This window comes from Hydra vulgaris, chromosome 04 (assembly GCF_038396675.1).
Source record: "Hydra vulgaris chromosome 04, alternate assembly HydraT2T_AEP".
Taxonomy (NCBI): Eukaryota; Metazoa; Cnidaria; class Hydrozoa; order Anthoathecata; family Hydridae; genus Hydra; species Hydra vulgaris.
In genome coordinates this window covers 17,610,231-17,682,319 of record NC_088923.1, presented here as the reverse complement: position 1 = coordinate 17,682,319, position 72,089 = coordinate 17,610,231, and the positions used below count along the sequence as shown (strand labels likewise).

Below are 72,089 nucleotides of genomic sequence, written 5' to 3'. Positions count from 1 at the left end.
GAACAGTTCTCTTGGTATATAATTTATCTTGTTGTTTAAAATGTTTTTGTAAAAACTGTTTATGTTGCAATTTATTTTTGTTATGCATTAAAACTAAGCATTTATAAATTATATGTTTATTGCTTCTTTTTTTTAGATAAAATAATGTTAAATAGCTTTTAGAGCACAAATTTTATTATTATGAAATATCAAATTTATTTTCACAACTTTTTCTTGCTAAAAAAATAGTTGAATCAGAACATTTTTTTTTTAATGTCTGTGTTTGTATTTACTATATACCTGAAACATGCAAATATTTTTTAGAATATCGTGTACAAAAGAGTCTTGACAATAACTCTCAGGTTGATGAAGTCAGTGAACAAATAAATACTGACAATGCATTGACTGGAGTGAAGGATGTTAGTGTCTTGAACCAACACGAAACAACAACTGAATTTAGCGAAGACATTGATTTTGATTTGATTAGAGAAGAAATTGATTCACCAAAACAGAGTGCACAAATAAATTCAACAACATCAATTGAGAATCTAGAAAGAGATGCAATATACGTAGAAATGAATAATTTACGCGAAGAAACATATAATCTTCGTTTAGAAGTGTCAGATTTGAAATTAAAGCCAAGTTCTCCATTTAGTTATGCAAACATTAGCATGTATAAAAAAAAATGTGTAACATTAACGGGTTTAGAGTTTGATGTTTTGGAAAAACTTTTACTATATTTAATTGCAAAAGTTAGCGATGGGAGAAATTCAAAGGAAGAAATGTATAATCAAATCATGTTATGTATAATTAAATTAAGACATAAAAACACCTTTGAAATGATTGCTTCTATATGCAACATTGCAAAACAAACAGCCATAAATTATTTTTGGAAGTGGATAGATATTAGGGTGTGTCGATTTTTTTTTTTTTTTATCAATTTGAAAAACGGCAAGATGACTTTTGGTGAAGAATTTTACGGGGATTCCGAATCCGCAAAAAAAAATTAAAAAAAAGAATGTCTTGCTGGGTGGGTCAGCACTTTTTTTAACGGAAAAATGACTAAAATATGACTAATTAACGGAGGGAAATAATAATTGAAATTTTTTTTTTTTTTTTTTCAATTTTTGAAAAACTTAATCACTATTACGTTGAACTTTAGGAAAATTTCATATTTGGTGCAAAATTTATAAAAATAACCACAGAAAGTGAGTTTTTGTGAAGGGCATTTTTACAAAAATAATCCACGTTTTTCATATTGTAGACAAAATGTGACGGTAGAGTTTTAACGACAGCTGTTAAATTAGTTAATTAAAATTGTATTACTTAAGCAATATAATTTTATTATCTAATAATTATTCACAACTACTGATAAATAAGTGACAAGTATGATACTAAAATTAAATTTTGACTATAAAAGCGATTAAATAAGATTATATATTATAAAGAAAATTTGATTATATATAAACATACAAAATAGAAAAAATTGTAGAAATTAATATGGCATCTTTTAACAAAAAAATAACAATAAAGACAAGAAACATGAAAAAAACCTCAATAACTGAGTTAATTGGTACTGGAAAGGAGTTGCTACTATCTGAACTTCCAACATATAGAGACACACTTCAATATGCAGTCCTTTTAAGAGAACAGTGTGATAAAAACTCCAGAACCTTTTTAATAAAAGATATGGCAAAAAAGGTTGCATGTGCCGTTATTACCCAGTGGCAAAAAGCAAACGCTAATTTTAAAGCTCCTATAATTTATTCTGAAAAAAACATTGTGTACAAAATTATAAAAGCTTGGGATGTTGCATTTTTAATATCAGCAAACAGAGAAAATAAAGAAAATAAAAAAGATTTTATATTGAAATTGGATAAACTTTTTGATATTTTAAATTGTAAGTGTATAATTTCTGATTGTAAAGAATTTGGTTGCAAAGTTATTTGTAAACAACAAGCCCACATTACATGCAACTGCTCTAAGGAATATAAAATTCCTATAATAGATGTTTTTTATATTAAAACCGAAAGAGATAAAGTCGGTGCTAAAGGTTTGCTTCAAATATCTTCCAAAGATATGCCTGAACACAACAGACAGGTTAAAAAGTTATACAACCATTCTAATAAAGAAGCTTTTAAGAGAAAAAGGGCAAACAGCATAACAACAAATACAATTTTAAACAATGATTTTTCAATGACTGAAGATGAACTTACTAATGAAGAATTTAACACAGAACCTAGTACTTCAAATTCGAAAGTAAAAAAGTCTAAATATAATACTAAAAGTGTATGAAATGTCGCAATACATAGTCTAAGGTAAAATATATACTTTTTATTTTAAATTAAACAAAATTCTTTATTTAACTATCTAAAAACAAATTCTATTTTTAGATACGGAGTTTCTTCTAGAGCTGCTGCGGCTTTGACTACAGCTGCCTGGATTGATGCTGGATTGATTACTGAGAAAGATACACAGTTTATTGTTGACCATAAAAAAATTGTAAGAGCTCAAGATAATGTAATGAATGAGTTGAAAAATAAAACTTTAAAATATATAGGCAATGGGAACATCAATTGTATTTTGTTTGATAGTAGAAAAGACGTTACCAAAGTAAAGGTAGTAGTAGAAGGATCCAGTCGGTTTTTTCCTGGATCTATTAAAGAGGAACATTACACTACATGCATGGAACCAGGTGGAGGATTTTTGTTTCATTTTACTCCACAAAAATCATCTGAAGAAAAAAAGCATGCCGAAATAGTTGCCGATCATTTAGTCGAATGGATGATTCAACATGGTGTTGACAAAACAATTCAAGCATTGGGAGGCGATTCTACAAATATTAATACTGGATGGGAAGGAGGTGTCATAAAATTTGTCGAATTAAAACTTGATAAAAAGTTGAACTGGCTAATATGCGCTCTTCATACAAATGAACTACCCCTCAGACATCTAATAGTTGAATTAGATGGAAAAACACTTTCAAACAACAAATGGTCCGGTGATTTAGGAAAACTATTGGATACAGTTACAGATTTGGAAATAAACAAGAACTTTGAAATGGTAACTTTAGGTGAACCACTTATTGTTTTGCCAGATAAAATAGTTAAGGATCTTTCGTCTGATCAAGCTTACGGATACAGAATTGTAACAGCAATAAGATCTGGAGTTTTACCTGAAAATTTAATAAACCTTGAAATTGGTCATGTTTCTCATTCAAGATGGCTTACTACTGCCAATCGTTTCTGTAGATTGTGGGTTTCAGTTCATTTTTTAACAGAAAAGAACCTTAGAAACCTACGCTTAATTATTGAATTTATAGTTGGTGTTTATTTTCCTTGCTGGTTTCAAACTAAGGTAAAACATTCCTGGATAGATGGACCTAGGCATATTTTATTCCAATTGAAACAATTAAAATTTCAAAAAAAAGAAGTTTTTGGAATAGTAATAAAAACTGTAAAAAGATCTGCATGGTTTGCATTTAGTGAGTGCATTATTCAGACTCTTTTGTGTTCCAACAATGAAGAGGAACGAAAGTTCGGAGTGCAAAAGATAGAGGGGAAGGAGATGATAACACCCAGTTTGGAGATGATTCAGTAAGAAGTCGCAAAACACCATGCATAATTACTGATGCTGATAAATTAACCAATCTAATTGATTGGAAAGATTCATTATACGAACCACTTCTTACTACAAGCCTCACAACCCATGAAATCAGAAATTTTTTTTACCAGCCTATGGTTGTTCCAGATTGGCCATGTCATTCACAATCCATCGAACGTTGTGTTAAGCAGGTTTCTTTTTTTATCTAATCATAAGAATACAATAATTTATTTAAAATTGTTCCATAATGAAATTATTTTTACTGTTTTATATAGGTTACAGAGGCTTGTTCAAAAACATATTCGCATGAAAAGAGAGAAGGATATATAAGAGCACAAGACGTCAGCAGGAGTTTCATGAGCAAAAACAATTCTAAATTTAACTTAGCTGGAATTACCAATTTTAAATAAAATTTATTAACTATTATTTGTTACTTATATGTAAATTTAAAAAAGATTTTTTATACGAAATATTGAAATTAAAATGCAAATAAATAATTTCTTTCTCTAATTTTATTATAACTTTGTATTTTGACATAATTTTGTCATTTTTTCTATAATAAAGCAGATCTTACAAGATATAATAAAGTAAATCTTATTTTATTTTTACGGATTCGTATTCCTTGTGCAATTCTTTACAAAAATAAAATACCCTTATATTTAAAGCATAATAATATCTGGAAAAGACGGCACACACTACAGCTACATGGAGTGTTTAAAGTATAAAAAATGGCATTAATTTTTATAAAAATAAAATTCACAAAAACCAACTTTATGTGGTTATTTTTACAACTTTTTAACCAAATATGAAACTTTCATAAAGTTCAATATTGTTTATATTGAGTTTATCAAAAATATTACAACTTCTATTTTTTGTAAATATATTTTCTCTTTAAATAGTCACATTTTAGTCAGTTTACCTTTCAAAACTAAGCGTTCCCCCGTCTAAAATCTAATTTTTTTATTTTTTTTTGCAGATTCGGATTCCTTATAAAATTCTTCACAAAAATGTACACCCAATATTTTAAAATTCGATAAAAAAATAAACGCACTCTACCGTCACATTTTGTCTACAATATGAAAAACGTGGATTATTTTTGTAAAAATGCCCTTCACAAAAACTCACTTTCTGTGGTTATTTTTATAAATTTTGCACCAAATATGAAATTTTCCTAAAGTTCAACGTAATAGTGATTAAGTTTTTCAAAAATTGAAAAAAAAAAAAAAAAATTTCAATTATTATTTCCCTCCGTTAATTAGTCATATTTTAGTCATTTTTCCGTTAAAAAAAGTGCTGACCCACCCAGCAAGACATTCTTTTTTTTAATTTTTTTTACGGATTCGGAATCCCCGTAAAATTCTTCACCAAAAGTCATCTTGCCGTTTTTCAAATTGATAAAAAAAAAAAAATCGACACACCCTAATAGATATTATGTATTTAAAGTTAAATTGCTTAATCAAAATGCAAAAACGAGATCACTTGTTTGACACTATTCCTGCAGTTTTCAAAGCTAAGTTCCCAAGATTAACATCAATAATTGATTGTTTTGAGATTTTTGTTGAATCCCCATCCTCTTTAATGTCAAGAGCACAATTATACAGCCAGTACAAAAAACATTGTACTATCAAAGTATTTATTTCCTGTACTCCACTTGGTGCTATTTCTTTTGTATCCAAATGCGGGGGGGAAGAACCAGTGATGTCCATATTGTTAGAGAATCACAATTTCACACATTGAAGTATCACATGCCTGGTGATCAAATTTTAGCTGATCGCGGCTTTATTCTAAAAGAGGATTTTGCTGTTGGGAGCAGTACTGAATTAATTACTCCTGCTTTCACAAGAGGAAAGTCACAGTTATCAGCAAAAGAAGTTGAAGATTCAAGAAAAATATCATCAGTTAGGATCCACATAGAGAGAGTTATTGGACTTATGAAAAATAGATTTACCATTTTAAAAGGAATCATACTATTACGAACCATTAAGAGTATTAAAGACGAAGCAGTTTCAGCTGATTTAGCGAGTTTCGACAAAATTGTGACTGTGTGTGCAGCATTGACAAATTTAGGTGAAAGCATTGTTTCTAAACCACCATCAGAATGATGGTAGTTTAGAAACAATGCAGTGTTGACTAACCGGTAAGTGGTTATGTGTATATTTGTGTTTTGTGTCGACCTCTGGCGCGGTGTTGGCTCACTCGTAAGTCATTATGTGTGTTTGTGTTCTGTGTCGACCTCTGGCGCGGTGTTGGCTCACCCGTAAGTCAATATATGTGTGTTTGTGTTCTGTTTCGACCTCTGGCGCGGTGTTGACTCACTCGTAAGTCATGTGTATAATTTTGTTTTGTATTATTGTTATAATTTTGTTTTGTGTTATTTGTATGTGTGTTATTGTTGTGATGTTTTGTGTTGATAGACAACTTGGCTTACCTTCTCGTTGGTGTCTATTGTTACAAATGATTATTAGATAGTTTCTTTACTGAAACTCACTACTTCTAATCATTTACTAAAAGCCAAGAAACATGTTTTAAACTAAAACATATTTTTAATGTTGTCATTTTTGATCTTTAGGGTTGTTCTTAGGTCACAAAAACAATCTCACAAAGTAAGTTTCTTCTTTATTATTTATTTGGTCACATTTTTAATTTTTCACATTAACATAATACATAAGACATTAGTGTATAATTAACGTTTTCAGCATAAATTGGTTGCATTTTCTTTAGTAGAGTTTCTGCTGTTGTCACTGGTTTTGGAGAGCACCTTCGTGAATGAAGTTAAAAAGTCTTTAATGTTAAGCATTTTCTAAAAACCAAGACAAAGCCAAGTCGTTAATCCTCATACCATTTGCTAAAAACTTTATAAATATTGTTACAATGTTATAGTTCAAATTGTTATAATTAGTAATTTTGATCATTTCATTATTATACTGTGAAAAATATTTTTTATTTATAACATTTATTCCACATATATTTAAAATATGCGGAAAAGATATTACTCTGTGGAAAATTTTAAGCAAAATATAGAATTTTTAAATATGATTAGAAATCAATATGTAGTATTTTTGTTAGTATTTACAGTCTGTAAACTGTGCAATAATTTCAAAATGATTAATTAATTGAATTCCGTGATTCCTTTATTCATATTTGCACAGATTAATTGTAATATAACGCGAAATTTCGTTCTAAAGAGTCAAGTAAAATCTCTTCAGCCTGTAAAATAGATAGTTCTGTCTAATCCCGACAGATTTAAAAATGAAATCTTATATTAAAATTTCTTTTTTACATATTTAGTTACATATTATAATCATTGTTAGAATGTAAAGTAAATGTTGCGTTTGAAGTTGTTGTCATTAGGCAAATAAACAGTCATCGCCTGTCCCTTGAGGTTTTTTTTCGGACTTTCAAATACAATCGCCGTGTAATTTATGTATCACTTATTGACATAGGTATTTTATATTATTTATAAAATAGTAATTTGATCATAAGTACGTAAAACAAGTAATTTGATCTATTCCTTCAGACCGGTTGCGTGGACACAGTGGAGCAACTACACCAGGTACTTTAAGTGCACGTATATGATTACGCAAAAAAAAATTTCTTACTTTTAATTGCTATGAAAGTAATATACATCTTTCAAGAGATCGCAGTTAAAGAGACTACTTAAAGGTTAAAAAAATTTGGTCATTCATTTTTTCTATAGTTGATAGATAACTGTTATAAATTTCAAGTCAAATAACAATTTTTTTTTAATGTAAAAATTTATTAATCTTAAAATCGTAAGTTATTATAGAAAGTATGATAATCTACAGAAATTAATTTTTTTATTTCCTGCAAATGGTCATATTTGCTTTTTTTTAATGGGCCAAGGTAACTTATATAAAGGCGTTACTGTAGCATTTACAACAGTTTTGTTTCTTGTACTGCGCTTTTCTAAACACTTCCAGTCATCATCAAAATCTAATTTATAATAAATTTGGCCATCTGGTCTATACTGAATGGCACGTAAATCCGTTACAGTTGGATCACCAACTTTATAGCCTGGACGAATTGATGTGTAGTATCGTAAATTTGAAAAGTCTTTAAAGAAAATATATCGCAGGTACTCAACTTCATAAGGTTTAGGTTTTGTTTTCGCTCTTTTTAATGCAGACAAATAACAAGTAGGTGTACATGTCCCTATTTCAAATACTTCTTTCAATTGCCGAATGCATGCTGTCGCATTCCATTTGTGTGTGTCCGGATACCAAAAGTTTTTGGGTGATAGTAATGTTTTTTATCTGGGGTAGATGTAATAGAGAATTTGCAAGCTGTGAATTACGATTTTGATAGTTGTATCTATCACTATATAAAATTACTTCTTCACCAGGAAACACGTTCGCTTTGGTTTCAAGGGTACTATACAAAATAGAAGTAAATTCATTGGATGTAACTCCAGCTTCTCCTTCGAGCCACAAATAACAATAGCCATCTTTGGCTATTGTTATTTGAGTGAAGAGTAGATGCTTTCAGTATTGGACTAAGCAATATCGCTTCCGGATCTAGGGTATATACATGTTTAGCGTGATACTTGTCGACTTGTTTTTCTTCTCGTGCTCTTATTTTGCTTTGAATGTGTGAAGTATACGCTTCCTCAGAAGTATTGCCACACTTATATCGTATACACAAATCGCACTGATCTTTCTTAGGGTGAAAAAGACTCAAATTGTTGTAATCAAATTCTTCATAAAACACTTTGACAGATAAAATTGTAGGTCATTGCCCTTGCAATACTTGGCATATTCTTTGTATAATGCCGATTTAGATTGCCAGATAGGCTCTAGATATAATTTACTTGAAGAAGCTCGACAATAGTGGGACTCCATTTTTGGAAGAAGGGAAAAAAATTATTGTAAACCTTTTTTTTTCATTGCATCTTTCTTATTAATACTTTTGTCTGGCTTTGTTGGTTTTGCGTCTGCTTTATGCATAGTCTAGTTATGTAAGGTCCATGTACCTATACATAGCGTATTTATAAACATTTTTGTACACACTCAAACTCGAACGCCATCTCTTTTAAGGAAATAAAAGAATGTATTTGAACGGCGTGATGTTTCATTAACTTGATTCTTTTTGTTTTTTGGGGCAACACTATCGACTAAATTAGCTACGTAAGTTCTTCTCTGAGACCAGTTAAATTCTTTCCAGAAACAGTTAAAAATTTTTAATCTATCGTCTTCTGTAAATTTTCTGCACTGTATTTTTGTAGTTTTTGCACTTTGCTTACAGTTGCAAAAAGGTTTTCACTTTCTTGCTTCTCTTTTCTGATCAATTACCCAACTTCCTTCAGCGTTTTTTTTTTATCCATAATATTCCTGTCCCTTTTCTCTTTTACTTTTATTTTTTTTCTCTTTCCCAATCTTTCTTATCTACCTTACGTTTTCTTTTCCTTGCGTTATTTAGTCTTTCTTTCTCAACTTGTCCTTCTTCTTTTTCTTCAGTACACTCCTTGTTAGTATCACTAGGAATTACACTACTACTCGGCAAGTCATTTTCATTATCTAGTCCATAATAACCGTTATCATCAAAATTTTCTGTACCTACAATGTTTGTTTTATTTAAACCAATTTCAGTTGTAATTTCAGCACAGGAAACCGCCTGAATTTCTTCAGCAGAATCAAGACTTTCTGCAAGTAAAAAGGAACTACAGTTGTCCTTATCCAAATTTTCCATGTCTTGAAAGTACTGTGATAGAGATTCATTTACACTAAAATCTTTAGTGTTAGAAAAAATATTTTCTGCACAGTCTACAGTTGCGGAACGGAATATCTGAATTTTCTGAATTTCTCAAAGTAATAACAGCTAATTCTATTTCGTTATTAAGGTTTTCTATACAGTAAGTCGCATTATTCAGTCTATCAGTTACAATATTGTTGCTATTAACATCGATCATCGACAAAATACAACGAGATCTGGAGTTGGGATAGATAAACTGAAAACAAAAATGGAGTGTGTAAGCAATTTTTTAATACAAAATGAATTATCAAACTAATTTAGTACTTCAAGTAATTCAAAAAATAATCCTGATCAAAACTTCTGTCTCTTTTAAAATAAAAAAAATTAATACTCAAAAGCTTCTGTCTCCTTTACGTTATATTAAGATTAATATTGCAACTATTAACTATAACTAGTTTAAAATTCAATAAAAGTACATTAGTTACCTCCATTTTGGTAGAGTTATCCATTTTGCACTTTCAAATCACAGCCAACACACTCAAAATACAATAAATTTGTATGAGCTAAATTTCTAACCTATGATTTAGACATATATTTTAGACATAGGAGGTTATGAGTAAAACAATTATGTGTCTGTGGGTTAGAAGGTTTTGAACATAAACAATAGATGACAGTTTAATATATTTCCGAGGCAATTGGATTTATGTGGTTTTGCATAGAGCTGCACATTAAGAAAACTAACTAATTTAAGTTGAAATTTCAAAAATAAAAAAATCGGACTTAGGAGGTTTTTATAGTAAGCCGACGCACAGTGAGTCAAAATCCATAAAAAACGGCAAAAAACCCCCTATAAAAAAAGTATTGCTGGAAATTAATTAATTTAATTATAATGTTACTAAATACCACTAATAATCAATAATTAACTTTTTTGTGAACAATTTTCAAGATTTCACCAATTTATATGCCTTTTTCAGAGACTTATTTATTTTATTTTATTTATCGGAAAACTCGTTCAAAAAAATCTAGCTTTTGTGTCACTCTTTTAAGATTGACATGGGTAAAAACAGTTATAAATTTAATTTGAAATCATATGTTTAAGATGTTTGGCAACTACTAACAACATTTTTGACAATAAATTTTGTTTTTAGTTTTTCATTACTGAGATCTCAAAAATGTGTCATAAATTGATTTTTTTAAATTAGTTTAATTATGAGTTTAGTTTAAAAACTAAACGATTCCACTAGATTCCATGGTAGTTTTAATATTTTCTCATTAATAGGTATATATGAAAGCAGAAAAAATAAAAATCATTTGCCCAAACTTGCCCCAATTAAAATAAGATCTTTCAAATACTTCGGTTTTTTTGTGTGTTTTTTTTCGTTTTTAATTAAAACTTGCCGTATAAAGTAGCGAATATTAGTTCATTGCTTTCATTCATTACACAAATTATACATTTAGTTCCTATTAGTAAAAAAACTCATGCTCATGCAGATGGTGATAATTATCAAACCTCAAAAACCAATATATGCAACGTTTGATGGCATAATGCATGTTTTAAAATTAAAACTTGTGTATAAAATAACTTAAAATAGTTCATTGCTTACATTCAACATGAAAAGAATACATTTAGTTCCTATAATTCAAGAGTTAGGAATTAATCATGATAACTTACTCGAGGCTCTTCTACATGAGTTTTGTAGACTGGAGGGTCTATACTATGAAAGTATTGAAAAACCTGAAATGATAAATCTAAAGAAAACTCTAATAATATTTAAATGTAAATTCCGATCAAAGTTGCCGAAGTATGCAAGAACCTTCTCTAGACTTTTAGATCACGAGCGAACTTGGTTGAAAAAAGATATTACTGTTAACAAAAAAAATGTTGCATCAGGTTCAGGTAGAAAGTGCAAGAACTGGGAAGATTTAGGTGATAGAAGCAGAAGATCTAAGGTATTAATAAATAAATTAAATTCAACCCAGTTAAAAAAATAGTTTACAAGCTTAGATATTAAATATTTAAGCTTGTAAATAATTTTTATGATTCTATTTTTGAAATGGGAGCCATTCCTTTAATAAATCGCCCTACCAGAGTAACTCCTAAATCGGCTACTCTAATTGATAACATTCTAACAACTGATATTTTTAACAGTGACTTAAATAAAGGTATTTTAAAAACAGACATATCTGACCATCTCCCTATCTTTTTTATCATAAACAACTCTAAAATTATGACCAAAACTAACATAAAAGTTAAATTACGCAACTTTAACCAAAAAAATGTTAAGCAATTTAAAACACAATTGTCATTACTTCATTGGAAGAACATCGACTTTAGTGATAACGCAAACAAAATTTACGATGATTTTTTTAATACATTTTACTCAGTTTATGATGCCAATTTTCCTTTACATGAAAAAACATTAAATCAAAAAAACATTAATTCTCCCTGGATTACCAAAGGTTTAAAAAAATCATCAAAAGTTAAGCAGAAATTATACATAAAATATCTAAAAAACAAATCATTCGCCAATGAGAAAATATACAAAGACTACAAAAATCTTTTTGAAAAAGTTCGAAAAAACTTAAAAAAACATTACTATTCTAAAATTCTCAATAAAGCCAAAAATACTTGTAAACGCTCCTGGGAAATAATAAAAGAAATTATCGGTAAATCAAAACCGTGCTCAGGTTCCCTGCCACACATGATCAAAGTAGATAACAATAATATAATTAATTCTCAAACAATAGCTCACGAATTTAACAAATTCTTTGTTGAAATTGGCCCTAAACTATCTAAATTAATTCGTAACACTGAAACATCATTTAAAGATTTTCTAGTACCGATGGATAATTGCATTCACTCGGATGAGTTATCTAAAGAGTTACTATTTGATGAGTTCGAAAAAGCCTTTAAAACACTAAAAAAAAATAAAGCAGTTGGACCGGACGAAATCAATGGTAACATAATTTTAGATTGCTTTCAACAATTAAAATATATTCTTTTTAAAGTCTTTAAATCATCAATCGAACAAGGAGTCTTTCCTGATCAATTGAAAATTGCTAAAGTTATTCCACTATTTAAAGGTGGTGACAAATCTGACATTAGTAATTACCGGCCTATTTCTATCTTATCTATATTTTCAAAAATACTAGAAAGAATCATGTTCAATAGAGTATTTAATTATTTTAGTTTAAATAATTTATTATACAACAATCAGTTTGGCTTTAAGAAGAATAACTCAACCGAGCATGCAATTATTCAGTTGGTACGTGAGAGTTCCAATTCTTTTGAAAAATCTCAATTTACATTAGGAATTTTTATCGATCTTTCAAAAGCATTTGATACTGTGGATCATGATATTTTACTTTATAAACTTAATTATTACGGAATAAATGAAAGAGTTAGTAAATGGTTTCAAAGTTATTTATCCAACAGAAAACAATTTGTTTCTTATAATGATCTTAATCATACACAGTTTTTAAATGTTTCCTGTGGTGTTCCGCAAGGTTCCATCTTAGGCCCTCTTTTGTTCTTAATATATATCAACGACTTGCATAAAGCATCAAATCTTCTAAGTATTATGTTTGCTGATGACATAAACTTATTTCTATCTAACAGTGACATCTACCTACTATTCTCCGTTATGAACAAAGAACTTCAAAACATATCTAAATGGTTTAAAAGTAACAAATTAACATTAAATGTAAACAAAACAAAATGGATTTTTTTCCACCCGCTCTCCAAAAAACGTTCTCTACCCCAAAATTTACCTAAAATTTTTATTGACCATAATGAAATAAAAAGAGATTCTGTAACTAAATACCTGGGGGTTTTCATTGACGAGAACATCACATGGAAACATCATATTAACTATGTCTGCTCGAAAGTTTCAAAAAGTATTGGAATTCTATATAAGGCGCGTACTCATTTGGATAAAAATAATTTAACTAAACTTTATTATTCTTTTATTCATAGTTATATAAGTTATGGAATTATTGCCTGGGGTAGTACTGATCAAAGCAAGTTACAATGTCTCCATCGCCGTCAGAAACATGCGATCCGTGTAATTAATTTTGCGGATCGGTTCTCAAATTCCTCAATATTTTTCAATCAAATGAAAATCCTCAATGTTTATAAACTAAACGTATATAAAAATTTATCTTTTGTTTATATGTGGAAGTATGATTTATCTCCTTTAATTTTTAAAGACCTTTTTATTTTGAAACCTTTAAGCAAGTTTAACATGAGGAATAATAACTATTTAAATAAACCACTCTGTCGAACAAAGTTCAATCAATTCTGTATCACTTATCGTGCAGCTCATCTCTGGAACAAAATTATTTTGCCTAATTTCGGCTTACCCCTAACTTATTCTGTTTTTAAAATTAAATTAAAAGATCTCATTCTCTCTATTGAAAATATCTTAGAATATTTTTAATTTGTCTTATGATATATAATAATTTTGAAATGTATGTTCAATCTTTGTTTTATACTTGTTGACAATTTGTTTCTATTTATCTAAGTACTATTTTAATATTTTTATGTTAATTTTTTACGTTCTCTTATTGTAAAAAGGCGTTTTTATAATACTTTATGTACTCTGTTTTGTAAAAGGCTTCTGACGATAAGATCATTTGATCTTCTTTTAGAAGCCTTGTTAGTATTTGAAAAAAATATGTAATTTATATATATTACGTCAAATGTAAACAAAAACTTACGAAAAAAAAAAAAAAATAATAATCTTGTTTAAGGTTGCCAAATGAGCTGAACATCCTGCTGAAGCATTGGCATTAGCTTCAATGAATAAAGCCACTAGAGATCCTAGCAAAAAAGACTTCGTTGATCTTGTGAAAAGTGCTACAAACTCTGAAAAAGGTAAAATCAAAAAAATAAATTTTCCGATAAAAATGAAAACCGAAGATGCCTTGAGCTTAAAAATTCAGTGTGACCTTTCTGATGAACAGTATCAAATTATTAGAAATTCATCGATAATACATAATGCAGATATTTATCCTTCACTTCATGAAATTAATAATGAGAGACACAAATGTTATCTTGAGGGTTTAATTGTGACAGAAACATCTGCTTCAACTTCTCTACAGGGTATGTTTAATCATACTCTGACAAGGATATTAACTTTTACGGAATCCCAAGACTCTATGAGAATGTTTGCTGAAATTGGGGGGAGGTTTAAAGGTCTACTTCTTTTTAAAGGTGGTTTTGATGGTGCCTCCAGTCAAAGTGTCTATAAACTAAAATATACTGATACAAATATTGGTGAAGCCCAAGTTAATGAACAAAGTCTTTTCCAGACAGCTGTTGTTACACTTAAATTAACCATCATGAACAAAAATGTAAGGTTAAATAGAAAGCCCTCTAGTACACATTACTTTAAACCCCTCCATCTCCAATATTAAAAAGAAACGGAAAAATTGATAAGAAATGAATATGAACTTTTAAAAGTAGAAATAAATAGACTAGTAAAGTTTGAAGTAAAGTTAGAAGTAGAGGAAGGCAAACCGGATACGACTATCACATTTACGTTCAAACTAGATTTAACCATGTTTGATGGTAAAGTGGTTTATGCCCTCACTAACACTCTGTCCTCGCAATCATGTAATGTTTGCGGAGCTAAGCCCAGTGAACTTAATAACCCAGCATTGATCAGATCTAAACCAATCAATGAAAAAGCTTTATCTTTGGGTCTATCTACTCTGCATTGCTGGCTCAGATATTTTGAATATATTTTACATTTAGGATATAAATTAGACATTAAAAAATACTTTGCCAAATCCCCTGCTGAAAAAGCATTAGTAAAAAGTAAAAAAACGAACATTCAACTGAGGTTTAGAGAAGAGCTAAGTCTTATAGTTGATATGCCCAAACAGAGTTTTAGCAACACTAAAGATGGAAACACTGCCAGAAGAGCATTTGAAAATGCTGAAACTTTCGCTGATATAACGGGAGTAACAGTAGATGTAATTATTAGATTGAGGACAATCCTAATAGCAGTATGCTCCTGTTATGAGTTGAACTCTGAAAGTTTTGGACAGTATTGCTATGAAACTACAGCTCTTATACTCAAAAACTATTGCTGGTATGTGATTCCCCCAACTGTTCATAAACTCTTTGAACATGGTGTGCAGATATCTGAGGCATTAGAACTGCCAATTGGTTACTTCTCTGAAGAGTCACAAGAGGCTCTAAATAAAGAAATTCGCAAAGCTAGATTAAACCATACAGCCAAGATATCTAGAAAGAATATCATGAAAAACCAGTACTTGTTGATTAGAAGTGATCCTGTAATATCAAACACTTGTTTTAAAAAATACAAGGTTGAAAATGGAAAGACACTTACCCCTGAAGTTTTATCTTTGTTAATGCTGTAATAATGAAATAAAGCCTTTTTATTAGTATTAGGTTTTCTTTTTTTGTTTTCTTGAAAGAAAAATTAATTAAAAATAAATTAAAAAGATAAATATTTATTTTGTTTTTAATATATTTTAATATTATATAATATTAAAATATTTTTCGAACCAGTTTTTCTTTTTAATTAATAAATGTTTTGGTTTGAGGAATTTAATTTTTTTTAATTAAGTCAGTCATTGTGCGCGTAAAAGTCTCTAACGCGTATACGCGTAAGTAGTACGAGCCTTAGGCACAAGAAATATTTAGATTAAAAAATATGTGGTATTCTTTTATATGGTATTTTGGATCAAGGAACTCGATTTTTTTATTTAGGTTATATTTTACGCGCGTAAAAGACAGTTACACGCGTATTGCCGCGCCTTACGCGTCGTAGGTACGCGTAAAAATTATTTTTAATGGAAAATTTAAATTTTTTGACCCAAAATACGATAATATTGATGTATTACATAATTATATATGATAGTTAAATAATTTTTGCCGTTTTTCACCTTTCTGACTCACTGTGCGACGTTAGGCAGCAAAACTTTTTAAATTTAAGCGCATAGCATAACTCTATGCGCTTAATGTTATGCTCTTTAACATAAGTTAAAATACTCGTTCAGCCTTTTTATAAATTTAAAAAAAGTTTTTATTAAATTGAAAACTTAAAAGTAAAAATAATTTTATAAAGAAACCCTACAAAACTCACAATTACAGTGGGACAAGCGGGGTAGATGCAGCTGCGCCCGACCCCCCAATCGGTTAATCTGTCATTTGCAATAACCCTACCCGTAATACTTTTTTTAAGCTTTAAAAAATATTATACTTTGCACTATTAAAAAAAAAGTTGTATCTTAAAATACCCTAATATCTTAAAAATATAGAGAGTAAAATGGGGTTAAATGAAACAGTTAAGAGCATTAACCAAATATCTTTTTGACAGCGAAACCTGTGAAAAATTTGTATAGATAATGAGCTGCATTAAAATATTAGCAAATCAAAAATTATTTTGCTTTTAACAAACGGCAAAAAAAAACTGGGTGGTTTTTACATATAGATTTAATATTCATGTTTGACGAAGCTAAAACTTGCATTTCAAACATTCGCACCGATCCATTCACTATGTAGACTAAATGAAGTTTAACCTAAAATATAGCACTTTTTAAACTTGACTTGGTTTGCTACGGTTTTTTATTTTGCATTTTTCTCAAACTTTCGTTTGAGAAAAATGCAAAATAGTTCAAGAATTATTGTGGGTTTTAAATTTAAAATTATTTCAAAGCAAGAAAAATGGATATATAATTTAAAATAAAAATTTAAGAAAACATAACCCAGTTATCAAAAATGGGTTTTTAACCTTTTCAGAAACAACCCGAAAAATCCTTAGTAGAGTTGGTTCTATTGGTATTTGGGGTAACTTTAAAACAAAATTTAAACCTTTTAATTACGTTCACTAGAGAATATTGCATTTAAAGTTTTTTCCTAATTACACCAAAAAATTTCAAACGTGTTTCTACTGTTAAAAGCCACTAAAAAAACTTTTCTAAGTTTTAAATGATGCAAATCAGGTGGAGATATTTGCAATATTTAAGACTCCTATGTTGAATTTTAAATTTATTGATATATTCGGTCTTTGAAAGTTGAAAAGATTAAAACTGGTACTAAAGATGATACTTGTTTATTTAATTTCTTCACCGTTGACAACTGGCATGTCATTTACTAGGGTGTCTCATAGCAATATTTTTTTCATCGAAATCATATTCATTCTCATCAATACTGATTACCTTTTCATTGTCAAATAACTCTAAAGTTTCTATGACAGTACCGCATCTTTCGATATGAGTTTGTTTTGCAGACTTTGTATTTATCTTACTGCACATCTTAATCCTCTTTATCTAGAAATTTCTAAATAAATAAAAAAGTCCTTTAAAAAAAAAGTGGTGGTGGGGGAAGGTCGGGGGTCAATGCTTTATGGCCCCCACTGCCCCTCCCATCCCGATGTTGTTGGCGCTGGTTTGTAGAAATTAGTTAAAACAACCTTTTTTATTTATTATTTATTTAAAAAGTTGTTTAATAATTTAGTCTGATAAGTTCCCACCACCTAGTGCGCATGCGACGGAAATGTAAACATTTCATGCTTGGAAATGTAAACATTTAATGTTAGGAAATGTAAACATCAGAAACCATTCTACACAGGTGTTTTTATTTGTTTTTATTTATTGTTGACAGATTAGCTTTTATAACATGAGGTTATAGCTTCTGAATTTTTTTTTAAACCTAATGTTTAAAAACATTATTTAAATCTTACAAAATATTTTCTAAGTTTTTTACATATCAACTTTTAATGTTTGTCCTGTTATGTTATAAAAATAGAGAAACTCTGTTCACATTAGATGTAATAGGTCGTATTTAAATTCTTAAAATCACTAGAAATTAAATTAAAACTCTTCAAAAAATGATATTTTATCTTTTACAGGTTAAAGATAACTTATGATAATTTTAATATTTGTGTTATTACTTGTGTTTTATGTCTCACTAAAAGCAGCACTGAATGTGGGTAACTACATTCAGTGCTGATCAAATTTAAATTAAATACTGCACTAGAGTATTTTTAGGAAGACATAAAATACAAGTAATGATACAAATAAAAAAAATTATTTTAAGTTTTCTTAAATTTAGATTAAAATAATTTTTAATTATTTTTATCATAACTTAACTAGTTTAGTGATCTGTACTACAGATCACTTAACTACATATACTACAGACTGTAGTATAATTGAATGTAGTATAGATAAACTATAATTGAAATATTATAATTTAGTTTAATAAATGATGTTTGAATACAAAAATGAATTTTTATATATTTAATAATTGGCAATTAGGTTGATTGAGTAGCTAACTTTTTTACTCAACCTAAGATTAATTTTATAGAGTTGCTAAAAATATATCTGATCTTAAATGTTAATTAAAAATTTGTTTAAATATTATCTTTAAATTATATTTTTTTCCAAAGTCAGTTAAATTAGTTATTGCCAGGGCTGACACATGTTTTTATAAATTTTTTTAAATGTTAAAATTTTATAATTTAATTGAAAAATTTTGTGATATTTATGATGTATAGTTTACAAAAAAAAAAAGGAGAAAAAATAAAAATTAAACCACATTTTTTAAAATAATAACTTCAAATTCAAGCATGTGAAGTTGAAAAAACAATAAACTATTAATAAAAAATTGCAATGCATAAAAATGTATATGTTTAAACACTGTCAAAAATGAAAAAGTGGTATGGTGGTATGGACATCTTGTTCGGTATGTAAGCAGTACAGAATTTAAATCCCATCACGACATTTGTAGTACTTCTTTCTACTTGTTCTGTCGAGGAGTCTTATTACATGTTGAAATAAATAAATAAAATTTTAATAAAAGTTAGTGTATATATAGATTTACAGTTTTTTAAATTAATTGTCAACTTGAAATTGTTTTTTAATTAAAATTTTACTTATATCTTTTTGTTTGATTGAATTTATTTAGAAATATCAAATACACACACAATGGGGTGTTGTTTTTCTCAAAGATATATTTTTGCTATAATGGCTCATTTGGGTGTCTTACTCACATATGCTTTGCGAGTTAATATAAGTGTTGCTTTGGTTGCTATGGTGTCTACAAATTCAACAAATTCAGATAAAAAATCATCTAATCCAGAATGCCAAAGTGGAAAAAATACAACATCATCATTTATTGTATGCAAATAAATATTATTTATGACATAATGTGTGTGTATATGTGTGTTTATATATATATATATATATATATATATATATATATATATATATATATATATATATATATATATATATATATATATATATATATAGAACCCTTAAATGTTGTCCGAAAGTTTTTTCCATATTTTGTTGACAAAAAGTAAAAATTAAAATGCAAGACCGGAATTTTTTTTTTTTAATAATGATAGACTGCCTGCCCCAACCAAACCCTCAGTCGATGTAGCAGCACTCCCTTGCGGGTCAGGCTATTTGTCAGTCGATGTAGCAGCACTCCCTTGCGAGTCAGGCTATAAGATAGTCGATGTAGCAACACTCCCTTGCGAGTCAGGCTATAAGATAGTCGATGTAGCAACACTCCGCGCATGATTTACAGTAAAAAAAATTAAAATAAAAACATTTTATTAAAAAAAATAAAAATAAAAACATTGTTTATATTTTTAAAAACATTCAGAATGTTTTAAAAACATTCAGAATGTTTTTAAAAACATTCCGGTCAATTAAATTTGCGTTTTTGTGGTTTTTTTATATAACAATTAATTTGTAATTAAATTAATGGTTTTGACTTTCGTCCAACACGGAAATGTTGGACGAAAGTCAAAAGTAATTAAAAGTGACGTATGTGTTGGCGTAAGAATCACTTTTTTCCTTCCGCTCTTCCTAAAGCCAACAAACTATAGATCTATATATATATATATATATATATATATATATATATATATATATATATATATATATATATGCAAATTATGTTAGTGTATTTTACAAATAGAGTGCTCAATGTTCTTAAAGAACAGAGCAATAATAAATTAGTAAAAAACACTTCTAGCAATGGTGAAACAAATATATATATATATATATATATACATATATATATATATATATATACATATATATATATATATATATATATATATATATATATATATATATATATATATATATATATATATATATATATATATATATATATAGATCTATAGTTTGTTGGCTTTGGGAAGAGCGGAAGGAAAAAAGTGATTCTTACGCCAACATATACGTCACTTTTAGTTACTTTTAACTTTCGTCCAACATTTCCGTGTTGGACGAAAGTAAAAACCATTAATTTAATTACAAATTAATCGTTTTTTAAAAAAACCACAAAAACGCAAATTTAATTGACCAGAATGTTTTTAAAAACATTCTGAATGTTTTTAAAACATTTTGAATGTTTTTAACAATATAAACAATGTTTTTATTTTAATTTTTTTTAATAAAATGTTTTTATTTTTATTTTTTTTAATAAAATGTTTTTATTTTTATTTTTTTTACTGTAAATCATGCGCGGAGTGTTGCTACATCGACTATCTTATAGCCTGACTCGCAAGGGAGTGCTGCTACATCGACTGACAAATAGCCTGACTCGCAAGGGAGTGCTGCTACATTGACTGACAAATAGCCTGACTCGCAAGGGAGTGCTGCTACATCGACTGACAAATAGCCTGACCCGCAAGGGAGTGCTGCTACATCGACTGAGGGTTTGGTTGAGGCAGGCAGTCTATCATTATTAAAAAAAAAAAATTCCGGTCTTGCATTTTAATTTTTACTTTTTGTCAACAAAATATGGAAAAAACTTTCGGACAACATCTAAGGGTTCTATATATATATATATATATATATATATATATATATATATATATATATATATATATATATATATGTTTAGATTTATATATATATATATATATGTATATATATATATATATATATATATATATGTTTAGATTTAGATTTATATATATATATATATATATATATATATATATATAATATATATATATATATATATATATATATGTTTAGATTTATATATATATATATATATATATATATAATATATATATATATATTTATATATATATATATATATATTATATATATATATATATATATATATATATATATATATATATATATATATATATATATATATATATGTATATATATATATGGCTTGGCTCTAGTGTGACTGACTCTGCAGGCATAAAGGCCCATAACTTTTGCTTTTCTTAATCTCTAACTCAAATAGTCAACTTTCCAACTTGCTTTCATGACAATCTGAATCATTTACCTTCTCTGGTGGACTTATGTCTTGTTTCTGATCCTAGTCAGTGCTCAGTTTCTCAACATTCACTCTAAGGTGCTTCTGATCATGGTTTGATCTCTCTAAAACTATTATTTTATTATTCTTTATTATCAGATTCCCCCAATTATTGTACCTCTTACAATTACAGGAGTTATCTTTTCTGGATATTTCTGTAATTTCTAATATTTCTATAAAAACAATTTTTTCTGGATATCCAAGAATTTTCTGGAAATACAAGTTGAAAATATTTTTTTTTTTCATCAAATATGTAAAACAGTTAATACTTTTTTAATATAAATTATAATAATTTGAAAACTCTATTTAAATAAGTATTAAAATACTTTTCTTTTATATAAAAAAATCCTTGCCAAAACCTTTCTTTTTAAACACATCAGGTACTCTTAGTTACACATAATGCATTTTTATTTCTGGATTTTCCCAGATATTTCTTAAATGGACTTTCCTGATTTTTTCTTGATATTATTAGGAAAAAATTTTCCGGATTTTTTAAATATGACCAGGGTAATCTCTGCAACTACCTTAAAGCTGACTGGGACTCTTTCCATGATTTTCTCTGTGATGGCTCTTGTCAGAAATCTTTCATCTTCCTTCTGACAAATATGCTTATTATGTAACTTCTTGGATTCAGGCCAGCACGGAATCTTTTATTCCCTTCAAGGAATCCAAGTCAAGCCTTACTTTTCTCCATGGTTTTCCTCTCATTTTGCTCCTGCAATTTCCAATCTTAACCATTACTTCCATATCTATCATTAAAACGATTCTCTAGAAACAGTCATCTGTTTACTATTGCTTGAAATCATTGTAAAAATGTTTTGTCTAATACCAAAGCCCGCTATTCTCAGGTAACGAAATCTCATATTTTATCTCAAAAATCAGGCTTCCAAGACTTCTGGAATATCTTTAACATTGTCTATATTAAGGACAAATTTGTTATTCCTCCTCTCTTGCATGGTGTAGATTTTGTTACCTCACCTTAAGACAAAGCTGAGTTGTTTGCTAAGAACTTTTCATCAATTTCATCTCTTGATTACACTAATTACATCTTACCTTATTTTGCCAATATTCAGGTTGGTCCATTGTTTGACATTCATATGACTCCAGCTACTGTGTCTAAAGTGATTTCCTGATTAATCACTTCTACAGGTTATGGTTCATACACATACCTGTAATAGTTTTCCAGAAGTGTTCTCCAGAGCTGTCGTCTATACTTTCAAAGCTGTTTAACAGTTGCTTATCAGAGTTTTATTTTCTATTTGCTGGAAGCTGCATCTGTCATCCCTATTATCAAAAATTCTGGAGAGCAATCATTTACTAATGTCTATTTACATCCCATTAATCTTTTCACTATCACTAGCAATGATCTGATCATCAATATAAATTTCGGTCTTCTCATTCTACTTTTGCTTTGTCAACCATAATAACTGATAGGTATTATTGTTCATTAGATAGATGTGGAAATGTTCGGGCTGTTACTCTTAATATTTCTAAAGCCTTTGATAAAGTTTAGCATGCTGGTCGTTTTTATAAGCTCTCTTATTACAGTGTACCAGGTAGAATCTTGAAGATTATTGAATCCTTTCTTACCAATCGTAGTATAAAAGTTATCCTTGATGTACAGCACTTTTCTTCATCTCCTGTAACTTCAGGTTCCTCAAGGTTCTACCCTTTGCCCTATACTTTTTTAAATTACATTAATGGTCTACCAGAAATTCTCATTATTTGTGGTGGTATCTTTTGCTGATGATTCTACCATTTGTTCTTGTCTTGATATCATCACTCCTTAATTGGTTGAAGGGGGCATTTCAGCTTGAAAACAATCTCACTTCTGCTACACCATGGAGCTCTCAGTGGCTGGTGAACTTTAACTCAGGTAAGACTTATTTTAGCTATTCATTATCACAATAATTTAGTAATTTACTCGATGAGCCATCGAGTCTTCGTTTTCAAGAAGTAACTATTACTTTTTTTCTCTTTTAAATAATGTCCTTTCTTTTTTAGACAAGATGCAAAATAATATTGTAAACCGTCAACCATTGTCACATCATTTTAATGTTGCTTTTCTTTCAGATTCATAATGTTTACAATCTTTTAAATTGTCTATTTATCATTATCTTACTTTATAAACATCATCTTTTCTCCAGTAACTTTTAACTCTAAAAGAGGTTGCTAGCTGTCTTGTTAGAAGTGAAGATGAACAAAAAAAAAAAAAAATACATATACGTAAAACAGTAAAAGCATCTTTAGATAAGCAATTTGGTTTATGCTGATTTAGGGAGCTGTGAGGGCATTTAATACATTGACTGATTTAGGGAGTCCATGCAAGGGTGTTGTTGTTGTACATCAATTGAGGGTTTGGGAAAGGGTTGCAAAATATTTTTTCATTATTCTATATATTTTCCTGCTTTTTGCAAAAACATATATGTATAAATGTATTTGTATATATATATATATATATATATATATATATATATATATATATATATATATATATATATATATATATATATATATATATATATATTTATATATATATATATATATATATATATATATATATATATATATATATTAAATGTCTGCATCTCGAAATGATTTTGAATCGAAATGATTTCGATTCGATATCGAGAATTTTATTTTTTTTCGAAAAGGCAATCGATTCGATATCGAGAGAAAAAAAAAGAATTGAAATGACAATCGATTCGATATCGAGTAATTTCGATATTTCGATTCGAAATGCAATCAATTCGATACTAATTGAGAAATATCGAGGAATATTGAGAATAAAATACTATTCTTATTGGGCAAGTCCAAAGACAAGTCCTTTCAAAAACAGACTTTACAGTAAGTGGAAAAGAACCAAGATGATCTGCAGGAACACCAACCTAAAAATCCTGTAAAGGAAAAAGGTTATTGGTATTGACCTACAAATCCAACTAAGTTGGATTTGGTAATATTTTTTAGAAATTTTGTCAAACCCTAATTTAAAACATGTGTAAACCAGCATTGATTATTTTGACTTAAGATAGAAACTCCATCTGTTGGCCATATTGTTGTGCAATAGTTGAAAACATAATTTTTTAGTTTTATGCTATAAATTTATAAAATTAAAATAGGGCAAGTCCTCAAGGACAAGCCCGTTCAGAATCAACCAAATTGTTATGTAATAAATTTTATTAAACAAAAGTATATAATAAATGAAGAGAATCAAAATAGATGAACGTCAACAAATTATTAGTTAAACTTATAGTATTCAACTTTATATGTTTATAAAACGCCATTGAGTTATAAATTGTAAAGATTTCAACTTAATCTGTTGCCAAAGTTTTGGTTTTAAGTATAAACAAAAATAGTTTATACATACAATTAAGGTTAAATTAGGTATAATATGTTAACCTAAATAAAGAAATCAATGTTAAAAGAATAGTTTGTTCAAAGATTGCAACTCCATCTGTTGAGTAATTTTTTGTAGAAACTTAACTTTAGTAAAATATTTGATATAAAATTAAATTAAGAGGCCAGTCCTTAGACAAGCCCTTCCAAAAAATGATAAATGGAATTATCAAAAACAGAATTAGCAATTTTAAACATGTAATAATCCATAATGTAATAGAATATTTGTAAAATGCTATTGAAAAATACTTTTTAAACAATTTTAATTCGTGTGTTGGCAAAATTTTTGTTTAAAAGTAAAAAAATTTAAATATATATATTTCTTTTATTATAATTTTTAGGTAAAATATTTAATAAACTAATATTTAAAGCATATTTTATTTTACAATTGCAACTCCATCTGTTGATTAACGGTTTTATAAAAATCAAAATGTTCCGAGAAATAAAGAGACATTTTAAGAATAACAAATTTATTATAGAAATTAAAAATAATAATAGTTACAATCATCTACTCTTGTCAATGAACAAAAATAAAGAAATACTTTATAACCTTACTTAAAATAATGATAAAATGCTATTGAATATTATTTCTAAGATTGTACAGTAATGTGTTGCTAAAGTTTTCATAAAAATGTTAAAAAGTTAATAGTTTTACAATGAATTTTGACATATTGTTTATCTATTATATGCTAACAGATTTTAAAAAAGAAATGTTAAAAGAATATATTGTTTCAAGACTGTAACTCCATCTGTTGGCAAAGTTTTTGAAGAAAGTTAAAAGTTCCGAGAAATTTAAAAAGTTCCGAAAACAATTATTTTTAAGAGTTATGCCAAAAATTTATGAAACAAATTAATATAATAATTCAACAAAGATAAAGCTTGAAAAAAGGTAAGAAAGTTTAAAATTTTGTAAACATAACCAGAAATGTTTATAAAACACCATTGAATTACAAAACTAAAGATAGTAATGCAAAATTGTTGTCTATTACAAAATTGTTGTTCAAAAGTTCTGAGAAATTTTAAAAGTTTCGAAAACAATTATTTTTAATAGTTATGCCAAAAATTTATGAAACAAATTAATATAATAGTATTATGAAACAATGCAGACAAGAAAACATCTGACATGAAACATAAATTAAAAGACTCCTATTCTTTATGCTTATAATAGGCCATTGAGTTTTAAAATCTAAAGATAGTAATGCCATCTGTTACAAAATTGTTGTTTAAAAGTTCCGAGAAATTTAAAAAGTTCCGAGAAATTACAAGATATTTCAAGAATTATTCTTTTATTTAACAAAGTAATAATATAAGTAAAGATGATTTCAACAATGAAAACTCAGAGTGCTAAAAATTATTTTATTCCCTTACTTTAATTAGCTTTACAACGCCATTGAGTATTATAAATTTAAAAATAGTAATTTATTAAACAAAATTATATAATAAGTAGTCTTGATGTACAAAACTTCCAAAACCAAAAATTAGAATAAATTTTACACTTTTACTTGAAGTTATTATAAAACGCCATTGATTTTTAGTTTCTATTTCTAAAGACAGTAACGCCATCTGTTGGTTAACTTAAGAAGTCAAAATGTTCCGAGAAATAATTACATATTTCTGGATTTCAAAGTTTTTAATACAAAGTTATAACATATTAGAGTTAGAGCGTCGTCAACCAATCATACTATGCAAAGAAAGAAATTGACAATTGAAATTGTTTGTTAATAAAATGCTATTGAGTAATGATATTTAAAGATATTAACACCATCTGTTGGCAAAGCTTTTGTTCATAGTTAAAAAGTTCCGAGAAATTTATAAAGTTCCGAGAAATAACAAGACATTTCAAGTATAATAATATAAGAAATTTATCAAACAAATTTATAAAATAGAATTACAAAGCGTCAAAAAAAAGAATCTTCAAATAAATAAGCCTGTCAAGCCTCTTACTCTCTATACTTATAAAACACTATTGAGTCATAAATTCAACAGATTGTTACTCCATCTGTTGTCAAAGTTTTTGTTCATAGTTTAAAAGTTCCAAAAATTTTCAAATTTGAAATGTTCCGAAAAAAAATGCAGCATTTCAATACTTACAAATTTATAATACAAATTTATAATATAATAAGTTTAAGAAACTGATCAATTAATGGATGGTAAAAAAAAAAAGTCAATAACCTGACTAAAAAATTCTTAAAATGACATTGAGTTTATAATCTAAAGATAGTAACACCCTCTGTTGGCAAAGTTTTTGCTTAAAGTTGAAAAGTTCCGAAACAAGCTAGTTCTAAAGAATAAAGTGAAAACTCTTAAAATTTATATTATTTCGATACATTTCAATACATGTCTAGAAATGCCCAGTAATTCTGATAATTTTACTTAAAACCTTTGAAATAAAAGAAACCAAAAAGAAAACTAATTGTGTGCTTTAAACAAAAGTTATTTTATTAATCTCTGTTATCAAATTCATAATGATATTTTATTAATTAAGAAAACTTGTCAAAATTGTCAACAAAAAATTTAAATGTCAGATGATGAACGTCCTGGAGTTGGTAGATGAGAAGGGCCAGCAGTTGGTGTGCGAGAAGGACCAGCAAATATTGTGGCAGTAGACTGAGTAGAGTGTGAGCTGTCTAGTGAAACATCACCACCATCATCATCATCATCATCATCATCATCATCATCACCAATGTTGATGACTTCTCGAGAAGACAGTCGGTCCAATACAGATCAAGATATTTGACTGCTAATTTCTGGCTCAAAATTGGCCCAAGATGGCAACCTTTTTGCAGCTTCTTCAGCCATAGCAGCAAGTTCTGCTTTGGTTGTCAAATAGTAGGAATGAAAAATGATCCTGTCAATGTTTTGCTGAATGTAAATCAATTTTTTCACATTCTCTGGCTGGAGCTTTGTTCTTTTTGCGCTGACTATATTACCACCTGCACTAAAAATTCGCTCACATGGAGCAGATGAATACACAGCCATTTGCGTGCTGCTTCAGACAGCAGAGGAAATTTGTCTTTATTGTCCCGCCAAAATTCAAGTACTGGCTGTTTAGTAGCTGGCATTGGTGAAAACATCTCCCACTCAGTTTGAATCTTGGACTTGGCTGGAACAGTAAGAGGTACTTCTACTTCTGATTCTGGTTTTTCTATAATTTCAAAAAAAGGATCATACATGTCTTGCAATTCTGGATTGTCAACAGGTGGATTATTACGTGACGATTCCAAAGAAGCCAACCATTCTCTATGACTGAAGTTTTTGGTAATTAAAGCATCATAGGCTGCTTCATAGCCACCAATTTTTTTCAATGGGTTGCCTTGATAAAGAAGGTTCAACAAACAGCCAACAGCATAAAAAATGTTTTTGGTGCCACTGTCTGGAAATCGGATCATCAAGTTTTTGATGAACTTTCTGAAGAAGTATTCAGCTACTGATGACAAAGTTCCTGACTGTACTGCTTGCTGAGCTCTGTGTTTGAGACTATAAACGTGAGCATTCACTTTGTGAATGGTCACACTTTTTTCAGCTGAAAGGCTTTCAGAAACATCATTGATTCTCTCAAGCATATGCAAAATTTTGTCAAACAAGTCAAACTCGTCTTCAGTTGGGATGAGATGTGCCATTTTTGTTGAATCATTGCCACTGTACTTGATGGACAGCAAAACTCGACGCATTCTATAAATGCTTTGCAACATAAAGAAGTGAGAATTCCATTGTGTCTTGACTGGAGCTATCAATTTGACATAGACAAGGTCATCAGTGTTTTCCAATTCATCATCTTCTTTCATAGCTTTGACCTCTTTTTCAATCCTTTCTTCACACAGGTATGACTTGTGGCATTTTGAAACCAATGTTGTAGCTCTTTCCAAGGCATCACTAAGGTTAAGGCACTCAGCTTCCTTGCAACTGTCAATGGAGTCTGTGACTGCAAGATTCAAAAGATGGTCTGCACACCTAAGTGCAGACCATCTTCATCCAACATGATTGCTGCAATTCCCAAGTGCACCTTTTGCACTTGGGAATTGCAGCAATCATGTTGGATGCATTGTCATGAGTGCAAGCTACGTTGCCAGCTCCGGAATTTCCAGTCAAAGTACTGACCAAGCTGTAAAAAATAAATTTAAACTTTTACTAATTATAAAAACAAACAACAAAAAAACAAAATTTGTTTTACAACACAAGATATCAAAATTTCTCGATTTATTTCAGTATACCTTTAAATTAATTGAATTAAAAAGTTTCTTGGTTAATAATATTAGTCCATGTATTTGTATTTAAGTTTTTTAAACTACAAAATAGAGATTAGCTTGTTTTTTAGCTTCAAGCTGTCTCTGTACTTTTTCACTCATCCTAAAGTTTAGTCTTATATCTAAAAATCTAAAAAAATCTAAAAATATTTAAAAAGTTTGTATACTTTACTGTACCAATTAAAAAAAATCTTTTTTATATTGTTAACTTACGAGTCAAGCTTGTTGGCAATGGTTTCTCCAGTATAACGCTCTGAAAATGGAAATGCTCCAATAACAAACATCTTCAGCTGAAACTCCAAGTTGATGTAGTGGACAGTCACAGCCATATAAGGATCATTGTTTCTACTTTGCCAGAGATTTGTAGACAATCCAAACTGTGGTGCATGAACCAGTTCATCACCCAAGACCAGGTTAACCTCTCTTTTCACGTTTTTGTACAGCAGAGGCAATCTAAAAATTTAAAAACATTTTTAAATAAACAAGAAAACATAACCAAAAAAAATTTGAGCTTCATACTGGTCATCTTGTTTGCAGACTTGCCCCAGTTTGTCATAGGCCGCATCACTGGTTACTTTGTCCTGAAACTTGGTTTTTTCAAGCTCACGAAATAGGACTGGATGATGTCTACACATGTGCTGCCGCATTCCAGATGTATTGCCAATACATCTGGAATGCGGTTGAAGTACTTCCAAATGGGCTCCTTTGGTCGAACCATCTTGATAGAAGCTTTGTTGACAATTTCAAACTGAAATAATAAAAAAAAAACTTTAAAATAACTAAAAAATTAATTTTTTTCTCAGAGCTTAGACGTTCACATATATTAAAATTTAAAAAGTCAATGAGTACCAAGTTACCAACCCTTTCCCAAAAAATTGAAATCTTTTAAAAGATTCGTATTAAAGTACAAATATCGTAGGAAATACAAAAATATTCGTAAATTACTTTTTGCAAATCCAATTTTATAAATATCAAATACAACTCCTAAAACATTATTTTATAATTTTAACTTACTTTTCATTGTATTATCCTAAACATTTTTATTCACTTATAAGATGCAATCTGTCATTGGCTTCTACAAACATGTCCTGAAATTCATTGGGGATTATTTTTAAACGGTCCATCCACAATGTTAATTGAAGAAACTCATTATCATTCCACAAATAATCTGTTAGATTACTGATAATAAGTTCTATTAAAACAGTTTCGCTAGGATAAAGTGTCAACAAATGCAATCGATATTCTGACAAAATTAATACAGCCTCTCCACGCAATTGTCCCCTACTTTGTGGAGTTATTATAATATCACTAAAACGACTGTTTGACATTTTAATTTTTCAATTTTTAAATTGTTAAAAAAAAACACTTTTTTCAAAGATTTTTAACACAACAAAATTTTTTAAAAAAACTGAGACCCTTGCAAGTTGCAACTTACTGCACATTTACCCCCCAATCAATTCATATACTCAAGTCTACCATATAATTCCCATTAAGGTGGTACACCACCAAATATTTTCTCAAAATTTAAAAAAAAATGAAATTTTTGATATTTAGCTCATTCGATAGGCAATTTATTGTAGGTAAATAATATATAAAGTTATTAGCCAAATTTTTATTTTGATATTGAGAAAAAGTAACTTTTTTAAAAAAAGTTCCGTAGCAACAGCCTTAGCAACGCAAAACATCCATAAACACAACTGCATAATTTCTAGTTTGTTCTGTAGTTAATAAGTCATAAGCTTAAATAAGCTTTAATAGTGGTTTTACATTATTACTTTCTCAAAATAAATTAAAAACAAAATCGCCAAATGCTGCTTAATTTGTTGAAAAGTTTATAGTTTGACTGATTAATAAAATATTTGTTCTGAATAAAAGACTTGTGACTTGTTGTAAAACGTTCTCTTAACTTATTAGTCTTAAAATGACCAGATCATATGCTAGAAGGAAAAAAAGACATTACCAAGGCATTAATCGTTACAACAAAGCACAAAAAGTTCAATGCCAAAGCACAGTTATACCACCAGAGCCAAATTCTTTTACAACAATAGCAAGTGCAAAAAAAATTATTTCAAGGAAAAATCCAGAACTTGTTTATAATGATTTCAACTTTATAATGAACTTTGAGTTACTTCATTTAATGATTCTCGAAGTTATGAAATGTTCAAGTTGCTTTTCTTCAATTTTCATACAAAATTGTCCTAATAAAAGTATGGGACTTTGTTTGACCTTAGAACATTGCTGTACTTCCTGTGATTGGTGTCATTCATTTCAAACTTCCAGACCTATTTCAAATCTTTTCAATAATTCTGTAGGAAGAGATAGCTATGAAATAAATATTCTTTCTGTATTAGCATTTAGAGAAATAGATGAAGGTTATGAACCAATGAAACTATACCACCAGCTAATGAACATTCCTTCAATTACCTCCAATGCATATGATAAAATTAACAAAAAATTATACAATGCTTATGAAACTGTTGCTCAAAGGTTACTAACAAAGCAGCATTAGAAACTAGAAACTTGATTAATAATAATGCTTCACATGATGATATAATTCAATGTCAGGTTTCAGTTGATGGAACGTGGCAAAAAAGAGGTCACTCATCATTTAATGGTGTTGTCACAGCCATATCAACTTTAACAGGCAAATGTATAGATGCTGTTGTGTTGTCAAAACATTGTAAAGGATGTATTCTTTGGAAAAACAAAAAAGGAACTCTAGAATATGAGGATTGGAAAGCCAACCATAAATGTCTTGCTAATCATCAAAGATCATCTGGTGCTATGGAAGGTGCAGGTGCAATTACTATTTTCCATCGGTCTGTCGAAAAATATAACTTACAATATACTAGTTATTTAGGTGATGGTGATACCTCATCATATTCTGCAGTATTAGCTTCATTTCCATACAAAGATATAGAGATCAAATAAGCAGAATGTATTGGGCACATCCAAAAAAAGAAAGAAAGTCGTGGTCGCGCACTGTGTCAACGTCTATGTAGAAAAAAAATGTGTGATGGAAATCCAGTAGCAGGGAAAGGGAGGTTAACCGATAAAGCACTTAACCTTTTACAAAATTATTTTGGAATGGCTATTAGACAAAATTTAGGTAATATATATCAAATGAAAAAGGCTGTATGGGCAGTGCTTTTTCACAACTCTGATATTAAAGACATGAATATACGTCATCAATTTTGCCCACGAACTATTGCCAGCTGGTGTAAATGGCAACGTGACCATATAAGTGGACATAAAACATATAAACCCAAGCTAAGCTTGCCATTAGCAATAAAAAATATTCTTGTTCCTGTATTCAAAGACTTAAGCAGTGAAGAACTACTTAAAAAGTGCCAACACGGTCTAACACAAAACAATAATGAGGCATTAAATGCTATAATCTGTAAAGGATGCCCCAAACACATTTTTGTAAATAAAAACATTATCGAAATGTCAGTAAATTCTGCAATTATCAATTTTAATGAAGGTACCCATGGAATTATTGGTGTTTTGAAAAATTTGGGAATACGTATTGGACATTTTACTCATATTGGATTGATTAACCGTGATAAATGTAGAATTAAAAAATGTACAATTAAATCTTCACTTACTTCAAAATCCCAACGACAGAAGTTGCGCCATCAAAAAAAAGGGTTTAATGATAAGTAAGCTTAATTAGAACCATGCCAACCTTATTCTGCTGGATTTTGTTAGTTTTTCATACTTTAAAGTTTACTTTTTTTGTTATTAAATCTTCTTTTGCGTTTTTCTCTGTTTTTGATTTTTGCGTGTTATTGTAACATGGTGTTATTAAAACATGGTGTTATTGAAACATTTCAATAACATGGTGTTATTGAAAACATGATATCTTGTGAAGTAGTAAAGCAAATCACTTTAATTTTTCAGGAAATGTTTATTATATTATTTTGTAGGGAATGATATTTCAAAGTTTAAAAATAATTCTCCAATCTCTTTATTTATTAATTTTTAGGCCTAAAAAAAATTTTTTTTTACTGTTTTATAGAAGAAATTCAATAGTTATTGATGTAATGAAATAATCTTAAAATCCCTAGGCCATTACCTTAGTTTACATGTCTAAAACATGTGCAAAAAATTTCATAGGTTATGCATTAAAATATTTCAAGATATTGTGTTTTGAATAGACCCATCAAAAAGATGGGTTTTTTGATATAAGCGAGGCAAAATAAGCGAGACAAAACAAAGTTAAGTATAAAAAAGCATTCTCATTTTATAAATTTTGTATTAATATCAAATTGATTATTTTTTTCAAGTTTTAAAGAATTTAGAATATTTGGTGGTGTACCACCTTAAATTAATCTTTTTTTGACAAATAAGCAACAAATTTTTTTGAAAACTAAAGTACAATTCATAAAACAAACACATGAAATTCATAAATCATTGTTTTTCCCACTACACACAAATGCAAGTTCAAAGAAAAGTTCAAATCTCTCCCATGGGATATGTCAAAAATGGAAAAATATGTCACAACATTTTTAGTATTTTTTACTATAGTTTGCTCTTATCAACATTAGCTATCATGATTCAATAATATGTACTCTAACACATAATATTTCTTTCTTAAAATATAAAAATACAAAAATTTTCGTATATAACCATTTGCAGTACAAAATATATGAATATAAAGTAATAAAATTCAATTTCTTACCTTTTAAGATGAAAAATCCTCTTTTAAAATTTGATTGAAACTTTTCACATGTGACCTTAGTTGACTTTTTTGTTTATTTTTAAAATCAAAACAAATTTGCAAATTAATGCCCAAGTAAAAGTAGAGATGCGCAAATAAAAATCAACAACAAATTTTTTTTTTTCAAGTTTTGTATGTTTTTTTAAAAAAATAGTTATATTATCGTTATCTCTCGATTTGTCTCGAAACGTATTGAAATCAATCAATTACTCGATTGATTTCGAGAATATGACTCAGCATGTCTCTAAACTGCTTTTCGATTTTGAGAACATAACTCGCCATAAATCGAATCTTTCGATTCGATTAAATACTCGATTGAATCAAGATAATCGAAACAGTTTCGATAAAATCATTTCAAGACGCAGACCTTTAATATATATATAAATATATATACAAACATATTTATAAAAACTAGCTAAAACACTTAATGTTTTATCAAGTGTGCATAAATAATAAATGATATAATTGATAAAAAACCATGGTAACCAATGTTTAAAAAAAAAAAAAAAAAAATGATGCAACAGATAATTAAGTATTTAATGTGGTTGGGATAAAAAAAACTACTTTCTCAAATTCTAAAGAGTTAGCTTATAATTAAATGTCTGAATCATTTCATTCTGAATTATTGAACCGATTTAATTATTTTTAAATTTAAGTGTCTATCAAACTCTAATCTATAAACAAGATTATTGAAGATTATTATTGTTTTAAAAAATCTTTTTAAAAACTCAAGATTTATTTTTGAAATCTAGTTTTTAAAAAGTTTTTTAAAAATATTTAATTAATTTGACTTATCGTTTTTTATTTTTTTACAAATTGTTGATCTCAATTTTTCTTTAGCTAATTAATGGATTGTTTAGACTAAATTTTACTTTTTTATCAAAATGATTTTTTTTAATGTAATTACAGGCTATTATTGAAATATTTATTTATTGTGGAATTATTTTTTTTAGATGCTTTCTTAATTTTATTGCCAACTGCTTTAAATGTTCTAAATCACTTCATAATGTTAAGCTGTAAAAATAATATGAGATTAAAGTTTGAGATTAAAGTTCAAGATTAAAGTGTCATTATTTGAAAACAAAACTGATAAAGTGATATAGAAGCTTTGAAACAGTTGGCAATAATTTTGAGAAAAGATTTTATAAAAGGTTGATGTTTTAGTTTTTTAAAGATATTTCTGAATATTTTGAGTTATGCATGTTTATAATTAAGCTGTTCTTATATCCAAATTGCATTTGCATAGAAAAATTTTGAACCAAGCAAAGTTATTGGTTGACAATATGTAAGTTGGTAACTGTTTGATGATTTTAGGTATTCAGATAGATATGCAGAGTAATTAGTTAATAAAGTATTGTATACAATAATAGTTACTTTGTACTTAAATTAGGTTGTATCTGATAAAGTGATTTAAACTATTGATTTGGTTTTAACTGGATCTTCTTGACTCCACTCTAATTTTTGCTTGTGCCTCCTTGATATTGGCTTCATAACTCTTCCTGTTATCTCCTAATGAGGGTACAGTTAAAATATTTTTCACAAGTATATATGGTCTGCATAAGTTATTTTTAATCAGTTGAATTTCACCTCTTGCAAAATTCACCAGACTTGCTTGCTCTTTATGAGACTAAATTAAATTTGGCTGTTCCTTCCTCAGATCTCAGTGTTGATGGTAATTTGTTGTGAAATTAAGTTTGGATACTCTCTTTATTCTTTTGCATGCTTTTGCTATTTTGCACATTTTCTCTTTGTTCTTTATCGTATTCCATCTTCTCAAGACTGCACTCCTTTAGATGTATTTTAGGACCTCTTCACTCTATCACCCTGCACTTCAACCCCTTAGTATAAGATTGTTTTAAGGAATAAATTATAAGGATATGTCATTTTTAAATAAAAAATTTAGATTTCATCATTAATTTTAGTTACATTAGTTTAAATGGTTTTTAAGGCGCTTTAAAGTTAAATTTAATTACAAAGCAGTACTTTAAAATATGCTAATGACATAATTTAACTTTTGACTATGTAAATATCACAGCTGTGTTACATTTAGTTATGCGTTACGCATTTTCAATAACAAAATCTCATAACAAATTGCCCGAACAAATTGCCCAAAATTACAACAAATCTTTTTTGTTCATTAAATCCATTTATTAAAAGTTGTCAAAACTTTTTAATCTATAAAGTATTCAGAGTTAAAATAAAATGTTTATTTTGTCGCTTTTATTTTAGTTAGGTTTTAAGTAAAACATTCGTTTTGGTGTTTTGACATTATTTTATTTAAAGGTTTTGTTTGTTTTTTTTTCCTATTTTTTATTTTAGTTATCGTTTTTAGAATTTAAATCAAAAAAGTTTTTTAAATTGCATTTGCCTGCCTTAAAGTGACCATTCAGTCAGGGCTTTTTTGGATGCCAGCATTAAATTTTAAAAGGAGTTTTTCCCCTATAACTCTGTTGACCAGCCTTGAACCCTCTCTTCATTTATTAGGCTGGAAAAAATGTAAACCTGTGTTACATTGTTTCCTTCCTAGGATGATAAATGCTGGATCTTCTTGACTCTACTCTAATTTTTGCTTGTGCCTCCTTGATAGTGGCTTCATAACTCTTCCTGTTATCTTCTAATGAGGGTACAGCTCTTAAATTCAGTTCAGATTTTTTGTGAATTCATGTAGTACTGGAGTGTATAGTTGTCATTAACAAATAGAGCCTTTAAAGGTAAGATTATCATAAAGATCATTAATGTAAATAAGGTACAAGACAAGGCCAAGGATAGAGTCTTTTGGTACCCTAAAAGTTATTGGAAATTAAGGAGAGTGTTTTCTAAGTAATAAATAACTTTAGCAACAAAAGTAAAAGTGATTTTGATGCCTAATGTGGATAAACTTGTTTTTTTAATAAGAGAATTTGTGTGATCATCAGATACAAAAGATAAATGGCAAGGATAAATGAAAGTTTACTCTTAAGTTTGCAAAGGATTAAAACATTTGGCGGGATTTCATTCATGTTTTTGATAATTAGATAAATTGACTTAATCATAGAAAAAGTATGATACAATTAGCAATAAGTTATGGGGTTTCCTGTTTATTCCTGGTTTATCCTGTTTATCACCTCAAAATTGAAACAATCAGATTTTTATGTGTCGTTAACAATGAACACCAAAAGCATTAATACAACTATTGTGGTTAAAAGAACATTCTCGACTTAGGTACAACGAAATTTCGTAGTTGTTTAAAAAAGAGGCAAAAAATATTAAATGGTTTCTAAAAAAATTAAACGACAGTTACAAAAAAAATTTAGACAGTACGATGAATAATGTATGTTATGGGTGTTATGATATGCTTAATCTGCCGGGAGAAGTATTATTTATATATATATATATATATATATATATATATATATATATATATATATATATATATATATATATATATATATATTCATATATATATATATATTTATATATATATATATTTATATATATATATTTATATATATATACATATATTTATATATATATATATATATATTTATATATATATACATTTATATATATATATATATATATATTTATATATATATATATATTTATATATATATACATTTATATATATATATATATATATTTATATATATATATACATTTATATATATATGTATATATGTATATATATATATATATATATATATATATATATGTATATATGTATATATATGTATATATATATATATATATATATATATATATATATATATATATATATATATATTTATATATATATGTTGTATTTAATATGTATATATATACATATTAAATACAACATTATTTCATGTTGGTATTTAATAAACAATTAATTAAAACATAAATCATAACTTCTGTTATAAAGGTACTTTTCAAAATTACATCTAACATAAAATATGAGAGTATTTTTAAAAATAGTTATACAAATTTATAACAAGTTTATAACAACCAATTGTCTTTATAACACTTTAAATACTTGTTTTATGAAAACAATTATTTTTAGGTTAAACTTAAAAAAAAAATTGATATACATGTGTAACATATGTTAAAGAAACATCAGTTGAATCAGATTTAAAGAATAACATTTTAAAATGCTGATTTTTTTTTACTTTTATTAATATTAAATTTACAATACTTTTAAAACAAAAATATATTGTTTCAACAAAATTTATGTAGAAATAAACAAAACATTACAAAATATCAATATTTACAAATATGAACAAAAAATTTTTTTTAAATAAAACTGTACATATTTTTACTAATAGTAATACAACTTAAAATATCAACAAAAATTTTTCATTACAAAATATCAAAAATATATATTTACTTTTTATAATAATAAAGCATTACAATATATCAACAAACAAAAAATTAAGAAAAACATTGAATTATGTTTACAATTAGTATTATGCAGAAGTACTAATTGTAGAAGTAGTTAAAATAATTTGTCTCTCTCCTTTTTGCTTTCTAAATGAGCTACTCCTCCATTGGTAGGAGAGAGTCTTCCCCCCCATTTTGCACCCACACCCTATGTGCCTCTATATAATGTTATTCCCTTTTTTTTATTTTTCTATAGCGCAAAAACTCTTCATAGGATAAATTTAAAATAAATAATTAAATAATTTTTTTATTTAAAACTTTTAGGTAAATTTAAGGCATATAAAAATTACAAATCAATACATGTGCTGTATTAATCAGTGCGATTTCATATAGTATTGCGCTGTGTTAAACATTCCACAAAAATATATTTGTTAATCTTTTAATACTATTGATGTGTATGTATATGCATTTTATAAATTTAAAAATATAGTTCAGTTAAACATGGTTCTTGTCAATAAATTGTTAATTTTAAATTTTATTACAATTATGACAACAAATTTATTAGTTATTATATTACTTAAGTTATAAATAATAAATATTTTTTTAGAACGGAGAGTTCCACTGGAATGAAAATGATCAAGGTGATTTTTTTATATCAATCTTTTGATTCTTATTTTCTTTATTTCATTTATAATTAGTTTTATAACAAATTTTGTGCTAAATTATACTTTTAATGGTATGCATTAAGACACTAATTACCCTTTAAAGTGAATAGTATACCCTAAAAAAAACCTAAAAATACTATAAAAAACTCTTATAAGTATTTTGCATACCCTTTAAAATGTATTATACACTTTGGTTTTACATACTCTTTTAAGTGCACTAATATAAGTCCATTATATAATAATGAACTAATTAATGTTAAGTGTAAGTGTATAAATAATATTTGTATAAATGGTAAGTTTTATAAACTACATGGTATGCATATTATAATTATTTATGTAATTTATTATATACACAATTATAATATTGTGTAAAAAAAATAATAACAAATAAAAGAATGATATCATTTTGCTATCATTTTTAGGTTTAATATTAGCTTCTTTCTTTTATGGTTATCTACTTACACAACTTCCTGGTGGATTTTTAGCAAATAAATTTGGTGGAAAATATGTATTTGGATTTGGGATGTTAGTTGCATCTATTTTTAGTTTGTTAACACCAATTGCAGCTAAAGCAAATTTTTACCTTCTTATTGCTGCTAGAGTTCTCATGGGAATTGGAGAGGTATGCTTATGAGTTTTAAAATGTTTTTAATTTGTAGTAAAATTTTGTAGATTTATAAAAAAGCATTTTTTTATAAATCTACGTTGCTCCACAATAAGCCTATTTTAGGTAATAGAAGTGGGTAGTAGGTACCGCACCCGAGTGGATAGTTCCATGTATAAGGAGGAGAGTTGTATTAACCTAACTAATTTTCTTCATTTTTCAATATTTTGCTTCTGATACCAAGGTATGTAAGTAGATGCATGGATATAAAAAATTAATTAACATGACAAAAAAAGTTTTTGGTAAAAATAACTGAATTGTGGAAGTAACTTTTTGCAATGGATCAATATATATGTATAAATATATACATATTTATATATAAATCATTTGTGGACAGGAAAGAAGTGCAATCGCACTTAATACCTGACCACACATAAAATTATTTTTTTTTTAAAGCTTGACCTTGGCTTTTCAATGCTTCAAACTGTGCTGAAAAATCTGATAAAGGAAAAAAAAGTTATAAAACAAGCTTAACTACATAAAAATAAAAGAAATCTTAACGAAGGAAAAATTAAAAAAAAAATATTTAAATGCTCTAAAAAAAAATTCAACTAATAATATTTAATTATGCTAACAACTGCATTAAGGATGAATATCTTTAAAACTTTGATCTTTTCTAATTTTTCTAGTGTATTTATGTAACAAATTGTTACCCAATTTTTGTTACGTTAATTTATATGGCATTTTCAGAAAAAGAAAAAAAGACAAAGAATAATAAAAGAAAAGATTGCTGCCCCATGTCAAACCCTCTGTCAATGTAGCAGCACTTCCTTGGGCAGCAGGCTATAAGATAGTTGATGTATGTTTGATAAATTTTTTGTATCTAAAATATAATTTTTATGGTTTTACAAAATGGAGTTATGCAATCGAAATCTTTGTCATATTATTCAGTTTATTTAACGTTAGTCTAGTGAAGTTGTAGTTTCTTTCCTTATTATTTAGAATAATTCGTTGCAGATTTTTGTTTTTTAATAAAATAGCTTCAATTTAGTATGTTTTTTTAGATAAATTTAAATTTTCACGCTGTAATTGACAACTCTTATTTTTTCTTTTCAGTTGGATAATGGCTGTTTTGATGTTTTAACAATTTAAATGCAATAAAAAAATTGTTATGTTATAAATAACTTTTAAAGTATTTTTTTTACGCAAAGTAATTTAAAAAAATTTAAAATAGAATCAAACGATTAATTATAATGATTGTTTAAAATAAATGGGTCATGTGTTAATTAAATGTTATATTTAACTTTTTTTCTTAGTAGGTATGTATTTTTTATGATAAATTTAAAAGTTCAAAACTATGTCTTTCTGAAAATCTTTTAAAAGATTATTTTTTTAAATTACTTTATACTATAAATAAGTTAATTTAAGTCTTCCCATGATTTAATTGCTTTATTTTTTTTTTGTTTTTATTTTTACAAATATTGTTTAAATGTTTTTTTTTAAAACTTAACTTCCTAATTAAAGCATGAAGTGATTAAAAATTACGATTTAAAAAAGACTTTTTCAAAAAAAAACTTGTTTGCAACTTTTTGAAAGAAATATTTATACAACTTAAAAATAATGCATTTTTTTCTTTTTAATAATTTAATTTCACTTTTCAATAATTTAAATAAAATTTGTTCATTTATTAAACAATCAAGAAAATTAGTCTGTTAAAGTGTTTTGCGTAACTTTAATTAAACATTAAAATGTTAAAGATATTTAACATTTAAATTAACGTTAAAATGTTAAAGATTAGTTTTTTTTAAACGCAATTAAAAATGTAACAAAAAGTAATTTTAAATTTTAACTTTGACTTTTTTCAGTTTAATTTTAAAGCTAATTTATTTTCTTTTTCGTAAGGAATTGTTTGCTTATTCTTTTAGTTTTTTCAAATTTTTTTCCTAGTTTAAGTTTAGCTAAACGTTTCTTTATTCAGTGCATTTCTGAAATGTTTAACTCATCAAAACATTTAAACAGTCATAGTCAAGTTGCAAACAAAAAAAATCATTTCCGTGGTCAACAATAGTGTTTGATCGCACACCATTCCTGTCCAAGGTTTATTTTGTAGAATTTAGTTCCTGTCAGTCAAAATGTTCGATTACTTTGAAAATTATTTGGACAATCTTAGATTTTAGTCAGGACAATGTCTGATGTCCAACAATATCCAATGTCTGACCGTTAAATTGAGCCCTGATAAATATATATATATATATATATATATATATATATATATATATATATATATATATATATATATTTATATATATATATATATATATATATATATATATATATATATATATATATATATATATATATATATATATATATATATATACAATAATAATAATAACAATAATAATAAAAATGCAATTAAAAATTGTAACAAATGTTTTTAAAAAAGATAAAAGAACGGGTGATGTTAAAAGGAACTAGATTAAAATTGTCATTTTTAAATGGTTTATTTGTTTACTAATAGTGGGTTTTTCCCACTCTATGTACATGCTTTCTTTGAGCTTTAATATAGATTGGAGTTTTAATATAGATAGTTTTTTTATAGGTTGGAGGCCGAATCCAAAATTAAAAAATTAGCATGATTAAAACTATTAAAACAGCTTTCATTTGAATGAATATGTTTATAAATGTGTGAGTTTTTATCCCTATTTTTGGTGCTCCACTATATGTGTCTTTAAATTGCGAGTAGTTTCGCCAATTTAACAGGATTTACAGCCTGCACATTCAAATTTATAGACAACGAATGAACTAAAGTCTGTAGGAAAGGAATCTTTTGCGGAAAAAAATTTTGAAATTTTAAATGAAGTAAAAACCAATCTTAGGGTGACCGATTTACAATATCTTTTATTGATTGCATTTAGTCTTTATTTGGTTAAATCAAATATTTTTCCAATATAAGTTTAAAATATTGATAATTTTGTAGGTTTTCTAAATGCGATAAAATGTCGATATTGGTGTTGTTGATATTAGAGCTATGGATTTTCTTAATCAACCAAGACTGGTACAAGTTGCGTTTGAGAACTTTGAAAAGATCATTAATATCATGGCTAAGACCGAGACTAGTGCTGTTTATTTTATAAGCTCTATCAATTAAACATTTAACCAGACTAACTTTGTAGAAAATGAAGTAAAACTTCATGATCCTTAATATTTTACATTAAATTTTCAGCTGGACAGGAGCCATAAATCCTAATGAGACCAGCTTTATCGTTTTTCTTATATTCGCTTTCATGCAGGTTGACACCAATGTACCTTCTGTGCTTCAAAGATGTGTAATCATCATGCGTTAAGCTGAATTTATGCCCCATTTTAATTTTTTACATAATTTCTTGTTTCATCACTTTATTTTTATCAGAAAAATCTTGATGCATTAAATTCATCACAGTTGTTGAACTTTTAGGAAGATGATTTCCTCTTTGTTGAATCAATGAGCGAATAAATTTGTTGTTTGTTATTGCATTAATTGAAACATCGTCTGTAGCTAGATCAGCTACAATTTCTTTAAGGTTTGTTTTTTGTAAATAACTGTCCATGGTTTTAATTTTTTTTTCCGGTAGTGGATTCAAGCTGCTTGATTTTCCATTTGGCCATTCTATTTGAGAATTCGAATACTTTATATTCAAATATATTTGCATTTTTTATTCAATATTCAAACATTTTTTTTAAATACTTCAATAATTTTGAAAATCAAAAGACATGTTACGCTTTCCAGTAAAATACAATCTAAATAATAAAATATAAGTTTAATTACTTACAAATTTAATTTTTTATACTTTTCTATAATATATAAACATTCAAAAGACAAAAAAAACTGTTTTTGAAAACCAATGGTTTTATTTATATTGGTTTTGACCAAAAACCGCTGTATTCAGTTATCGGTTAACCGATTGGAAACCCTACTCTCGAGTCCTTAATACAAGGGGGTGAAAATAAAAGGAGAGTAGGTGGGAATTTTAGTCATGATGTTGACAATTTTTAAGGCCTGTTTACACTGAAACTACTAATAAGTATTAACAAGCGTCATCAGCTATGTTAACTAAGTTTATACTTGTACATTAACTAGGTAACCTAATTTATAGTATAAATTGTACATTCTAACATCTCGTGCAATACCTGTCTGCTTACTTTTTCTATCTTTCTAAATCGACTTTTTCTGACTTTTGCGCTAACTTTCTTTGTTCTTCCTAAACTCACTTACTCTTGTCAGCGAAGCAGGTGATGATGCTCTTAAATGAGCTTAACTTGTCTTCGCTGGCCCGGGTATGTGAACTTTATACGGCAATTACCCTGTTTACATTGAAACTTTGATTTTTTGGTGACTGAAATAATGATTTTCTAATTTTTAAGGACAATTTATTCAGAATTTTTTTTTTTAGTCTTGAAATTTAATTTTACTGTTGATAACAAGTAAAAATTGTTAAACATGGGGCGGGGGAAGGAGGAGGGGATGGTCTTAATAAGCCTAGAGTGGGTGGGAAAATTTTCCAAAAATTGAAAAGCGCCCCTCTACCGTTGTATTAAGGGCTCAAGAGAACACTTCTAAATTTGAAAAATCTCAAAATTATTAAATACATTATACATAATGTTTTTTAAGATTTGATAAACATTGTTTTAAGATCGCTGATCAGATTTTTTTTTGAAAGTGGTGTGGGAGATGATGCCTACTTAAAAAAATAGGCATTTAGCCAGGTGATGCTTATTTTTTAGGCTCTTTATGTTACTATGTTTTAATCTGCACAATTTTTTGTCATAAAGTTATTAAATTACATAAGTATGAACATACGAATGTTAGATAACATAGATAACATGAACATACGAATGTTAGATAACATAGAATGTTAGAATGATAGAACATACGAATGTTAGCCTAAGTCAGATCAGGTTATCCTGCTACTGGTAACATGTAACCCAGTACAATCTGCTTCATGTCCTGCTGCCTTGTAGGATACGCCTTTTTAGGCAAAGGCTAGGAGATGCCAACTCCGATTAAAAACACCCCCTTGGGGGTGTTTTTAATCGGAGCCTTGGGGCTCTTGGTTGAGTAAAGGCTAGAGATGGTGTCTCGATAAAAATGCTCATCTTGGGCAGATGTTAAATGCACCCGGCTACTGTCTTGTAGAAGGCCTCCTAGGCAAAGACTTAAGGGGTAAACAGATTCTATCTGTTGACCAACCTCGCACCCCTTCTTCATCTATTAGGCTGGCGCAGATGTATTTTTAATACATTGTTTTCAGTTTAGGATGTTAAATGCTGGATCTTCTTGACTCAATGCATGGGTTTTGCTTGTGTCTCTGTTTTTATGACTAGGCAACTCATTCTATTATCTCCTAATGAGGTTACAGCTCTAAAACTCAGTTTTATGGTTCTGAGGCCGGCTGGTAGTCAGGTTTCCCAAACTCTGTGGTAGCTATCAGAGAGGCTGATTCCATCAACAGCTGAAAAATATCAAAGTATTAACAGTGCCATGTTGCGCATGGTGTCCCTGTTTGTACTTTTGGTGTGCATTGCGGAGGCCACATTTGGAGTCCTTTGTTAGGGTTTATTAGTAGTAATGAGGCAATTGCTTGGGCTATTAAATAGTGTTCTGAGTACTATCTATGCTTTGAGTTAAGTTCTTCAATCTAATTTAAAAATGAATAAAGTACCAAAAACTATAAAACACAAAAAACCATCATCATCACCAAGTTTTCTAAACCTATCATTCACTAATATTTGTGGTCTTCGAAGTAACTTTTCTTCTGTTGAGTCTTATCTCTTGCAAAGTTCACCAGACCTTCTTGATCTTTATGAGACTAATTTGAGTTCGGCTGTCTCATCTTGTGATCTCAGTGTTGATGGTTATCTTCCTCTAATTCGTAAAGACTCTAATAGTCACATGCTTGGCCTGGGCATTTACATTCGTAAGAATTCACCCATTTGTTGTGAAACTAGGTTTGAATCCACAGACTATTCTTTCATGTGCTTTCGTTTAGCACCACTTCACTCTATTGCCTTTGTCTTTGTTCTATATCGCTCTCCTTCATCTCAAGACTGCTCTCTTTTTGACATTATTTCTGATCATATTGACCAAGCCCTCTCTCTTTATCCATCAGCTAATATAGTTGTTGTCGGTGACTTTAATGCTCACCACTCTGAATGGCTTGGCTCTAGTGTCAGTGACTCTGCAAGCATTAAAGCCCACAACTTTTTCCTTTCTCAATCCCTAACTCAAATAGTCAACTTTCCAACTCGCTTTCCTGACAACCGGAATCATCTACCTTCTCTACTCGACTTATGTCTTGTTTCTGATCCTAGTCAGTGCTCAGTTTCTCCACATTCCCCCTTAGGTGCTTCTGATCACAGTTTGATTTCTTTAAAACTAATATCTCATTCTTCTTCATCATCTGAATCCCCCTATTATCGAACCTCTTACAACTACAGTAAAGCTGACTGGGATTCTTTCCGTGATTTTCTTTGTGATGGCCCTTAGGTAGAATTCTTTCGTCTTCCTGTCGACAAATGTGCTTCTTACATAACTTCGTGGATTCAGGCTGGAATGGAATCTTTTATTCCCTCTCGATGATTCCAGGTCACTCTCCTCCATGGTTATCCTCACACTGCGATTGCTAACCGAAACAGTTACTTCCATATTTATCAGCAAAACAATTCTCCAGAAAACAGGCAATTGTTTATTACTCCTAGAAACAATTGTAAAAAGGTTTTGTCTAACGCCAAAACTTGCTATTCTCAGGTCATGAAATCTCGTATCTCCTCTCAAAAATTAAGCTCTCGTGACTTCTGGAGAATCTTTAATAATATCAATAATAAGGGCAAATCTATAATTCCACCTCTGTTGTATGGTTCAGACTTTGTCACCTCAACTTATGACAAAGCTGAATTGTTTGCTAAAAACTTTTCATGAATATCATCTCTTGATTCCACTAGTTGCGTTCTACCTGATATTGCCAACAAATAGGTTGATCCATTGCTTGACATTCATATCACTCCAGCATCTGTATCTAAAGTGATTTCCTGCGTAGACTCTTCTACAGCTTGTTGCCCGGACAACATACCTGTTATTGTCTTGCAGAAGTGTTGTCTTGCAAAATATATAACAAATGTCAATCTATATTTTGTGTTATCATTAGTGTATTTAATTATATCAATAATGTTTAAATTAGCTAAATCTACTATTGTGTTTATAACTTGTTATTTGTAATACTTGATTAGTATTTTTATTTACTATTGTTATATTTTTTTACTATTTACGCTCTACTTCAAATACATATTTAAATTTACACATGCTTATATATATTTGCATATACTTATATATATTTTCATATACTTACATATGAAGATATTTATATATATAAAAAACAAAATATTATAAAACATTAAGGAACCACATGTTACAATGTGTTGTCTCGTAAGGTTAAAAATGTTACTTTTTGTTACACAAAAATAACAGAAATTTGATATGTAACAATACGCAGATATGTTATGCCGCGTTACGTAAAAGTACATATGTTATGTCTTCTTACGTAACAGTTTCATAACATTACGTCTCTTTACGTAAAAATGTTTCATCACACATTTAGACCTTAGACTAGGCAATTTTTAAATGCTGTTGTTTTTCGTAAATTATGTTAGTGTATTTTACAAATAGAGTGCTCAATGTTCTTAAAGAACAGAGCAATAATAAATTAGTAAAAAACACTTATCTAACTTTTATCTTCTGCTTGAAGTTTCACCATTGCCGGATCATCAGGAAGAGTTCTCTTCCTGATGATCCGGCAATGGATCTTCAGGAAGAGAACTCTTCCTGAAGATGAAGAGAAAACTTCAAGTAGAAGATAAAAGTTAGATAAGTGTTTTTTACTAATTTATATATATATATAAATATAAATATATATATATATATATATATATATATATATATATATATATATATATATATATATATATATATATATATATATAAATATTTATATATATATATTTATATTTATATATATATATATATATTTATATATATAAATATTTATATATATATATTTATATATATATATTTATATATATATATAAATATATATATATATATATTTATATATATATTTATATATATATATAAGCCCTAATAATTCGGAAAAATAAGGTCAGCAATAAATGGCCGACCTTAAACTGTTAGAGGTTTGCCATCAGGTCTACAAAAAAAATTTGACACATCATTAAACATAAAAACAAGGTCAAAAAATACATATATATATTTTTATTTTTTTATTTATGACTTGTGAGTTTACATGTGTAAAAATTTTTAAATAAAAGTAGTAATAACTGCTAAATGTAGTTGACAAATATTTGTAAAAACAAAATTAAAGTTGTTGAATAAACCATTTAAATGTTTAATAAGAGATGTTAATTTATATTAAACATTATAAATATTTTGTATTTCTTTAGGGAGTAACGCTTCCAGCATTACATTCATTAATTTCTCAATGGTCTCCACCAGCTGATAGGTCTAAGTTTGTTGGTTACACATTTAGTGGTATGTTTATTATCAGAATCATAGACTCTTAGATGTGTCTAGCATAAATATTACTTAGAGAAAACAACAATTTTAATTTTTGTTTTTCCTTAACTTTTTTTTTATAAATTTTGAACTGTTTTTTTGAAAGTTCTCGCAATTCTTGGTGAATAAGAATAAAATGAAGTTAATTTAAAATGTTATAAGAATTTTAGGCCTTAGGGGTTTAAATGTAGAATAAATTATATAAATGTTTTTAATTGACAGCAGGAAGTAAAATTTTAATTTAAAAATTATCTACAAAATTGTTTAGTGTATATAAAAATTACAAATTTTTAATGGTACTTTAGAAGTTTTGCCTATTGGCAATCATCTGCCATATAATTGTAAATCAAAAAAAAATCTTTTAAAATAAAAATGCAAAAAAAATAAATAATAGAGTAAGTTTTGGCGTCAGATCAAAAAAAAAAAAGAAACTAAGAAAAGTAGTTAACATTTTTTATATGTCTTATTTATCTATGTTAAATTGAGAAAGTAAGACCTTGTTTTTGTTTCAAATTAAAAAAATGTAAAAAAAAAAACTTTATTTTTCTTATTTAACCTCTAGAAAAAAAAATTTCATACAACTTTTTTTTTCTTTGCAATTACAGGCTTTACTTTGTATTCATATTCTACATATTAACAATGTATTTATTCTATACAATTTTTTACATATTAATTAGAGAAGTTTTAAGGGTTTAACATGGTCTGCAAATATTGTTGTTTTAAAAAGTAGTTTTGGTTATATTAATACACAATTTTTTTGATTGGAGTGTTGTTAGGGTCAGTGTTTGATTGAAGTGTGATTAGTGTCAGTGTTTAATTAAATTGTTATTAGGGAAAGTGTTTGATTGAAGTATCATTAGGGTCAAGTTTCAATTAAAGTGTTATGAGGGTCAGTGTTTGATTGAAGTGTTGTTAGGGTCAGTGTTTGATTGAAGTGTTGTTAGGGTCAGTGTTTGATTGAAGTGTTGTGAGGGTCCGTGTTTGATTGAAGTGTTGTTAGTATTTGATTAGGAACTCCATGCAATAAACTCTTATTCATTTTCAATACATATAAATAGCTTTATTATCATTTTTTATGATTACGAGTAATTGTGGTGTAACTTGTGTAATTTAAGTTTGTTTGAAACAATCGCAAACACAAAATCATTTGTTTTAATTGTAAAATTAATTTTTTTAAATAATTTTGAAGGCAAAAGTTTAAGTACAAACATATAAATAAGTTTTCATCGTTATTGACAATCATTTTTCAATCTTAAAGTTCAAAGTTTTTATAAAAAAACATCAATGCAAACTATATTTAATCTTAAAATATTACTAAATATAAAAAAAATATTAGTCAATAAAAGTAGTTACAACAATTAGTACAACAATTTAAGTGACTATGTTTAAAAACTAATGATTTAAAAACTAATAATTAAATTTTTTTGTTTAAATTTTTACATTCCATTAAGGTTTTTCGTTTTTACCCATGCATAGTTATGATAAAAAAAAAAAAAAAACAACAGAAATGGTAATTTAGCTTTTATAGATTTAATTAACAATTATTATAATATTGTATAGAATTTAGGGAATCTTTGAAAGGAATCAGCTACTAATTGTGGCTGACTCCTTTCAAAGATGCTATGACAGTTTTAAACAATAAAAGAAATGGAAGGAAACAAGTGCAAGCAGAGTGCAATGAGGTCTCACTGATAATATTAATGTTAACTTAGAAAAAAGAAGTAGAAGTGATTTAAAAAAAAACTTAAAAACTTTTAGTTGCAAAAGTGTTTTTTAAAACTTTGAACATTTTAGAATATCTGCAAGAATTTAAGTGATTAATTTAACAAAATATTTGAATTAGTAATACACTCTATTGCAGTTATACCTTAAGGAAATAAAACGAAGGCTACTGAATAAAATTTATGCATGCATTTTATTCAAAATGAAGTTTGAATGTTTATATTTTAACTATGACAAACAAAAATTTAAGCATTGATCTTGCATGTAGTGTTTTTTTATCAGTTACTTTGACAAATTTAAATCTAAGGTCAATTATTAGGTACAGAATAATAAAATGTTTTTATCTTTAAAACAGTTTTTTTAATTTTTAATTTTAATTTTTTTTTTATTTTGATTTGATGAAAGTATTCACAGAAAGTTTTACAGTTTTACCCATGCATAGTTTTGATAAAAAAAACAAAAACAGAAACAGTAATTTAGTTTTGACAATTGTGTTCTCCCTCCCCCTACTTCAAGACATGTGTCCTCTGCCCTGTAATAAAATATCACCTTTAAAAAGATATCACTTTTTCTGGTTGTGAATATAGTCTTCCAACAATGTTGTTCAACAATGTTGAACCTTCAGTTTGTTGATATATTTTCAAATGTTTTTGATATTATGTTTACCTTAGTTGTTAAACAAACATACTTTTACAGTGTTCAAAAGTCTTCTAAATCTGTTAATGTAACATAAACTGAATCAAAGCAGTTTATCGCAATAAAAATGTACATTTAAATTTTCAAATTGCCAGTTTATTACATGTATAAGTCAACAGATAAGGGTATTTTAAAATAGCTGATCTCATGTCTTTGTCAAGATATCAAAAATTAGAAGAATTTTTACATGCTGCTGACAACTCAAAACTTAATGATCCTGACAACAAACATAAGGAAATTTATGAAATAGCGCCTGTACTAGGCTACATTTTCCAAAATTGTCTTGCTGAGCAAGAAACTTGATAATATGATGTGAAATATGTTGTGTTATTAGTTATGCAGTGAAATCTTTGTGTCTGTTGGATATCAAAAAGAATAAAAAGCCCAAAGAGAATTGTAAATTATTTATTATGTATTGACATGAACTAATTGTTATTTAACAAAATATTTGCTTTTAAAATGGTTTAAAGTTCAATTTTTTTATAGATTGTATCAATTCTAAAAAATTCTAAAAAAATTATTTTTAGGTACTAATACTGGAACAATTTTATCACTTCCAATAAGTAGCTTGCTAGCCGGTTCAACTTTTATGGGTGGTTGGCCATCTGTTTTTTATGTTTTTGGTAAGCTTAAGTTCATTTTACATTATTTTCAATTTTTCTTATTTTAATTATGTATGATTTATATATATAAATATATATATGTATATATATATATATGTATATATATATATATATATATATATATATATATATATATATATATATATATATATATATATATATATATATATATGTATATATATATATATATATATACATATATATATACATATATATATATATATATATATATATATATATATATATATATATATATATATATATATAGTATGTATGTATATTTATATATATATATATATATATATATATATATATATATATATATATATATATATATATATATATATATATATATATATATATATATATATATATACATATATATATACATATATATATATATATACACACACACACAATGTTTGAAGTGAAAAAATAAAGTAACCAGATGATTTTCAGTAAGTAGAAAATACCATTCCACCAAATTATTATTGTATTAGAAGATTTATAAAAAGATGGTTTATACTTCAGAAAAAGGTGAATGGTTAGCATCTCGCTTCACTTCGAGATTAAGTTTCGAGCTTAACTTTTATTTTAACTTTCTTTGCCTTTGTGTAAATGCTTACTAAGCTGACTTCATGTTTGGTATTATCTGTCTAAGGGTAAGGCAGAATAGCTATTTCAATGCTTTTATGTGGTGGCAATGCAAGTGATATGACTGGCTGTAAAGCTGGAACTGAAATTGAGGTTTCAGGCATCAATGCATTTTGAGGGCTGTTGCCAATATCAGTTTCAATTGCACGTGTTTATGTCACTTAAGTTGTAATTTTGTCAATGGTTATCATTGTGTGTTGAGTGGATAAATGCCACTTGCTTCAAATGCAATAAAAGCCTTTTTATCAACATCGCTGTCTTTTTTTTATTCTAATATAATACATTTTACAGATTTCAAGATGCCAATATCAACTTCACATTATTTTGCTGAACAAGGTCAACTATTGCAGTTAAAGTGTGTGAGCTGTACCCATTAAATATCAGGATTTTATTACCTTTAAGGTTAAGCATTCCTGCTATAAACAGTTTTTCAAACCACTCAACAAATTGTTTTCTCTCCATCCAGTCTGAAAGCAAACAGTTGTCATGATTATTGAAATTAATGAAATTAATTAAAGATTTTCAATAAATATGGGTAAACTTTGGTAACCCATGTTGAATGAGCTTAAAAAGTGTTTCAATCAACTGGCTCATTTTGGACAAACCCAAATTTCAATTGTGAACCTTGCTGTCTAGGATGTTGAGTTGAAAAGATTTTCTATAGTTTCTGATTCAACTGATCATGCTAAGTCAAAAGTTATACTGAACAATTTAAAATTTTTTTATTTATTCCTATTTGAGTCAAAAAAGTGTTCAGCGACAATTTAATCAATTTAAAAACAAAAGCCATTATGACTTCTCAATGTAAAAACAATGGTTGTTTTTGAAAAGAATTTCAATAAAAAATTGTTCTGGCATTTTTTTACAGCAATGCATGTAAAAGGAGGAGTTGAAAATATATAACCTACAATTAAGCCAACTGCCTAAAGTTAAATCTAGCGAGTGCAAGAACAAGCCAGCAGCAGACTTAGCATCAGCATTATAAGATTTGAAAATATCTGTTACTCATATTATTATTTTTTAACATCTTTACTTCCTACAAGGCTGCAAGCAACCACTATTAGAGTTGGAAGTTACTGGAAGAGAAAAGATCAAGTTTATAGAGCAAGATAATGATTGACAGATGACTTAAATTATTGTAAATTATATGAATCAGGAAAACAAGATAAAGGAAGAGAATTCCAAAAAACTGGGGTTTGAGGAAAAAAATTGGACAAATAAGAATTTTTAGAGCACTTAGGAACAGTCACAGCAAAAGGATGAGACTTGATAGAATGACGAGTAACACAAGAATGAATTTTAGTAGATGGCACAAGAGATGCTAGCTCTTTAGAGCAGTGCCCATTATAGTATTTATAGAAAAGAAAAAGAGAAGCAACATTATGATGATGTGATAATGGTTGGAGGTTGACTGCATGAGCAGGTCCAACTATGTTTACAATGCTTTTTTGCACTTTTCTCAAAGAGAAAGGCATCATTGGGAGATCTGCCCCAGATCTGGCAACAGTATTCCATGCAAGGACAGATTTTAGATTTATATAGATAAAGAATAGAATCTGGAGTAAGAAAGTAGCAAGCACGATAAAGAGATACAGCCTTAGCAGATGCTAATTTTGCAATCGATTAATCCTAGAAGATGAAGGGTAGATGACTCATTGAGTATATTACTGTTCATAAATATAGGAAGATCTAGATCATTGCGATAATGATTAGCTGAAAAAAATTGAGCTTTATCTGAGTTAATTCCCCATGCTGTAGTAGAAATGAGATCCTCTTCAAGCTCAATTGCCCCCTCCAAGTATTCAGAGAGTGTTAGCTTTTTGTCAAGACAAGAATAAATTGTAATATCATCAGCAAACAATGCCACCTTAGATGTGAGAAAACTAAAATTAAACTGAATCCAATATTTTTTTTTTTTTTGCAGTCTCATGTCAGAAAGCAACATGAGACTGAAAAAAAAATGATATTGGATTCAATTTAGTTTTAGGCCGAGAAAAATCAAAGATATATCAAATCACATTATTTTTATGTTCAGAATAGTAATGCATATTTATAATATACATATATTTATATATTTATATAATTTAATATTTTATATATATATATATATATATATATATATATATAGATTTAGTATTTTATATGAAATTTTGTTCTTTAATGTACAAACTAACAGGTACTCTTGGTATTGTTTGGTTTTTCTTGTGGCTTTTCTTGGTTTTTAATAATCCAAATGAACATCCATACATAAGTGAAGCTGAAAGAAATTTTTTAAACAAAAACCAACCAATCTATTCCTTAGACAATAAGGTAAGTATTTAGTTCTATTTATGAGTACTTATTTCAAATTATTTTGTTGACCAAATTGAATTATTATTGTTGACCAACTATAAGGTTTTTCTACTAATATTATTCTGCCCATTATAGCGTCTAATCAATATCTAGATGTATCAGAGGTTTCATTTTCTTTCATCAAAATTTTATTATGCAAAATGAGAGGCTCAAGCTCAACAAGCAGGTCCAACAAAATTTACATTATGTAATTTTGGACCTTGTTTAAAAGAGAGATTAGTCAAAATATTACAGTGTTATTCTATACATGGACGAATAGGAGGTTTATAGAAGTAGAAAATGGAATCAGAAAGAAGAAAATGGCAAGCACAATAATGAGAGGCACCCAAATGCTAACTTGCAATGTATAAATGGTTTTTTTTTTAAGGATTTATTGAAATGACCTAAATTAGTATAAACATAAAAAATAAACATTCTACTTTTTTAGAGATTAATGAGAAATAATAGAGAATCAATGATGGAACCTTGTGGTACCTCAAAAGTCACTGGAAATAAAGGAGAGTGTTGTCCAATAGACAACTTAATCAGAAACTTTAGTTAAAAAAAAAAGATTTAATTATTTTAATAACAGTTAAGCCACATAAAGAGAGTTTATGGAAAAGTCAGTTTAGTAGGTTAGTGAATAAAGTGTATGACTCCAGATGAAATAATATTAGAAGATCTTTAATTAAGGGGTAAACAGATTCTATCTGTTGACCAGCCTCGCACCCCTTCTTCATCTATTAGGCCGGTGCAGATGTATTTTCAATACATTGTTTCCAGTTTAGGATGTTGAATGCTGGATCTTCTTGACTCAATGCATGGGTTTTGCTTGTGTCTCTGTTTTTATGGCTAGGCAACTCATTCTATTATCTCCTAATGAGGGTACAGCTCTAAAACTCAGTTTTATGGTTCTGAGGCCGGCTGGTAGTCAGGTTTCCCAAACTCTGTTGTCGCTCTCAGAGAGGCTGATTCCATCAACAGCTGAAAAATATCAAAGTATTAACAGTGCCATGTTGCGCATGGATGGTGTCCCTGTTTGTACTTTGCAGAGGCCACATTGGCAGCCCTTTGTTACGGCTTAGGGTTTATTAGTAGTAATGAGGCAATTACTTAGGCTATTAAACAGTGTTCTGAGTACTATCTATGCTTTGAGTTAAGTTCTTCAATCTAATTTAAAAATGAATAAAGTACCAAAAACTATAAAACACAAAAATCCATCATCATCACCAAGTTCTCTAAACCTATCATTCACTAATATTTGTGGTCTTCGAAGTAGCTTTCCTTCTGTTGAGTCTTATCTCTTGCAAAGTTCACCAGACCTTCTTGATCTTTGTGAGACTAATTTGAGTTCAGCTGTCTCATCTTGTGATCTTAGTGTTGATGGCTATCTTCCTTTAGTTCGTAAAGACTCCAATAGTCACACGCTTGGCCTGGGCATTTACATTCGTAAGAATTCAGCCATTTGTCGTGAAACTAGATTTGAATCCACAGACTATTCTTTCATGTGCTTTCGTTTAGCACCACTTCACTTTATTGCCTTTGTCTTTGTTCTATATCGCTCTCCTTCATCTCAAGACTGCTCTCTTTTTGACGTTATTTCTGATCATATTGACCAAGCCCTCTCTCTTTATCCATCAGCTAATATAGTTGTTGTCGGTGACTTTAATGCTCACCACTCTGAATGGCTTGGCTCTAGTGTCAGTGATTCGGTAGGCATTAAAGCCCTCAACTTTTGCCTTTCTCAGTCCCTAACTCAGATAGTCAACTTTCCAACTCGCTTTCCTGACGACTCAAATCATTTACCTTCTCTACTCGACTTATGTCTTGTTTCTGATCCTAGTCAGTGCTCAGTTTTTACACATTCCCCTTAGGTGCTTCTGATCACAGTTTGATTTTTTTAAAACTAATATCTCATTCTTCTTCATCACCTGAATCCCCCTATTATCGAACCTCTTACAACTACAGTAAAGCTGACTGGGATTCTTTCCGTGATTTTCTTTGTGATGGCCCTTGGGTAGAAATCTTTTGTCTTCCTGTCGACAAATGTGCTTCTTACATGACTTCGTGGATTCAGGCTGGCATTGAATCTTTTGTTCCCTATCGACGATTCCAGGTCAAGCCTCACTCGCCTCCATGGTTTTCCTCACACTGCGATTGCCAATCGAAACCGTTACTTCCATATTTATCAGCAAAACAATTCTACAGAAAACAGACAATTGTTTAGAAACTCCTAGAAACAATTGTAAAAAGGTTTTGTCTAACACCAAAACCCGCTATTCTCAGGTCATGAAATCTCATATCTCATCTCAAAAATTAGGCTCTTGTGACTTCTGGAGAATCTTTAATAATATCAATAATACGGGCAAATCTTAAATTCCACCTTTGTTGTATGGTTCAGACTTTGTCACCTCAACTTATGACAAAGCTGAATTGTTTGCTAAAAACTTTTCATCAATATCATCTCTTGATTCCACTAGTTGCGTTCTACCTGATATTGCCAACAAACCGGTTGATCCATTGCTTGACATTCATATCACTCCAGCATCTGTATCTAAAGTGATTTCCTGCGTAGACTCTTCTACAGCTTGTTGCCCGGACAACATACCTGTTATTGTCTTGCAGAAGTGTTCTCCGGAGCTGTCATCTATACTCTCAAAACTATTCAAAAGTGCTTATCAGAGTCTTGTTTTCCAGCTTGCTGGAAAGCGGCATCTGTTATCACTATTTTCAAAAATTCTGGAGAGCGATCTGATTCGTCTAACTACCGTCCCATTAGTCTTCTTCCTATCATAAGCAAGGTTTTTGAGTCTTTAATTAACAAACACTTAATTTCTCATCTTGAATTTAATAACTTACTTTCTGACCATCAATATGGATTTCGATCTTCTCGTTCTACAGCTGATTTGCTAACAGTAATAACTGATAGGTTTTATCGTGCATTAGATAATAGTGGAGAGGTTAAGGCCATCCCTCTTGACATTTTAAAAGCTTTTGATAAAGTTTGGCATGCTGGTCTTCTCCATAAGCTTTCTTCTTATGGTGCATCCGGCAACATCTTTAAGATTATTGAATCCTTCCTTTCCAATTGTAGTATAAAAGTTGTCCTCGATGGACAGCACTCTTCTTCTTATTCTGTAACTTCAGGGGTTCCTCAAGGTTCTATCTTTGGCCCTATACTCTTTTTAATTTACATTAACGATCTTCCAGATATTCTCACATCTAAGGTGGCATTGTTTGCTGATGATACTACCATTTATTCTTGTCGTGATAAGAAACCAACACCCTCTGATTGCTTGGAGGGGACATTTGAGCTTGAAAAGGATCTCACTTCTGCTACAGCATGGGACTCACAGTGGCTGGTGAACTTTAATTCAGATAAAACTCAGTTTTTTTCAGCCAATCGTTATCGCAATAATTTAGATCTTCCTATATTTATGAACGGTGATGTACTCGATGAGTCACCTACTCTTCATCTTCTAGGATTAACTCTTACTTCCAATCTTTCTTGGAAACCATATATCAAATCAGTTTAAAAATTAGCATCTGCTTAGGTTGCATCTCTTTATCGAGCTCGTCACTTTCTTACTTCGGATTCTATTCTCTATCTCTATAAATCTCAAATCCGGCCTTGTATGGAATACTGTTGCCATACCTGGGGCAGATCTTCTAATGATGCCCTTTTTCCTTTAGACAAGGTGCAAAAATACATTGTAAACATAGTTGGACCTGCTCTTGCAGCCAACCTCCAACCATTGTAACATCATCGTAATGTTGCTTCTCTTTCTCTTTTCTACAAATACTATAATGGGCACTGCTCTAAAGAGCTAGCGTCTCTTGTGGCATTTACTAAAATTCATTCTGGTGTTACTTGTCATTTAATTAAGTGTCATCCTTTTTCTGTGACTGTTCCAAAGTGCTCCAAAAACGCTTATTCGTCTAGTTTTTTTTCTCGAACATCAGCTCTTTGGAATTAGCTTCCTTCATCTTGCTTTCCTGATTCATATAATTTGCAATCCTTTAATTCGTCCGTCAATTGTTATCTTGCTCAACAATCTTCATCTTTTTTCTTTCAGTAACTTCCAACTTTAATTAGTGGCTCCCTGCAGCCTTGTTGGAAGCGAAGATGTTTAAAAAAAAAAAATTAAAAACGATCCAAGACTTTTGCCAAGAATAGTAAGGTTTATTGGGAAATTTCTTAGTTTTTTTTTAAAGTTGTAACCATAGATATCATATTTCAGCAGGAAAACAATACTTAGTTAAATATTTTTTAAATTGTTAAAAGAGTATTGCTGAGAGTTCTTGTAAATACCTGTGTAAGGTCAACAGAAATGTTACTAGGAGTACAAAATTTAGAAGAGTTTAAGTGAGAAATAGCTTTAACAATGAAAGCAGCTATGATGACAAACAATTTATAACTATAGTTTCTATGAAATGACAAGAAGAGTGCAGTTATTAGGTATAAGAGATGACTTAAATGAAAAATTCTTTACTAATCACTTTACAAGTCACCCAATGGTACCAGACGAGTTTAATGAAGGGCTACTAAAATTGTTATTTTAATCCAGTTGTCAAAAGGACTTTTTTGCATCAAATTAATTTTATTATATTAGTGAACTAAATTATTGGTTTTAATAAAAAACAAATATTTTACTAATTAAATTAGTATATTGATAATTACATTTTACAAGTTTAGGCAAAAAATATTAGGGTAAAAGTCACTTAACTTTATATTAAAAACTTCAAAAACTTTATATTAAAAAAATTTCAAAAACTTATTCAACTTAATTCAAAATTATTGTGATAGATGTAAAGAAAGTCGTAAGATTTTTAGTCCGAAAAAAATTAAATGTTTAAGTTATAAATTATAACTTAATAATGTGATTTAATTTACATACTAACCCATACTAACTCATACTAAATCTTTTTCAACAAAATAAAAACTTTAGTTTAGAGTGAAATTAAGGTAATAGGTTTTAAGAACAATTTCTTAATAGAATAATGCACTTTATTTCCGCATTTTCCTGAAACAATAGTTTTACACATTGCGTAAAACTATTGTTTCAAAGTAATGTATGCACCACCTAACATATTAAAATTAATAGATCAAGAAATTTACAAAAAAAATTTTCTTGCGGTTTTTTGATAGTAAACAAAAACAACTTTATACGACCAATTCAAATAAAATTTTTAAAATATGGCTATCCTTTGCACCTTATATGTGTGTATATATATATATATATATATATATATATATATATATATATATATATATATATATATATATATATATATATATATATATATACATATATATATATATATATACATATATATATATATATATATATATATATATATATATATATATATATATATATAATATATGTATATATATATATATATATATATATATATATATATATATATATATATATATATATATATATATATATATATATATATATATATATATTAGGGTGCATCCAATGCCCCATACATTCAAAAATTGATCTGTCTCTATTCTTAAAACTTTCTATTGGTTCTCACAAGACACTGTTGAATTTTTTTAAAATTAAATGAGATTTAGGGGGGCCACCTAAAGTTTGAAACTTGCTACGAGACCCTAAGCAGAATAAAAAAAAGTTTTTCAAATGTTTGTCATGTCGGGTCTCGAAAGAAGCGAAATTTTATTAAAATTTCAAAAATAATATAAAATTAGCACAAGAATTATTATTCTAAGTTTATTGCATAATAAAAATTATTTTTTAACAATTATAAAAAAAAAATTTGAAAAAATTTAACAGAGTGTCTTGTGAGAACCAATAGAAAGTTTTAAGAATAGGTACAGATCAAATTTCCAAACTATGGGGCATTGTATTCACCCTAATATACCAATTATCCCTGCTTATTTGTTTTTTAGTATGGATACAGTGCCATTTTATATGTATCTAAAATAGTCTTTAAACAACAACATTTTAACTAAATTTTATAGTTCCAAATTCTTTTTTACCATTTAGAATGTGAAGGTACCATGGGTTTCAATATTTTCTTCTTGGCGTGTTTGGGCAATACTGATTGCTCATTTTTCCAATAATTGGGTGTGGTATATGGTTCTTACCGGACTTCCAAAATACTTCAAAGATGTTCTTGATTTTAAATTGACAGAGGTATTTATTTTTAATTATGTATTAGAGTGTCCCAAAATCACACTCTTTTTTTATTTGAATGGGCATTAGAGTTGTTAACCGGAAGATTTTGTACAATTCGGGAAAAATAAAGTTCTTTCCAAAAGATATTGAAAAAAAGGAATTTATTTTTTACAAAACATTTAAAACCGTCAATGTTCATTTCGCTAATGCTACTTACAAAGTTTAGCCTTTCGCAAGTTGAATTACAAAATAAAACTATTTTGCTACATACAAAAGTAGCGCTTAAGGAAGTCGCACTTGCGAAACGAGCTCTTTCACTAAAAGGCGTTTTAAATTCTATATAGAAAGTTTGTTTGTTAAAAAGTTATAGTTGTAAAAAATAAAATCTTTATATATGAAAATGTTTATAATAAAATTTTATTTTCAATATCGCAATATAGTAATATTTTGAGGTATTACTTTTTTGAAATAATGATAAAGAACCAAATTTCTTTCGAAATGAAACTGTTTTGCACTGCAACCTACGAAACAGTTCTTAACGGAAAAAAACTTACAAAATGCAGTATAATAAATATATTTATGTTTTATGAATAAAACAACTAGAAGTATGAATACCTAAATACATTTCCTTATAAAAAATGGAGGTACATAAGGAACTATTTACTTTGTTGATATTAATGTCCAAGAAAGAGATATTAGATTTCTTTTGTAGTTTTATCTCACAAGGTAAATTTAATTGAATGTTCAACTGATAGAACCTTTAAAATTAATAATACTAAGCTTAATTTTTACTATGACATTAAAAATCTTTTCAACATTCTTAAAAGCAACATGTATCCAACTTATAAATAAAGTTTATATTTCTTATCTTACCAAAAAAACTATTTCTACTAATCAAAACAAATGAAAACCATGAAGTCATGGAAAACTACTTTACACTTCTTTGAGTTAGTAATATATCTATGACTTTTCTGTGACCAGATGTTCTTGAGTCATAAATCAATATTTGTACAAAAGTAATAAAAAAGACATTAATTCGATTTTCTCATTGAAAAAGGTCTCCAACAAACCAAAAATTTAAATTTACCATATATGCATATGAATAAAATTTCAAGCAGTTTTATTATCGTTGTTTTTTTTTTATTCTATTTTTTTAATTGGTGAGTTATTATGTAGTTTTTAAGCATTTAACAGTTTATTGTTACATTCTAATATTCTAAATTATAAATAAATATAAAATTACAAACTTAATAATATATCAAAGAAATGTTGTGTAGTATTCAGCTTAATTAAAACATAACAAACAATTCTTATGCTTTGTTAGACAAAATAAATCTACTCTAGAGGTTCTCTTTCTTTTTACAGATGTCAAAAATATTTTGAAGACACTTTATTGCTTGTTCTGCATACTGATTTTTTCTGGGAATTTCCAGCCTTGATGGTTCCTGATTCCAAAACCTTTTCCTTGTGTTTAACATTTTTTTGCCACCGTGGAAGTTGCTAAATAGCTTCGGATAATCATCTGCATTGTACATATGGTCAGTAAACCAACGGTCTACTCATCTGTAAGGGATTACCTACAAAATTTGTAAATGAACTTACAAATTCCGAGTAGTGAGTTCTCATTCTTCTCTCTGGTATGAGAATAAATGTCAAAAGAGCTAGTATTGCTCATGAGTTCCATCTTGCATTGTTTAATGTAGGTATTTTATGAAACTTTACTTTAGGAAATACTCCAGATTCTTTAAAAAAACAGAAACCCGAGTTAAACGAAATAGAAATTTCATATAATTATGCCATCCTGCTGATTCATTAATCACTTCTTTACCATTCTTGAAATTCTTCCTGAGCTTTTCATAGTTCTTTACAAGTTCTGCAATAAATGGTTCAATATTAGTGGATATGTTATTTTCTCCAAGTTCTTCATCTATTACTATGCTAAGGACTTGGTCAAGAACATGATGTTGACAACCAATGAATTGTGGTTCTTTCAGTTTTTTTCAGCAAAATGTTTTTGTATCTGACTGAGAATCCCATTCCTTCTTCCAGTTTTTACATTCATAGTGTCTGTTACAATCATCTTTATACTCTTTCATTAATTGTATTCATTGAGAAAAGTAGTATCTGCTTTTTTGTCTGGGAGATCTAGTGCTGTTAACTTAACTTCTCTTTGTTTATTCTTCAAACTTGATATTCTTGGCGTCTTTAACATTTAACATCTTTTGCATTTAACATCAAAATGCGTCTTTAACATTTAGCATCTTTTACATTTAACATCAAAATGCAGTGACCAGCTTTCTAAATGTAGTGTTTTCTTCATTTTTTCTACAACAAACAATTTAAATTTTAAGTTGTGCCCTGCTGTTATCTTCCAGTGATTGCTCTTCTAGTGGAACAGTTTTTCTTTTCCTATGTGACTCATACAAGATTTGTCATACAGATCATCTTGTTTCTTTCAGTAGTGGAAGCACTTTTCTTATAGAACATTATGAATGAAGATAATACTTGAATAAATTTCTGAAAAGCAATAATAATAAATATAAATGCTATTGTACTTCTATATTATTTGACTGCCATTTTGCGAATACAGATTCATATATAATTATTAGCATTGCTCAATTAGACAGCTTATATAGTCTAAATCTTTCTGATTTCCATAAACTCCTAGATGACTCCAGAAAAGTCTAGAAAGTTTCAGAGGTTTCTAAAAATATCCAGAACAATACAAAAAATTCTAGAAAGTTCTAAAAGGTTAAAGAAAATTCTAGGTTTCAGAAAGAAATGCTACTGCCTGCATATACTACTTCTTTACCATTCTAAAAATTACGTGTTGTGGGTGACGTTTTTTGAAATTTAATCAGAACAAAACCCATTTTCATTACTTTTGAGCAAAAGTTCTTTGATTTATATAACAGTAAATTAAATATTTTACAAAAAGTCATAACCCTAATAAATATATATATATATATATATATATATATATATATATATATATATATATATATATATATATATATATATATTAGTAAGAAAACATCAATGAATATGAATTCTCTTAATACAATTAATAATTTATTATTAGAAATTTTTATGGATTATGGTTACCAGCATCATCAGCTTGTAAAAATTATACAAAAATTTTTTTTGTAATGTTAGAAACAGTTTAAAATTAACTGATGTCAGCAGTTGAATGGCTTCTTTCTTGCTTACGTAAAAATGTAAAAAACGAAGTCCAAAATTTAGTTTTCACAAACTACCCGTTATCTAAATTAGTTCCCCCATTTAAAGGTGAACATTGGTACCTAAGTTATTATCCAACTAATCTAAAATAGAATAACATTAGAGTAATAAACCAATATCATTAAGTTAATCATAATTACATTTAGTAGATAATATCGATAGCATTAAATAGATAATTGTTACATTAGAAAAAACAAAGTTAACATAAAGAAAAACTATAATTCTCCATTTTCAATTCTGAAAAGATAAAATGCAAACATATTTTACAAAATATTTTTTATCCTGCTTGCTTATTTGTTTAATTGTTTACAGAAACATTTCTGTAAATAGTTGTATTTAGCCTCTATCAAGTCATTATACTACAGATTATTAATATTATTGTACATTGCAATATGTTCATTGCATTATGTAAATTGCACTATGTACATTGCATAGTTTACAGAATATAATTTTCTATTTATCTAATCATTTGTTTTAGTAATTCATTTTTTTATTTATTTATTTAGAATGGTTTCTTATCTGCTCTGCCTTTTATAGCAGCATTTGTAGTATCACTATTTATTGGCTGGTTTAGCGATTTTATAAGAAAGAAAAAATGGACAACTACATGTACTCGAAGATTTATATCTGCGATTGGTTAGTTTATAGTTTCAATGTAATAATTATAATCATAAAAAAGTTTTTTGTTGTTTGTTATTATGATAGCATGTAGGTTTTTTAAAAATATCTATGGCATTATCATCTGGCACTCTAACATTGTAAATTTACAAAAATGAATGATAAACGCTATGGAAATAAGGTATTTAATTTCAAAAATTAGACCATAATCCCAAACCTACTGAATTTTGCAGGTTTATACATGAAAGTTATGTAATAATTAGTGGTTATTTGACAATAATCAATTATATACTTTCTTATGGAAAACAGCAGAACATTGTGAAATGATTTGTCTCTAGTAGTTTTTATTTTAGTTTAGGGTCTTTAGTTGTTTTTTTTTGTTGGCCGTGGTAAAGTAACACAGATAGATCTTCAAAAATCTGAAAAGATCTGTGAAGAAGCAGTGTTGGTAAAGGTTTTTAAGGAATTTCATAAAAAAAATTGTTTTTAAATGTATATTGTGTATTTAACTTTTTCTTGGGAATATAGTTGACAAGAATTATCCTTTGTAATACCATAAAATAATCTCATTATATGATCATGTTATAAGCAATTTTGCTTAAGTGTATTGTGGTAGTTTTTTAAAAATTTGAAATATTTTTGAAACCTATTTTAAAGCAAAAGAATATTAATGTACCTAGGTGGTACAATGTTATCTTTTAAACGCTTAAATGTACCAATTAATCATTGAATATTTAATCAAAAATTACATTGTTTATATTAAGTGTAAAGTTGATTAATACAATTGTTATAATTGATATTTTATAATGATATATATATTTTTTGATATATTAATTTCATTGATAACTGAGTAAAGAAATTACTTTAGAATAAAACATTTTTGAGATGTTGCAAGTATTAGGTATATTACTAATAAAAATAATCATATTTAGTTATTAGGTTTGAAACTAAATAATGAGCAATAAAAGTATAAAGTAGTCTGTGGCCACACTAAAGGTAAAAAGAAAACAAATAAAATCGCCATAAAACAACTAGTTACCCATTTAGCAATTAAAAAAGTTTTATTATTTCCCTTGCTTAACTCTCTAAGAAACTTTATTTAAAAGTTTTTTATTTCATTTTTTAAATATTTTTTTGTTTAAAGATTGAAATTGGTTTTTACTTCTTTTAAGGTTTCTATCCATCTGCTGTATTTCTTATTCTTGCAAGTTACTCAAGTTGCACAAATATTGCATGGTCAGTTTCTTGCATGGTGCTTGCAACTGCTTTTTTAGCTCTCAATGGTAGTGGATATTTAGTTAACCATTTAGATATAAGTCCAAGGTTTGGTGGCATTTTGATGGGTTTATCTAACACCCTTGGAACAGTTGCTGGTTGTATTACACCATCTGTTACAGGGCATTTTACAAACGGTGATGTAAGTTATATTGTTTCTATATACTCTCTGATGTTATCAAGTATTATTTAAAAACTTTAGCATATAAATTTTCCCAATAGTCACACACGAGCAGCGAATGTCTGAGGGGAAAATGATGTACATTAGAATAGAGGAAAATTAATTTTCCAATGAAGCATATTTAGATATACTAATACAATGACAAAAATATGACAGTACACCAAAACAATACTTACAAAGATAATAAAAACTTTTTATTTACACTTTAAGTGAGATAGACAACAAGTATATCACTAAACAAAAACTTACAAAATAAAATATTGACTGCAAAATAAAAAGTATGCATACACTAATGTTAGGCTTGAGAATAGAAACGTAATTTGTGTAGTGGTTAAGTAATAAACTTCTTCTCAGAGTCCTGTTTATTATTACTGTTATTTTGAAGAAGATCAGTACTAATAACAACTTTATTCCGTAAGTTAAACGTCATCCCCACTTATGATTTACCCCGCAACTTACACCTATTCCATACTGCAGTAAAAAAAGGCTCACTACAAGTAGCCATAACCCAAACACACCCAAATTGGTAGAAGCACCAATATTTTTTTTTTATGAAACAATGTTGAAAGTGTAGATGCACCGTATAATATAAATAAATATAACTAAATCAAATTATTTATTATACCATTGGTAGAAAATATGAAATAAATAATAATTCCAATAGAAACACTAAAATAAAACTAAAACAACTGAAGTTAAACAAAAAATACTAATAAAATTATTTTTTTAAAAGTTAAACCTAACAGGTAATTTTAGCATAAATAAACCCCAGACGATTTTTGGTGATATTTATTAACCCAATCGAAATAAAAATATTTAGTTTTATTTGTTTGGGAAGAAAATATATTGGTTCAATGAATGTTACTTTTTCTGTTTTGGTATCGATGTAAAAAACTAAAAATTTCAAATTTCATTGTAATAAACAAATTTTTGATGTAATAAAAAATCAACGGTTTATTGTTTTTAGACTAAAAACACTATAACATTGATTATTTATTTTTATACTAATAGTTTAAAAACAAAGAATCGATGATTTAGTGTTTTTAGTATAAAAGCAAAGAATCTATGATTTAGTTTTTTTAGGATTAAGTTTATACTTCAAGTTGTTAATGCTTTTTTTTATATAATGTTGTTTAAAGTTGTCTTGTTGTGCACAAAAATTGCTGAATTTATTATAATGAATTCACTGCTTAAAATACTTTTTTTGGTTGAATTAATTTTTCTGATTCTGTTGGCAAATGTTTATGCTAGAGATAATTAATTTTTTTGGTTCTGTTGACAAATGTTTATGCTAGAGATAATTAATTTTGTAAATAACACTATTGTAGACAGTTTCAACACTATTGTAGACAGTTTCAACACTTTTGTAGACAGTTTCAACACTATTGTAGACAGTTTCAACACTATTGCAGACAGTTTCAGCTCTATTTTAGACTTTAACAATAGTATATAAATAATATTTTAATGTTGGTTAATTAAGATCAAAAAAATTAAAATCAAAATCGCTTGTATCAAAGAATCTTACTAAAATTTTCTAACTATTGTTGGTTGCCATTCATTTTTTAATCTATTTTTTTTTTCGTATAAAATTAAATGATAAATCTAAAAATATATAATATTTACTAAAAGGCCCTGGGGTGGGGTTTAAAAACTTTTTAAAACTAGGTTTTAAAACTAAGCATTTATAAACAGCTTAATATGCTAATTTTATTTAAAAAATGCTGATTTTTGAAATTATCTCCAGAACGGAAAATCATCAGACTTTGATTCTTTTCTTATTTTGTATTTTTTATTTGAGTAAAATTATTCAGGTATATTTTTAAGGGATAAAAAAGTCGAAATTACCATTCTCCCAGAAAAGTGCCTTCTTTTAAATAACCTGGTAATTGTGGAGTGCATGTAAAAAAATTTTCGTTTCAAATTTTTATATATTATATAATATGTTGATATCATATGTTACAATGCCATAAAATACTTATGCATCTTTAATATTGATGTTTCTTGTTTATCTTTAGCCGTCTTCTAAAAATTATAGAAGTGTATTTTTTATTGCTGCTGCCATTTGTTTCTTTGGAGGAACATTTTTTATTGCTTTTTTGTCTGGCGAAGTGCAACCATGGAATGATGTCAATGGTGAAATATACAAAAACCCGCGTTTTTTGGAAGAACAAGAAAAAGAAAATAAATAAATGTGTTTTATTTTTTTATTTTAAGGTATAATTATAATGGAAAAAATTCAATTTTCAAAAAAAAAAAGAAAAATTTAATTTTCTAAAATTGAGTTCAAAAACACAAGTTTTTTAAAATAGAATTTATAGATTTTTGTTATCAATTTTGAAATATGAACTCAAACTTTTAACTATATCAAACTTTTAGCTAATTTTGTTTCCTTTTTTAAGTAAAAAAAAAAGATCAATATAATATATTAAATAATATCAGTTTTTTTTTTTTTTTTTGTCGAAATTAATTTTACTTTTGTTATTATTATTATTATTTCATTTAAAAGTATAAACTATAACTCAGAATAAGTTGAGTATATATTGATAATAAAAATAATAAAAAATATAAGCAAGATATGTTAGCAGAAAATAATATAGCAAATTTGAAAATAAAATGTAGCAAATAATATAGTTTAATATAGCAAATAAACTACTTTGAGTTAAGCAAACCCTGTAAAATGAGTTAGCTGTAAATTAAACCGTAAACCGTAAAAATATTATAAAGTAACCAAGTACTAGAAAACGTTTCTGTAGTCGTTATGAAAATTCTTAGCTTTATATGTTTTGAGTTAATAGTAAATTACTGCAGCTAATTTAAAAATACATATATATATTTTTTTTAAATATAATTTATTAAAATATAAACTAATTTTTTTCTACCCAGTTATTTTTAACCACTAACTTCTTAAAGAATTATTACTTTAAAATAATACTTTTTTCAAAAAATTTTAAAATAAATTAAGCAAAAATATGTTTTATCTAATGATTTAATTATTTGAGTATTAGGATTAAAATATTTATACTATTCGTTTAAATTATGTTACATTGGTTTAAATATATGTACTATACTTAAATATATGCACTATCTTTATATATACTAAAGTTAATATGTTTTAAAATAGAATAATATTACATAAACAAATTATTTTTTATTTTTGTTTTTAATTTTTTTTTTTTTTTTAATGCAATATAAAACTATTGTATATAAATATTGAGTATTTTATCTAATTTTGCAATTATTTTTTTTTTTAGTCTAAATTTAAATAATTATGTCGGGATTTTTTTATTTGTATTTTGGAGAAATTTAAATTTAAAAAACTGTGCAAAAAATGAGCTTTTTTCCATGCTTTATATAAGGTTACTTTCTCTATATATATATATATATATATATATATATATATATATATATATATATATATATATATATATATATATATATATATATATATATATATATATATGTTTGTGTGCCACAAAACTTGAAATCAATTTTTGAAAGCTTTTTTCTCAACCAATTTTGCTCAAATTTTGCACACTTAATCATTTTCGATGACAATACAAGGAAATGGAAAAATTTGACCAAAAAAAGTTAATTAAGTTAACAAAAATTTAATTTGTATTTCCCCATATATTTTATTTATTTGATATGAATTGCGTATTACGTCACAAAAATCATTAATTTGCAAATTATTTGCAGTTTCGAAGACATTAAAGTGCAGCGATTCAAAACCTATTGTTTTAAGTTATTAAGTAATAAGTCTTGAGTTATTAAGTTAAAAACCTATTGTTTTAAGTTAATAAGTCTTAAGTTATTAAGTTAAAAAAGAAAAATTTAGTAAAAACAGTAATTTTTAAATTTTAAAAAAAAAAAAAACAGTAATTTTTCCTTCTACAAAAGATAACAAAAAAAGAATTTCTAGGCCCAATAGAATTCTGCTTGCATAAAGCATGGATTTGAAAATTTTTTGATTTACTAGTTTATATTTTGGAAAGAATTTCAAAATTTGACGTCAGTTTTTTTTTATGTTTTGGGGAAAATGTATATTTAAAAAACTGTTTTGCTTTTATTCAGCATATCGCATTACGTATCTTAAATCATAAATTTACAATATTTAAAATACGGCAATAAACAGATTTTCTTATAATTATCAGTAGGCTGTTTTTATTTAAGTGTTTTTCTAATTCTGTTATTTAAGTGTTTTTCTAATTCTGTAAAAAGTCTGTCTTTTATAAAAAATTTTGTTAATGAATTTATTTTTATAATAACTTTTATACCTTTGTGTCGAAAAGTGTAAAGGAGGGGGTTAGGAGGAGGGGTTATCTTAATGTGAAATAATTTATGACAGTTGGAATTTTAACTTTTTTTTTTCTTTTTTTACTTTTTTTTTTATATATATATATATTAAAATAGATTTAGACAAAAATACTTTTATCAAACTACATTGTTTACGATTTTAAAATTATTTTAAGTTAAACTCCTAAAAGTTAAAAATAATAACTGTGCAAATTAAAAATTACCATTCAAACCTTTCCGATTTTTTAATGTCAACATAGACTAAAAATGCCTACAAGAACGTTTTAATCCTATAAAAGTGATATCTGTAAAACTTTTAAAAAAATTTCAAAAAAAATGTTATTTTAAGTATACTTAAGCGATTCTTTTAAAAAAAATTATATTTTCATTTTAAAACAATTAGAAGTTTAAGAGTTGCTTTTTATTCAGGTCCTGTTTTTATTCGGCTCAAAGTCTAACTCTTTTAGACAATGTAATGTCGTTAGAAGTTGGTCTACTTTGTATCAAGACCACTTTTTATTTATTTGTTGGTTACTGTGATGCTTTAACTAAAAATTCAGTTGATTTTTCTGAGAACCTTCGATGTCTTTGTCAAGAAAAATATATTGTTACTCTTTGAAATCATTGATCTTTATATCATTGAACTATAAATAAATATTGATCAACACAATAACTTTAGTTTTGTTTTTATGGAAGTCAGAAAAATTAAAGATAATTTAACTAACTGCTTGCGCTAATCTACACTTTTTTTTCCAAAGAACGCAATTTAAAAGTGTCCGTGTATTTTTCTTCTCATTTTCTTTCTGAATATTTGATCTTTTTTTCCCAGTAGCTTCGGACGACTGGTTCAATTTTGGAGGTCTTTACATATTTATGCTAAAACTTTTGACAATGCAAAGAAGAAACTTAAAATTTTTGGAATTAATTTATTGCTACAACTTAAATAACATATTCTAACATTTTAGAATTCTAACATTTTTAACACTTTGGATTTTATAATTAGATTTAACATTTTAGATTTTTAGAACATTTTAATATTTTTGAATTCTAACATTCATACACTGTTTCAACTTATGAATTCAGAATTAAACAAGATTTCTTATTGGTTTAAATCGAACAAATTATCGCTTAACATTAAAAAAAAAACGAAATAAACAGAGTGAATGTTACAAAATTTTTAGGTGTTTATGTTGATGATAACCTTACTTGAAAAATTCATATTGAAAATTTATGCAACAAAACTTTAAAAAATATAGGAATTTTATATAAGGTAAGAAGCTTTTTGAACAAGAAAATTCTAACTCAATTATATTTCTCTTTTATTCACAGCCATATTAACTTGGCAAATATTGCATGGGCTAGTACCAATAAAATCAAACTTGAACCTCTTCATCGTTATCAGAAGCACATAGCACGTTAAATAAATTTTAGTGAACGTTTTACACATGCAAAACCTCTATTAAGAAAAATGAATGCACTAAATATATATATCAACTTAATGTTTATAATGTACTATGTTTTATGTTTTTATGTAAAATCAATTCTTCCCCGGTTTCTTTTCATAATTTGTATTTGTCAAAAGATAAATACATTCTACGCAATGATAATTTTATTAAGCAGCCATATTTTCAAACAAATTATAGTAAGTTTTGTATTGCTTTTCGCGGACCATTTTTATGGAACAAAATAGTTTAAAAAAAATTTTCTCAAGTTTTTATTGAACAAACTATATATTTTATATATATATATATATATATATATATATATATATATATATATACATTCACGATTATCGTTGTATATATATATATACAATCGTGAATGTATATATATATATACATTCACGATTGATGATGTATATATATGTATGTATGTATATATTTTTACGATTGATGATGTATATATATGTATGTATGTATATATATATATATATATATATATATATATATATATATATATATATATATATATATATATATATATATATATATATATGTATATTTTTATTGATTTATTTTTGTCAAGCAATTATTTACAATTAAAGATGATTTCCGACATATAAAATATTTAAAAATATTAAATACAAAATACACTTTATCATATATAG

General features: G+C 27.6%; 2 protein-coding genes across 4 annotated transcripts in view; both read left to right on the top strand.

The window, feature by feature from the left end:
* Positions 1-6,625, top strand: part of LOC136079614 (uncharacterized) — a 7,121-nt gene extending 496 nt beyond the window's left edge. The window contains exons 2-6 of one of the 2 annotated variants that reach the window (XM_065795663.1): positions 1-14; positions 304-2,297; positions 2,373-3,773; positions 3,858-6,185; positions 6,304-6,625. The exon at positions 1-14 is cut by the window's left edge and continues 136 nt beyond it. In XM_065795663.1, coding sequence (XP_065651735.1) covers positions 1-14; positions 304-989 — 700 coding nt within the window. In that variant the 3' untranslated portion in view covers positions 990-2,297; positions 2,373-3,773; positions 3,858-6,185; positions 6,304-6,625. Of the gene's footprint in view, positions 15-303; positions 2,298-2,372; positions 3,774-3,857; positions 6,186-6,303 lie in introns of those variants that run through there. The other variant, XM_065795662.1, reaches the window with a different exon arrangement.
* Positions 6,626-17,808: 11,183 nt separating this feature from the next.
* LOC100203434 (sialin) lies at positions 17,809-67,946 on the top strand. Of its 2 annotated transcripts, none has more exons than XM_065795661.1 (11): positions 17,809-17,896; positions 19,232-19,443; positions 38,931-38,964; positions 39,411-39,610; positions 48,086-48,173; positions 51,143-51,238; positions 54,069-54,202; positions 60,244-60,393; positions 64,122-64,251; positions 65,406-65,650; positions 67,705-67,940. In XM_065795661.1, the coding sequence occupies exons 2-11, from the start codon at positions 19,252-19,254 to the stop codon at positions 67,876-67,878; spliced, it is 1,443 nt and encodes a 480-aa protein (XP_065651733.1). In that variant the 5' UTR covers positions 17,809-17,896; positions 19,232-19,251; the 3' UTR covers positions 67,879-67,940. The 2 variants fall into 2 exon arrangements, with proteins under 2 accessions (XP_065651733.1, XP_065651732.1); XM_065795660.1 differs by lacking the exon at positions 17,809-17,896 and adding an exon at positions 18,820-19,009 and having other exon boundaries at positions 67,705-67,946.
* Positions 67,947-72,089: the final 4,143 nt, after the last annotated feature.

Bases quoted from the DNA above. Each gene is read 5' to 3' on its own strand.
- LOC100203434 (XM_065795660.1), top strand. From the start codon at position 18,973: ATGAAAAAGTGGTATGGTGGTATGGACATCTTGTTCG. The intron at 39,611-48,085 runs GTATGCTTATGA...GTATTTCTTTAG, and splicing joins TTCTCATGGGAATTGGAGAG to GGAGTAACGCTTCCAGCATT. The intron at 54,203-60,243 runs GTAAGTATTTAG...TTTACCATTTAG, and splicing joins TCTATTCCTTAGACAATAAG to AATGTGAAGGTACCATGGGT.